This window comes from Echeneis naucrates, chromosome 3 (genome assembly GCF_900963305.1).
Source record: "Echeneis naucrates chromosome 3, fEcheNa1.1, whole genome shotgun sequence".
Lineage (NCBI taxonomy): Eukaryota > Metazoa > Chordata > Actinopteri > Carangiformes > Echeneidae > Echeneis > Echeneis naucrates.
In genome coordinates, this window is record NC_042513.1 from 12,835,005 (window position 1) to 12,895,952 (window position 60,948).

Consider the following 60,948-nt stretch of genomic DNA (forward strand, 5'->3'; position numbering starts at 1 on the left):
GAGACAGACTGAGTAATACCTTTAAACATGGCCACGATGCAGCTGCTAAACTTATATCCAAAGATTAGCCCTGTATCTATTTTCAGGGCCTACACTACGCTTCTACACTCGGAATAAGTCTTTTCCTAAAGTCGTACGTTTTATAAGTTATTGCATTTGCGAGGAGCACACTTTTTAAAAACAGATCCACTGGTACAGTTTCTTTAATGTCACAGCACCAATGAGAATAGCAAAATCTCTCCCGTACATTTAAATGCAGGTTATTGAAATACATTTGACAGATAGTATGCAGACATTGTGCTATTAGGCCTTCTGTTGTTGTGTAGTGGCCCTAAAACGCCATCGTACAGGCTAAACACAGCGGCTGAAATAAGACAGGGTGGGGACTTGACCAATAAGAAATGTTCGCCACAGTTTTTGGACTATGCCGTGAGCTGGGACTGTTTTGGGGGTGAATCAGTGACCCAGGAATGTATTTTTTGGTCAGAAGAGACAGCGTTCACTGAGGAAAGTTGCTGTGGTCGGATTGCAGCTTCAGTAATCTGTAATCACTGCAGTGTGGATCACACAGTTAATTAACTGCCCACTAAATATTAATGAGACGACAGCATGATAGGAATCCCAAACTATTCTTCTGGGATGATTAAACACACCACTCTTTTTTTTTGTTTGTTTGGTTTTTTTTTTCAGCTCACCCTGATCAGCAAAATCAGTTACCTTCTACTATTTTATCTTGTGCGCTCTCACAACACTAATTTTCAAAATATTATAAGGTTTAACGTATATGGTCACCTAATAAAGCAGTGTACTGTACATACAAGGAGGCTAACTGGAGGCCTTTAATTTGCCCAGGCAGACTTCATGCTAAAGTAAAGCTGTTTTGTTTTTTCTTTTATCATTGAACAGGTAATATGTAAAACTTTGGGGCATAATTCCTTAATAATTAATTATGTAATAATGCCGTACAGTAGCACAATGTGAGTATGAATTACTAATAGCTATGTTACTGGATGTTTGAAAGAGGTTCGATTCAGGGCTATTGAGCAAAATAACTTAGCAATCAATAAGTATTTTAACCATCTGGTTTTCTCAATAAGTTATTTGTCAGTTTGGACACAGAGATAGATCTTTTTAGTCCGTACCTTCAGCAGGATTTGTCTTCCTAGCCTATCCACAGAGCCGCTGCAATCCAATTAGACAAGATTGATACAACAATTGCGAAGCAGCACGACTTAGAGAGCCTTAGTCTCTTATCTTCTTCTTTCTGAATGGAAAAATAACACAGAGACTGATTAAGGGCAGCAGTGAGGTGGATACCAGCCATTTGGCTGATAAATTCATGGGCATGAAGGCATGTCTGAACAAGAGCTGTAAAATTGCATTGCACCAACCTGTGCTGCTTAAATGTGTTGACTGAAGGAAAGCAGTTCAGTTGCCTGATTTGAATGGCAATAAAATCGGCCTGCTGCAGCTCAGTTTGATGATCAGATTACATCTACAGTTGAGCAAAGCGCAGCTTTGAGCTGAACACTAATGTTTACATACACAAAGACAACACTAACATGCTAACCATACAGGAGGAGTGTACCAAACATGACTTTTGCCGCAGGGATAGAGCTTACGGCTGCAATACCACTGGGTGACGTTTCGGCACAAAAATTACCTCGTTGTTTCTATTTAGGAGAAGATGGGTTAGAATGAGCTCTTCGTTATCGCGACATGATCTGTGTTGCCATATGTGCTACAATAACAGCATTTGCTATGGATGTTAAAATCAACATAAACTCCTTCCTACTTTCATATGAGCATATGAGCTGTGTCATATTCCTCCCAAGCCTCCTACTGACTTTATCACTTTGCATACCACATCGCCACACTTTTTCCTTGTCATTACTTTTAATTTCTAAAGCCGCTTAATGCCGCCTAACAATAAGAAGCAACTATGGATCATAATAACCTGCTGCAGAGACGACCTATGGACTCCGCTATTACAGAAGAAAGTCTGAGGGGAAATCTCCAGTGTGCATTTCAGAGTAAGGCCTGCCGTTCTTCTGTGTTTGGCCTGGACTCACTTTTAGCTGCAAATCTAATTAACTCAGAGGGAGGAAACCCCACCAGCGTATACCACAGTAATCCCTTTGCCCCACTAATCACCTGCCTGACATGCCTCACAAACCGGAGCTGTGGGTGGGATTCCACAGAGTTTAAAAAAAACACCTAAGCAAATGAGATGCCCATTTCAAGTCTGGCTAGTTTGCACCAAAGGCTCCAGAACAATAGACTGTTGAACTAAATTGCGGCCATGGGACAGACACAGCAAACGGAGAACAGTGGGGAGGTTGATATCAAAGCTCTTCAGGATATGTATAAAAAGTTTGTCATGGAGTGCCCCAGTGGACAACTTTTTCTGCATGAGTTCAAGCGTTTCTTCGGTTTGGACCCAACAGGAGAAGCATCTGATTATGCGGAAAACATGTTTAGAGCTTTCGACAGAAATGGGGTGAGAATGTACAAGCTTTTACTCGAAGCTCATATTTACTAAAATGAAAATGTCATCCAGTGGTTTTCATTCAAAGGCAGCACGGCGCATAGTGGTTTGCAATATTGCCTCACAGTAAGGTCGCGGGCTCGGTTCCAGGGCCTGGGGCCTTTCTGTGTGATGTTTGCATGTTCTCCTGTGCCTGCATGTCCAGGTTAATTGGTGACTCTAAATTGTCCGTAGGTCTGAGTGTGAGTGTGAGTGGTTGTTGGTCTCTGTCTGTCTCTGTGTGTTGGCCCTGTGATGGACTGGTGACCTGTCCAGGGTGACCCCGCCCTCACCCAGAGTGAGCTGGGATGGGCTCCAGCACCCCCCGTGACCCCAAAATGGAATAAGTGGTAGAAGATGAATGAAGACTAATGTTTTTATCCAACCTATTTTTCAGGACAACACTATTGACTTCCTAGAGTTTGTGGCAGCATTGAATCTTGTTTTCCAAGGAGACCTGGAACACAAACTGCGCTGGTCATTCAAGATGTATGACAAAAACAGCAATGGCTATGTGGACAGGGACGAACTACGGTCAATAATTGATGTAAGTCTCCCTAAAAGTCATCTAAATATTTTGCGGGTTTCAAACAGCAGATTCAGTTACAGTAAGCTCTCCTTTTATAGAACGGCATTTGTTTTCAAGACCAAGCCGAAGCATCAAGTGACAGAAGCTCAGTGTATGACATTTACAACAGATTTATCTAGGACGCAGCCCTGCAGAACAGACTGTGGGAATTTTTCATGTCTTACCCCTTCTGTTCTCCCATATTCACTGACAGCTCCCATATTTTGACATTTCTTCTGGTTTCCCAATCCGAGAACGTTGGTGAGACCTTCAGTGCAAAAGTATATTTCAGCCTTGAATAATTTCATCATTACCTAATCATCACTATGATTTAACCGCTTATCAGTTGTACTTCAATATCCAAGTTCTCACGCTAAAGAAGATGATAAATAATGTATTCTCTGTAAGAAAAATATCAAAAAAGTCTGTTTCATGTGAGGAACTAAATTATTTACAAGCACACAAAACACCAAGGACATCTGTTTCAGTGGATGGAGATAATATAGAATCTTATTCACGATAACCTGAGTCACTGTAGCTAGACCATTACATCACTAATACCTGGAAATTACAGAATATGTATTCTGATGGACGTCTCGGTTTGAAGTCTAAACTGAGCAGTTTTTTTGGTCTTTGTTCACGTGTCTTTTGGGTACCAGATATTCGCTTCACCATGTTTTTGGCATTAAGCAGACTGTTAAATATGTGGATATGGAATGATGAACCAAAAACAGTTGTATATTTTAACTATTAATCTATCAATATGCATATTTTCGCTGTAGCTGGAGAATATCAATAGATGTAAAGCTGAAGTAAATGTTATCCTTTTAAAAATTCTGATTATATGTATTCAATTATATCACTGCTTGCATTTCTACACTGGTCAGCCACTGAAGTTGTTATGGATCCTACGCAGTTCATGCTAAAATATGTTCGATGACAACATTTTCCGTGTTAATGGAGTATTTGCTTTTCCTTTTCCAGAGCATCTATCGGACAAAGAAAAATGCAAAGACAGACGTGAACCATCCTCAACTTACAGTAGATGAGGTTGTAGATCGACTATTACAGGCTGTTGACCGCGATGGAGACGGTGATCATTTGGTTATGTGTCACATTTACAATGGTGAAAGAAACAGTCAGAATATGGAACAGATCTATGTTTGATTTATTTTCCCCCACAGGTCAAATTAACTTGGAGGAGTTCATTAAAGGTGCACAGGAGGACCCCTGGGTGCTTAACATGTTGAAGCTAGACATGCAACCTCCTGGATGGGTGCTGGAGAAAAGGAGGAAGAGTGCACACTTCTGATATGTCAAAGGACGTAGGTCTCTCCAGTGTGGACAAAGAGAGTCCACACTAATTGCCACATCACAAGGCTAACCTTCAATTTGAAATCCTTTTGAGGCAACAAGTTACTGTAATTTTAAGCAAGTGCATATAAACATGGCGTGGTAACTAAAGTCACAGCCTTCGTATCTTATCTTACCAATATGTGAATATTGCATGATAATGTCTGCTTCTCTATTGTAATTTTTTTTTCATTACAATGATATATTTATGTTCTTATCTTGAATATTTTATTTGCCTGCTTGCTTCACGCATGACTAAAGCAAATAATAATAAAAAAAAGTTTGATATAAAAAATGTTTAAAAAACATTTTTCAAATATCATTCATTCACATGAAGGCAAAGTAAAAAAAAAATATGTTAAATATATATATATATATTTTATTGTATGAAGTCTGTGACTGTTACAGGCATTTCCTTGTATGAATTATATAATAAAAAGGGTACTGAATACTATACTAACAGGGATAACAGATTAGTAGTATATACATTAAAGAGGATGGGTTTGCAACAGCTGATTGAGGACTTTCACAGAATAAGAGTGGTGAAGACATTAATAGATGAACTCCTTTGTGCAAAGCAAAAGAAAAAGGAAAGAAATGACATAACCAACTGAAGACTGTCATTACTGAGCAAGAGGAAAGATAATGGAAAGATAATTCAGACTTGTTCAAAACGTATAATTGAATTATCAGAAAAGAGCCCATTAAATTAGTTTGTGTTCTGCTGAGTGTCTTTCTACTTTCAGTGAGTAAGATTATGATGTATAGTCATGGCCCTGGGTCAGTAAAGGTTCAAGATGGGATGAAGAATGAAGATTAACTTAAACTGACTTTGGTGAAGCCACAGACTAAAAATAGGCTTTGTGGTTTACTGTTCACTGCAGGCAGCCTTTGGGATATTACCCAACTAAAGCATCTAGACTTGTTTCTCAACAAAACAAGAATTTCTTTACTGCAGTGGTGGACTCATGGGTCTAAATCAGCAAATACAGACACAGGAAGACGAACTAGAAATAAACAACAGCCAGGACCTCTACAAGTCATTCGTCATGGAGTTCAAGAGGATGTTCGGAGTCCAGAGCAGTACTCCTGAATCAGAATATATTGACAGCATCTTCCTGAGCATTTGACATGAATCATGTAAGTTGCTGACTGTGAAGTTCAATGTTCTTTAAATGAAAGTTGAGGCAATAGGCAGAACAATAATTACATATCTGATTTGTGTTTTTCAAAAAATATTGTATATCCGTGCTCAATTAGTAATGTTTCCCTGTTTTCAGGACAATGCAATGGATTTTATAGAATACGTTGCTGCACTTCGTCTTGTTCTGCATGGAAGACTTGAAGATAAGCTTCAATGGTCAGTCAAGGTGCTGACAGCGATGACAATGGTCAGTTCAACAGATGGGAATTACAGAAGATTGTAAAGGTAAGAAGTCTTGATTTTGGTTTTTCTTCAAAAGGTAACCTTTATCATTCTTTTATCATTATTGTTTTATGAACTGCTTTATGTCAAATCTGGCATAAATAATATCAATGTATAGAAATTTTACATTATTTGTAAATATTTTAATGTAAACATTATATGATAAAATGTGAAGGATTATTAAAGTGACTAGAAATGATCCTTATGTGACTATGAGCAAAGGTGGACAGAGTACACAACTTCACTACTTGAGTAAAAGCACAGATGCTCCTTGTCAAATATTACTCCAATACAAGGAAAAGTAGCTTTGTCAAAATATTACTTAAGTAGAAGTACAAACGTGTTTGCTTAAAAAATTACTGAAGTAAAAGTATAAAAAAAAAAACCCAGGAAAGTAGCTTTATTCTCATTATACAATACACTGATGTGATTCTGCTATAGGCATGTTTATAGCTCAAAAATATCTTCAGTTGAAGAGACCCTACAAGAACCGGTCTAGTCTCTAGTGTCTGGAGGGGTTTGGTCCAGTCCAGTCTCCAGCTCCGGTCCTGGAGGGACACTGTCCTGCATGTTTTAGATGTTTTGTGCTCCAACACACCTGATTCAAAGGATCAGCTCATCATCAACCTCTGCTGAAGTCTGATCAGGAGTCACTCATTTGAATCAGGAAACATCCAGGACCGGATTTGGAGACCTCTGGTCTGGTCCAGTCTCTAGTCTGTTCAAAATATACTTTATATGGACACAATAAACACAGTCTCAAACTCTGGGGGGGCATTGCGATGTAAAGGTGAGGTAGCATGTAAGTGAATTTCCCTCAGGTAGTAGTATATATATATATATATATATATATATAATATGTATCTATCATATATATTATTTTTATAATAAAAATAAAAAAATAAATATATTTCTGTTTCCCAGTTTGTGATGTACAGGAAAAAATGCAGATGGAGGATGCTGATCTACTGATTTTGTTTCTGCAGTTTAAACTTGAGCAGCACGGTGGCGTAGTGGTTAGGGTGGTTAGACCTCCACTGACCAGACCAGATCGTAGCAGAGAATATGGACCAGGAAAAACCTGAATGAATCACCCCTGAGATGACTTGTTTTTGGAGTAAATAGAATTTAATATACAAGTTCATTAAACGTAAATATATATATATATATATAGTTATTTCACTATTTAAATAATTATTTCATGGTCCTGTTGTAGTGTAGCATTTGTCACACTCACCCACCAAAGTCAGTGGGAGGGGCCAGGCCCGCCGATAGGGGGGGACAAACGGGTCTGCTGTCCCTGGAATCATTTTTCAACATTTCTCAAAATAAGCCTATTTGTGGAAAAGATTATGTAATATTTGAGTTACATCAGCTTCTTATTTGTTTTCTTCTTAATTGTCAACCCCCATCAGAAAGAAAGAGAGAGAGGAGAGGGCTCCAGCTGCAGTCAGGTAACAGAGAGAGGGACATGGGAGGATCTGGGGGATTTATTTAAGGTGTTGGTGTTATTTCCACACAAATATATTGACTGCAAATTGAGAAGTACTTCACCGCTGATGAGGAGTTGTACCGTGTTGTAAGTGATGTCCACAGAAGACATCCAATCACTGGCTACAAGCTAATACGTGCTCATGTGAATGCAAGAGTTGTGCGTGTTCCAGGTAATAATACGGCCTCGATGTATAATGTAGAATGAGCCGATTGTTGTGGAGAAATAATCCAGGATGAGGATTATACATTGTGGCCATATTCATACCTGGAACACGCACAGAGGTGTGCCTGTTACATAAACAATTACAATTAAAAACCATGAATGAGTAATGTTAGAAAAGCACAAAACTAGCGAGTAACAAGTGCATCAATAGAAATGAAGTAGAGTAAAAAGTACAGTTTTGTTTTTGTTTGCAAACTTTTCCCCTGCTTGATGTGATAGTTCTGTGATGAACGAGCTGATGGACCATCAGTCTGACGCTAGCGTCCCAAGAATCATGCTGCTAGCAGAGCCAAAACATTACAATGTCTCAGCAGTATTATCGGTATGATAAACAGTCTTAATCATGGAAAATACAAAATAACAAAATAAAATAATATTACAAAATAATAATAATGATAATAATATACAAAATAGAGAAAGGCACTGTGCCCTATGAAAAGATATCTTACTCCTCAGCCGGTTTGTGATCGTATCTTTTAACCGGTTGATGTGAACAGTGACGGTAAGTTGTTGCGAACCAAAAGCATTCTCCAAAAAGCAAATCCCCTGAAAATACCTTTCAACAATATTTGCTCATAAATAATTCACACAAAGCAATTTGCTATTTGTGCTGCAGGTCATATAACACTGGATGAATTAGTCCAGGGGGTCTGCTCCACAAAAGAGTCTGTGGATGCAGAACTTCCTTCATCCTGATGTCAATCCCCCCGGCCGGGTTCAGAGGTACTTGTGTGACAACTCATGAGTAGAAAGGATTTGGAAAGTATATTCAGATGGGAAATAGAAAAGAAGCAGAGATTGTTCAAGAAAAAACACAAACACCTTAGTTTGTCAGAGGACTCCTCCTACCTCTATTAACCCCTCTGAACATAAAATAAACCATTATATTACATGACTATGATCAGCGGCCTTATATTCATCTAAATTTTTTTTTACAAGTTATTTCCTAAACATTTGAAAGGATCAGTCCATCGATTCAATGGTAAAATTTTATTCAGTGTGAAGGTAAAAATTTAGGTCATCATCATCATCAGAATGCAGATCAGACCATTCATCATTTTAGTTCAACACATGAGACAAGCAAGTGTAAGAAAAAAAAAAAAAGAGATGGTTTTCTTTTTTTTTTTTTTTTTTGTAACCTTAAAGGCATAATGATAATTTTCTCAGATTACTGACTGGCCAGTCAACCTGTGTGGTGCAGTGCCCCTGTGCGCTGCCCAGATTTAGAGTTGATGATGATGTGTTAATACTGAAAACACATGTTTATGTTAATTTACTGGACAAGAAAAGCAAAAATCTTTGTTAGCATGCTGCGTATGATATATATTTAAAAAATGTGTTTCTTTGTTTTCATTGATTGATTACGATTGATTTAACTAGTTTCTAATTTTATTCTTTTTTTTTTCGGTGAGTTAAATAGCACACTGAATGTTTACATCCTAACTAGTGCTTGCAATGAACTGTGAAACTATTACAGCATTTTGTCTACTGTATAATGCCATGATTGATGTGATCAATGAAACTGACTTGTTTTTGTTTTTATTGCATCGTGAAGCAACTTTGGCACCATCTTGTGGCATAGTAAAGAATGACAGTGTGAGAAATTGAAAAACTGATTTTTGATTATATATTGTCAAACATGAAGCAAGGAAGTAATATGTCTTTTCTTTTTTGTTTCTCATTAAATATCCACCTGTATAGATACTATGTTATCTATACAGGTGGATCTATATACAATGCACAGAGCATTTGAACATTACATTCAATAATATACTGACATTAATGAGGGCTCAGTTCCATCCCTCTGAGGTAAATGCAAAGCAATACCTGGAACCAGCCTGTTTCAATGAAATGCAGCCACCATGTCCTTGAATGTGCATTTCCTGCTCTGACAAGCCGTGTAATTATTCCTGCTTGCAAACCATTGATCTTTTTGCTGTGAGCCAAGAGAGCTGGCCTTTAAACCACCAAGCCATATATATATATATATATATATACATTTTTATCAACTTCCACCTCTCAAAACAAGGATTCAGCCAGTAGGAATGATGAATATAAATTATATATACAAAATAAGAAATTTAAGCAGCCTCACTGACACTATAAGGTGATTCAAAATGCTTTACAGAGACATTAAAACATAGCATGATTAAAGTTTAGAAGAAACTAACCTAAAAACTAACTAACCACTACAAAGAAGAAAGAAATAAGAACAATAGATAAAATCAGTAGTTAAAATATTATTACATTTTAAAACTCAGGCTTAAAAGTACCAGTAGAGTCGGAGCTTTACTCAAATGCTGAAAATTGGTGTGTCTTCAACCTGGATTTAAATACAGTGAGTGTTTCAGCTGATCTGAGGCTTTCTGGGAGCTTGTTCCAGACATGTGGAGCGTAGAAGCTGAATGCAGCTGTGGTCCACATTTTTGGTCTTAGTGAGGACTCAAGCAGCAGAGTTCTGAATGAGCTGCAGTTGTCTAACTGTAAAGATGCTGTTACAATAGTCAAACCTACTAAAGATGAATGCATGGACTGTTTTTTCCTGGTCCTGCTGAGACATCAGATATTTTATCCTTGATCTATTCTTAAGGTGATAGTAGGCTGACTTTGTTATTACCTTAATGTGTTTTTCCAAATTTAGGTCTGAGTCCATCACTGCACCCAAATTTCTGGCCTGGTTGGTGGTTTTTAGGTGTATACATTGAAGCTCTGTGGTGACCTGTAATTTTTTCTGTATGGCTCCAAAGACAATTACCTCAGTTTTGTTTTTGTTTAGGTGGAGAAAGTTGTGGCACATCCAGTCATTAATCTCCTCAATGCATTTACCAAGAGCCTGTACAGTGCCTTGGTCTCCTGGAGACATTGTAATATAGATCTGTGTGTCATCTGCATAGCTATGGTAGTTTATTTTGTTGTTCTTTATAATCCGTGTCAGTGGAAGCATGTAAATGTTAAACAGAAGAGGTCCCATGATGCAACCTTGGGGAACTCCACATGTGATTCTTGTCTGCTCAGATGTAAAGTTACCTATTAACAGAAAGTACTTCCTGTTCTCTGAGTATGTTTTGAACCAGTTTAGTGCAGTTCCGGAAAGACCTGCTCAGTTCTCCAGTCGTTTGAGTAATATATTGTAGTCAACTGTATCAAATGCAGCACTGAGATCCAGCACTAAGATTGACATTTTTCCACCGTCTGTGTTCAGACATATGTCATTAAACACTTTGTTCGGAGCAGTTTCAGTGCTGTGGTGCTGTCTAAAACCTGACCGGAAGGCATTATAGCAGTTATTTTGTGTTAAAAAGTAATTAAGCTGTTGAAAAAAATGTTTTTTCAATTACCTTACTTAAAAATGGGAGATTTGAGATCAGCCTGTAGTTGTTCATTTGTGTCTTGTGAAGATTGTCCTTTTTCAGCAGAGGTTTAATTACAGCTGTTTTTAGTGGCTCTGGAAACACACCTGACATTAAGGACAAGTTCACAATCTGTGACAGGTATGACTCCAAAACCTGAAAAAATCTGTTGGCAGGATGTTTAAACAGCAAGAGGAGGGGTTCAGCTGACATTAGATGTCCTCCAGGTCTTTGCTGTTAATGTGTTGAAACTGTATCATGGTGTTTAAACCGGTTTTTGGTGGACATGGTACATGTGCTGAACCTGCTGCTGATGTACCAACTGCTTGTCTAATATTTTAATTATACGGTCAAATTCAACACAGATCATAGATAGCAGTTCACTGAGGTCATCAAAAGTCTGCACAGTATTTGGGGGTTTCTGTAAACATTCAGAAACAGGACTCTGGATGAGGCTATCAGCTGTATAGCTGCATATTCAAAATACTGAAAACTTCCAGGAGATAACTGCTTACATTGAAATGATTCATTAAAAGCAGTAGTGGCGTTTACATTCATTTGTACCATATATTAATTTATTTTTCTATTTTCATCAAACATCCAGCTTGGAGGGTTGGCATTGTCCATGGGTTGGAAGCCAGCCAGGATCATCCCTTGTTATAACACGAGTGCAGTGTTGACCGCAGTGTAGAGTCAGTTGCCATGAGAGCAGCTAAACTGTTTTTGTCCATTTACCATTTTATGTTGACACGACTCACAAAGCATTGTGTCACTTTTATTTCTGCTTCCTTCTCTTAACACAGAGCATTGTAAGATTTGACCTTGTAAAACTTGCGGAGGGGGTCTCCAGAGACCTTCTCATGCAGGCAGGGGCTCTGTTGGAACAAAAGTTGGCCTGGGTGGATAACCTGTGGTGTAGAGAGTCCCTGCACAATGCAGCCATGCAAATCTCAGTCCAGAGAACGTTAGAAAAAATGGTCATGAACAATGACGCTGTGTGGAGAGGTGGTGGGATTACTCACCCTGGTGCAGTATTTTGAGGTCTGCCTGTCCACCCTGGTTAGCAGAATCCTGAATCTCAATGTATGAATTTATCTGTAGTGTAAAGCAGTAGCAGTCAGCAAGAGAGGCCACAAGAGATCCAGATGGATTCTATCTCTTCCCCATGTACCATTTACAACAATTACCTCGTAGTGAGGCAGAAACGGTGAGGAGAGACAAGCTGGCTGTTTTGCCCATGTCTAATTCCTGCCTGAAATTCTTCACAGCTTGGCATAGCTCAAGAGATGCTTCAAAATTTTCTTTTTTTTTTTTTCATGAATAAATGAAAATAATTGGTTTAGATTAAGGGGGCATGATAGTCTTCAAATAAGATGATCAAATTGTGTTTAAATTGATTAAAGAGTTTAATTCACTTCTTTTAATAATCAATATAATTTAATCATAATGTAATCATTCAATATCCACACAATGTGTTGATGTTCCTAAAAAATGAATCATTTCTGTTGATCTAATACAATCACTTTCGGCCAAAGCAAACAAGTTGTGTGCAACCGATGTTGACAGTTGACTTGTGTTATACAAGTGTGTTTCTTTTCCCCTTAATTTATCCTGTGTATTGTTATGGTGTTTCATTATTATGAGGCATGAAGAAAAGGGCACATTAGCTTTAGACCATGAAACTTCTGTGTGGGTATGAAAACAACAAATTCTGGTAATCAATAGTAAAGAGCAAGCATGGGCATTTATTGTTTCTCATCAAAATTCTATTTGTACCCAAACAGATATGCTGAATCAATAAGGATCACATCTTGTGTTCCTGACAATACAGACAATCAGATCACATATTTATTTAAACATTAATTAAATATGAATCTCACATGCTGAAATAACAACTGCAGCCTACTAAATCTGGAACGTGGTAAGCACCAAATTCTTAATCCACATACCGAAGGTCCTGTCATGCAAATATTTACTTTATATGCTTAAATTACTTTAGAAATTATAGTTAAACTGGGACCATGCTGCTACACGAATGGCCTCACATCCTCTGTTATAAAGAAAATATCACAGTCTGCTGGATTTGTTGGGGACAGAGATGGTTCCTCCACAACCGTACAGACAAATCAAACCTGTGTTCTTCTGAAACCCATTAAGGTCCTCTGTCTGTGAATCATCAGAGTGATAATCAAGACGTGTTCCCTGTACACAAATCACTGGGTGGGAGAGAACAGAGACTGGCAGCTTCTGATGAGACAGAGGAATAAAGATGGAAACACCTGAGAGAGATGAAGGGGGGGTGTCAGTATCCAGCATTGCTCTTTCATGATGAGGCCAAATGTTCTGCACAGTTGCTCGGTTCTCTCCTCTGAGCCTCAGCTGTTGTGAGGTTTGTGATGTCCAAGCTTGTTGGCACCCCTGAGGGAGTAGCCAGCCCTGACTCAGCAGGTGCACACCCCTTGTCCAAAAAGAGGCATTCCACACTGCTTCACCTGGAGGGACTGGCAGGAGCTAAGCAAGACTAACTTGTAAAATCTATAAGTCATAACAGACCTCTGGTTAAAATGGTCTATTGACATACATACTTTCACATCCTTTGTTCTTTTATCAGCCAATTTGGTTAGACATCACTGCAAACATTCCTTTTATTGTTTTGTGTAACAGTGTGAAGAAGGAGAAGCTAGTATGCCGGGGCTGGGGGGGGGGGCATACAGGCAGACTGAGCTGTTTTTTCTTTTTTCAAAGTCAAAAGGGAAAACAGACAAATGGAAGATTTTTTTGAGCTTTCGTTTTTAATTAATCTACCTTCTGTTTTCATTTCAGTTTCACCTTTGTAGTGAGCAATTTGATGATGAGAATTAATTGGCCCCAATCATGACCGACTCCTTAAGTTCCCCGACTGAGAGGAAATAAAACCACCAGTATTCACAAATTGTTCTTCAAATGAAAAGTGTACTTTGACCAAGGTCTCATCAAATAAATCTTAGAAATTTTTTAGATAGCAGCTTACATTTTTTTTAATTATCACAGAAAAAACTGTCTGTACTTAATTATATATTAATTGTAAAAATGTGTTGTTAAACTTTTTGACTTTGGCTGTAACATCAACTCAGAAATCCCAGCTATCTCATTAAACCTTTTCTCCTACATTGCCAATTGTCTTTGAACTATCGGATCAAACTAACCAACCTAACCTCAGCTTCCGTGGAAACGTAATCAGGAAGAGCAGTGCCTGAAAAATTACCTTGAAATTAATGTTGCAGGGTTGTGAAGATTACAGTGATTGACCTGAGAGGTAAAAATTGTGTAATGGGACACTGAAAATATCAGCAGTAGTCTTCATTGTGTTTTGAGGTGTATTTTACTGTGTGAGCATTTGAGTTCTTACACAAATATGACTGTTAATGAGTAGCCGTGTTTGTCTGGAAGAATTTTGATGCTTTGATGTGTTCTGGTTAATTAATAGAACATTTCTTTGAGTGAGGCTCTGGGGTTTGGATGTGAAACCCGCAAGACAGAGTAAAAAAAAAAAAAAGCTAACGTGGGGGAAAAATAGAAGAAGAGATGAAAGACCAATGGGATACTGATTGATAAACAACATCAAAACACTCACTTCTCCCAGGCTTCCTGTGCATGTGATCACTCCATGCTGGGTTTGCTATGTGAATTATTGCCCTCTGTTGGTTTCTCTCTGACATTAAACCTTTATGAGATTTTCTTAAGACGATTTAGTTTATTTTGTTTCGCAGGGGAAGGTCAAAAACTGGGAAATATGATTGAATTTTAACCTGCTGTCAGTGTGCAGGTCTGGAGGACATTTTGTGCCGATTGCAGGCAGGTCAATTACACAGACTTGATAAATAAACCTGGTCAGATATTCCAGATTACAGTTTAAATAGGGACTGCTGATGTGCACCCACTGATTTGTATTACATGTTGCTCTACGGGAGCTCCTGCCGCCTTTAAGCTCTCCTCGTACACCCCAACTCTTTAAGGTAATGGTGGGATTTTAAAGGTCTGGCTCTTAAAAGGTTTTCAATTGATCAAAAACTGAAAGCAGGGGTACATAAAAGTTTAAGTGTACAGCAATAATGTCTCCTTTTGTTTATTTTTCTTATTGGATGTGCAATTGATTTCCCACTTTTTCTATCTATCGTCTATATTTATATCTTTAATGTGAATTAAAACGTCACTAAAAGAGAAACAGCAGTACCATTACTGTACCTGACATTCAGGGTCCTCGATACGGTGTCCGAGAAGGCTCATCACACTGCAACCGGCAGAACGCAAAAAAAAAAAAAAATGTTGCGATACAAGTAATAAAGTCAAAGCGGAAATGCGCGGTCCGCTTATATAAATGGTCCGGATTACCAGGGACCATAAGAGAGGAAGAACTAAAGGGAGGGAAAAACGAAAAGGTACGTGAAACGGTTTGGTTTTGTTTATTTTGTTTGTTTGTTTTTCTCAAGAAACGGTTATTTCAATGTCAACAAGTGACCGTATTTGCAATGTGTTATATTTCTTTAGTCAAGCTATTTAACGACAGGCTCGATTAGAAGCTAAGTTTGCAAACTTGCAAACGATTCGGTTCCCCCCAAGTTCCTGTTCCCCTTTACGCCGATTTACTGCCGAGTCGTGCGTAGTTCAAGAAGAAACGCAAATAGAAACACAGCTGGGTGTACGGAAAGCGAAATGGAAAAAGCCAATGTGTAGGTTACTGGTATGCTATTTATTATATAACAAAATAAATTGAGAATGCATTTGTTCGGCCATTCTTTGTCAATCTTTGTGTAAATGGATGCCAGCTAGCATATCTGTGCGAGAGTAGCCTACGTTAAGTAAACATCACTGCCAGATCACTTACACTAGTTAGTCGCTTCGAAATAGCTAACTGGTTAGCTAACTGGTTAGCATGCTCGACTGACGGATTGATGACATTATTTTTGACGTATAACGTAACTATTGCTTACCGTTCATTTGGAAACGGGCAGAGCGCCTGCGAATGACATATTTCTGCTCCTCGGAAACACCCACCGGATAGTGTCCGTATGTTTCATAATTCACGAACTCGTTGAACACAAGTTTACCATTTTAAGAACATACACTCACATGACAAACGCTCATCCTGGACTCCCGAATATATCAACTTTGCGCCCTTTGGGAAACTGGGTTGGGAATTAGATTATACACCGGGTTAGTTAGTAAGGGCATGGTTTATACGAAAGTCAATGATCCATTCACTGAACACTTAAAATATTTTTCCCTGAAAACCTACACATATCTCTTGCACGACATGCCCATAAAATAGGCTACAGGTCTACATAATTATCATTGATCGATCAACCAGTTAAACTGTAGCATATACAAAACAAAATTTCAGCAACAAAGCATGGTATTTATTTACTCATAAGAATTATTATTATTATTATTATTATTAATAAGAATTATTAACGAATCAACAGGCGTGGACGAAAACGAATAGGTCACGTGGGGTGCTGGAGCCAATCACAGCTCACTCTGGGTTTTACGTCATCACGGTTAGGTCAGGTGACGTAAATGTGAAGTGGTGAAGTAGCGCGAATGTTTGCTGCAACTCGACCAGCGCTGTGGCGCAGCGGTAACGCTGCCGCCCCGCACCTAGGTGGGAGAGGTTCGATTCCCTGCTAGGGTAGGTGATGTGAATGTACAATGTAATGTATAATGTAATGTAACCCCGGGGTTAGTGATAATAACGTTAATATGTATACATGATGTAATATAATGGTGATGTAATGTGATTGTATGACTTACTGTAACCTAAATGTATGTAATGTTGAATTTGAATGTAATATGAATATGTATGTATGTAAAGGTCCATTCCCGGTGTGGGCACCTGAACGTGTCTACGGAGTTAATTGGTTGCGAGTGATGGACTGGGCTAATGCAGATACGGCGCCCCCCCCAGGACCTAGGCCGAACCAGACCAGACCGGTCTGGCACCCCTCCAGGAACGGACCGAGACCAGACAGGAGACAGGACGTCCACAGGCTAGACCAGTAAAAGAGTGAAGGAATCACCCACTGAGATGATTTGTTTGTTTATGGGAGGAGGAAAAAATGTAAAAAAAAAAAAAACACAACCTTTTTAGTGATAGTTAGGGTTATGTATTATTTATTATTTTATATATATATATATATATATATATATATATATAATATATTATTTCTAACTTGTTTTCTTCCTAATTGTAACCCCCCAACAAATGTTTTGGCCACCGATCCTTCGCTAAGCCCCGCCCCCCTTGGTTACTTTTGCTATGCTAGCCTGTTGTCTGAAGTTTGGTAGGAAAATGTCCATTCGGCATCAGTCCATCATCCATCATCCAAGAAAGAAGAATAAGAAAATAAAGGGTTGAAAAATGTTTTTTTTAAAAGGTGGTGACGGTGAATTTGGGACGAGAAACGTAGAGCAAGGTAAGAAACAGGGCCGTTAGCTTGTAACGTAAGCTAACCGGACAGCTCTAATGCTAACGTCCATTAGCCTAGCTTGTATTAAAGCCCGACACAAAACTTATCTTTGACAGAAACAGCTGAGTTTGGGAGCTACATCAGAAAGGAAGAGACACACACACACAAGGACCGCGACAGACAGACCTGTATGCTGTGATGAGGAGTTAGACCGTGTTGTTGTAAGTGCTGTCCACAGAAGACATCCAAACTCTGGCTACAAGATAATGCGTGTTCCAGGTAATAATACGTCCACCATGTATGATGTAGAATGACCCGATCGTTATGGAGAAATAATCCAGGTAGGATGAGGATTATACATCGTGGCCATATTCTTAACTGGAACACGTACAGACATGGCCACGATGTATAATCCTCATATTATTACCTGGTGTGTATCACCACGTTTCTTCTTTAAGTACGCACAGTAACATAGCACCTACGCACGATTCAGCAGTAATTCAGCGTAAAGGGGAACCGGAACTTGGGGTAATCAAATCGGTTGACACACCGCCGATGAGTGTTTCAGTCAGACGTGTTGGGATGCGTGGAGATTATTATGAGCTGTACAAAGAGAACTGTAATTTGTCAAGCTCAGCTCCTGTCAAATCGGCAAGACGTTGCAATGGTTGGTCATGTTTTGATTGCTTTCATTTCCAGTATGACCTCAAAAGCTGCTAACAGCAAAACTTGATAATCTGATTTTAGAAACAGCATTTTTTTATTTAAACTGGCTGGTTCGTTCCATAAAGTTATGGACCCCAAGTGTTTCTTTTTAAAAATACACGTTTCCTATGATCAGCACAAGAAGGTGGTAGTTTTTTTTTTTTGTTTGTTTGTTTGTTTGTTTGTTTGTTTTTTTTAAGTCATAGACTGAAGCTTTGCTAGCATTAAAATGTATAATCAATGTAATGGAACTCATTTTATGACTAAATCAGTTTCCAACCTTTTTTGGACAATTTGCAGTAAAGGTGTCTTCTTCGGTACATAAATAAGAAATTAATCTTTGCTGAAAATTAGGAAAATGTGTACAGAAGTATGTGAAGAAGATGGAGAAGGTCCCCATTCCAGTGAATAATGCAGGCTTTATTACATCAGAGGTCTGAATATTTTACATAATAAGGGTTCAGTTAAGCTCTACAGTTAGCTCTTACACAACACACAATGTTAAACACTGCATGGGATCATTTAACATGATTTAACCAACTCTTGGTGAACACCTTTAATGAGATGCAGATGCATTCTTATCAAATTGGGGCAACAATGGGCTTAAATCTCAGGAACGCCATCTTCTCAAAATACAAAATCAATCACTTAATCTAATAAAATGTAGGAAACTGTTCAAATCGTCATTTATAAACAAGGACACACAAGGGTCCTGATGGCAGAATTAACTGAGATTGGGCTCATATAGCTAGCAGTAGTAATAGTTGTAAAGAGTTATTTCCTTAACATTTGGTTTAACGTAATTTTTTATTTGCAACGTAAAAGTTGTAATACTGAAAGTAGAGCCGGTAAGCTGCTCCAAACCGATATCAAATGCCTGAATTTTAACTGAATTGTGTCTATTTAAGCATATAACTTATTTATTGAAGTCTATGCTGATAAACGCATGTAATTATTTAGTGAAACCAACAATCGGGCCTGTGTTCACATGGGCAATTAAATAGAAAACATAATTTAATAGTTATCGATATAATCTATTCAGATTTCTGCAGTCCAACTGAGTAGCCATTTTCCCCACGGTCTCCAAACGCGTCTCACTACAGCAGTTCAGCTGGACCTCTCAGGTGTCTCTGCCGGGGCGGCTGCTGCGGAGCCGATGGACGGATGACGGAGGGGCGGCATGGCGGATAGAGAGAAAAGGAAAGGCAGCCCGCCTTCTGGCCGCAACATCCAGGTGAACTCCCCGGCCAGCTTCAGGTAAGCGCTCCGGCGACGCGGAGTGTGGGCCGAGCCGCGCTGAGCCGCTTCTCCCGATGTGCTGTTTGACCGCTGTGTTTCGTGTTTGGGTGTGTCTGCTCCTGGAGGACCGAGACTCCACAACAATTATGAAAACAGTGTCCGTTTCACTATGCCGCAGACCTCCCCTCTCTCCTTTATTTGTAAATTTAAACCCCAAACGCTGGCAGGCTGAGAGATCCAGCCTCCAGTGTCTGACTTTATTATGGTTGGGTATTGCTCTATTTCCCTCACACCAACAAGCTTTTACTCGGGCATAGTTTCCCCCCTTAAACATCTTCATTTCTATTTCTTATTGTTGTGATGTTACTGCAGCTGCTGTTTGTGGAGCATATCAATGATTTCATTTTCCCCTTCTCTGAACCGCTTACATTTAGCATGTTTCAAATAGTATTTTTTAATGTTTCTTTAGGGGAAATTTACACTTGCAGGTTGGAAAACAGAAAGCAAAAACCTATGCTTTGTTTTGTTCTTTTTGTTTTTACAAAACAAAAACATTTATCCTGTGTATTCAAGGTTTTGTATGAATGAATGAGTGGCTATGTACATTTATTTTCATACAGACATAATCATTGGAGGTAATTTCTTCAACAACATATTAAGTACTTGCTTAAAGTATTTGAAGTATTTTTTTCTCTTACTGGTTTAACCTCAGTTTCGTTCTACTGTGATTCTTGGACTGCTGTACAGCTGAAACAATAATCACCCTGGGACCTTCAGCTGGTAACTTTATTCTGTACAATTAATTTGTAATCAGTTGCATAAAAACATTATTGAATCTGGAGGAATAGATAATCTAGAGTTGTCAAATCAGTCATATAATCAGAGAGTTCAAATCAAATGATCATGCTTTTATCTAGGACAGCACGGTGAGATAGTGGTTAGTTGCCACTGTTGCCCCACAACAAGAAGGTCATGGGTTTGGTTCCCAGGCCTTTCTGTACAGCCTCTCTGTGGAGTTTGAATGCTCTCCCGGTGCTTGCATGAGTTTCCTCTGGGTACTCCCATTTCCTCCCGCTGTCCAAAGACATCATGTTTGGGTTAACTGGTGACTCTAAATTGTCCGTAGGTCTGATTGTGAGTGGTTGTTTGTCTCTGTCTCTGTGTGTTGGCCCTGTGATGGATTGGTGACCTGTCCAGGGTGTACCCCGCCCTCACCCAGTGTGAACTGTGATTGGCTCCAGGACCCCCTATGACCTGGACACAGATAAGTGGTAGGAAATGAATGAATGCTTTAATCTAAAGGTACTGAAAATTCGCTCTCAAGACCCTCACCCTAAAGAGCAACATTACCACTGGATACGGTCTTATTTCTAAAAAACAGTAAAACAGGTGTTTAAAGTTGGGAGGTCCAGCATTTTGGCCCCCGCAATGATTTCTGTCTACACAAATACAGTAAAACAAGGCTGCACACAAATACTTGGAGACCCTTACAATAGTGCCTGAGGAGAAGCTGTGATCCTTCAGTGGTACTACTTAGGGGATGGAGGACTATAATCAATATTCCCCAGTGAGACAGCAACACGCACACAGACACACACACACACACAGACAGACAGACCCTAAGGCTCAGTCTTTCCCTTTATCACTGGTTGAAATACAAACATGCAGATCCACAGCCATCTTTTGTCAGATTTCACTTACAGGGTCATCAGGGTTTGTTTTATGTTTGTTTAATATATAAATAAAATGAAAAAAGGCCCTCAAAGTTACATACACACACTGCATATCCTCTTTGGGCGAGGGTAGTGTAAGTAGCACCGTGGATTAAAGACACATCTATGATCCAAGTATTGCATGGAGAACACAAAACCTCAAGATGTACAATTAAGATTATTTAATCAGTCAGTCATATTAATGTAACATTGATAGGGTTAGGGTTGATTTATTTATGGAAACAAGCAAAACAATAACAGTTCAGGCAGACTATTAAACAATTATCAGCAGTTAAAACAAGGAAACAATAAATTTGAATGCAGATGCGGTTAAGCAAAGTTAAAAGGTCAAAATGGAAAATGACAAATTAACAATGTACATCAGGTGTTATGGATAAAAACTGCAGCATGTTCGGGCTCCTCGAGTTATTGGACACTGAATTACATTGATCGATATCTTAGAGATGTAGTTGACAGGATGAGGGGAGCCAGATAATCCATAACCTCAGGTCTGGCTCAGTCCCAGAGCAGCCATATGTTGGCATGTTTTTCTCTGTCACCCTCCCTCTGTCTGTGGTCAAATCCTCCTTCCTCCCTCCGCAACCTGCTGCTGTTAGAGAGTAGATGATCTAGTCTCTTTGTGTGGAGATATTCATGGAAGAAGTTGTAAGAGCAGCTCGCCAACGTGGACCTAAATCGAGATCTAGTCTTGCAGTCTCTTTAGCTTTTTAAATGTGACCCCATTTGAAGCATCTAAAAATTTCATGTCTTGTCAAATTTGTAACTTTTTAGTTTACACATATCTGCATTTTTTTTTCTACCTGAACTGAATAGCGCAAAGATGAATTTCTTATTTATGCACTGAAGAAGACACCTTTACTGCAAATTGTCCAAAAAAGGTTGGAAACTGATTTTGTCATAAAATGAGTTCCCTTACATTGATTATACATTTTAATGCTAGCAAAGCTTCAGTCTATGACTTAAAAAAAAAAAAAAAACTACTACCTTCTTGTGCTGATCATAGGAAACATGTATTTTTAAAAAGAAACACCATTACCATAACTTTATGGAACTCACCAGCCGGTTTAAATAAAAAATGTTGTTTCTAAAATCAGATTATCACTTTTTGCTGCTGGCAGCTTTTGAGGTCATACTGGAAATGAAGGCAATCAAAACATGACCAATCTCTCATTGCAACGTCTTGCTGATTTGACAGCAGCTGAGCTTGACACATTACAGTTCTCTTTGTACATTTTCTGCCTCATATTCAGGTGAACTGCACTTTTAAATTCTCTGGTATTACCATGGCTGTCTAAAACACGAGAGGACGTAGCAGGAGATTCTTTTAGATTGCCACACTGTTAATATCTGAGTGTGTCTTTGTATTTACTGTATATGTGCAGTCAGTGTGATTTGAATCTGTTATGCAGTGCATTAGGGGTAAAACTGTAGGCAACTCGTGAGCTTAAAAAGGTGCCAGTGATCTGAAATCAGTAGCAAAACTAATCCTTTTCATGTGCAATACAATATCATTTTAAATGGTGAATGAAGTATGACCAGAGAAAATAAAAATAAACAAAAAGTAATTATTTAACCATTACAGAAACCTTTAGATTTCAGGAAGGTAACATTATTATTGCAAGTGATTGGAGTTTCTCTCTTTGTCTCACTTCTGTATTGGCAGCAAATGGAGCAGAGCGGCAGCAATTACATGATTATACAGTTACATGTTAGAATTAATTAGTTTTTTTTTTTTTATGTATTCTTACAGAAAATAGAAAGATTTTGATAGTAAACAAAGCAGACATGATCGTAAACGGTCTTCATCTTTGGCTGAGTTGGTCAAATAAAGGCATTTGAAGACATCATCTTGGGCTTTAGGAAATTGAGGCGGTTAATTTTCTACTGTTTTCCGTCAGTGGTTACTGTATTTGTATTACAGTATTACTAATTTGTATGTGGGAATATAAAATGGATTAGTGTTGGTTCTATGTTGTTACCTTGTTGCCTTGTTGTTGTTACCTCTGCATCTACCTCTATTTACACATCAAACATCACAATGGAAATGATGCCTCCTAAAGCCGAAATGTTTTTATGTTTGATGGGCCGCTAACCTTGTTATATTGCAAACCTGACTTTCATTTGTTTTCCATCATTATATCCATATTCAGGGCACCACGGTGGCGTAGTGGTTAGTGCTGTTGCCCCACAGCACTAACCACTACTAACTTCGTACAGTTAGTACGAAGTTTGCATGTTCTCCCTGTGCCCGGTGGATACCCTCTGGGTACTCCGGTTTCCTCCCACGGTCCAAAGCTGGTGTCTCTAAATTGACCGTAGGTTTGAATGAGAGTGTGAGTGGTTGTTTGTCTCTGTCTGTCTCTGTGTGTTGGCCCTGTGATGGACTGGCGACCTGTCCAGGTTGTACCCCGCCCCTCGTCTGGAAAGTTGGCTGGGATTGGCTCCAGCACCCCTGCAACCTGGAAATGGACAAGCGGTAGAAGATGGATATCCAAATTCAGGAAAGGACAATTTCAATCACACAACACAGTGTGATAAACATTTAACCAAAACCACAATATTTATCTCTCCCTGGACTCTCATTAAGCATTATGTTTAAGATAAACAAATTTAAGATGTAAACGTTAGTAAATGATCAAAATCCAAGTTTTCATCATCCTTTCATCTTTCACTGCAGCTTACACACACACCTGCTCAGGCAGATGGATTCACAGGATGTGGGATGTGTCAGGGATGTGTGTGAAAGAGAGAGAGGAGGAAATGAGGGAGGTTAAGGAGATTGTGAGGTGTCATTTTTATCTGATTCACTGCATCTATTGACTTCGGGGAAAAAAAAAAGAAAGAAAGAAACTTGACTTAAGGGTTCTCCAACAGGATTAGCTTGAAGTTTTTCAGCTGGCTTTCATCCTCACAGAGAGAGAGGAGGCAGAGAAAGGAAGAGAATGGGCTTATTTGAATTTCACCCACAGGAGAAGCTGACAGGAGAGGATGATAATTGCTCTGGTTGCAGTTCCCCCTCTCATGCTGATAATTTACTGCTGTTGCTCAATTTTGCTGACATGGCAAGTCCACTGATGACACCTTACTTCTGCTTAGCCCTCTCAACAGCCAACAGTGAGTGTGAGACTGAATACTACGTGCATATAATGTCCAGATAGCACGTAAAGACCTTTTTAACATCTTTTTCTTCTTGCAAGGCATGTTAAAGACAGTGGAGAGCTAATTGTAATTTGGAGAACAAAGCAGCGTTTTAATGTCAGGTGTTTTGTTTTTTTTTTGTTTGTTTGTTTTTGTTTTTTTGTTTTTATGAGATTGCTCTGATTTTGATGCTGCTGTAAAATTTGACCTAGAAAAGTGGGACAGTGCTCAATGCACTGGTTTTGATATGAAACTTATGTATGTATTGTAGAGTTGCATGAAAATGCGCTGAAAACATCATGTAAACATGGAAGTCGCCATGGCGAAACCCTATCCCTAACCCTAATGTATTACCTCCAGTGTTTTCAAAATGCACAACAGGAAAAACGAAGACCTTGATGTGGTTTGTCAGATATCTTCATTGGATTAAATGCAATCCTCACAGAGAGAGAGGAGGCAGAGAAAGAAAAGACATTAACCATCATACCTCATCATACCCCTGCAGAGAGTGGAGCATAGACTAGACCAGACCAGACCAGACCAGACCAGACCAGACCAGAGACCAGACCCCTGCAGTTTGATTCCCAGTGTGGGCAGCCGAACATGTCTAGGTTAATTGGCTAAATGGTAAAAAGTGATGGACGAGGCTACAGCAAGGAACAGCGACAGTTTGTTTGTTTTTTAGCTCTGGTTTGATGTGCTCCTGCTGCTGAGAAAAGAGCTGGCCCTTAAGCTAATAAATGACGGACTTTCCACATCAGGTAGTCACTAACTTGGTGTCCTCCATATGGTGGGTGCAGGTAGTACATGATAGTATTGTTTGCTAAAAACTGCTGGCTGCTGCTCTAGGATGCTGAAACAGATCCTAAGGGAGCTCCATCATTCTATTTTGAGGAAAATTACAGGCACAGTTATCCACTTGGCTTTTGTCTCCTACAAAAAAAATCTGGATCCTTCAGAATGGCGGTTCACAAACCAATTGACAACGTCACTGTGGGCTGCCACTTGGTACAGACTTGGAAGCCACCACGAGGGCACGTATTGGTGACTTGTATTTGATTCGGGCAGCCAGGGGCAGCACAGTGACATGTGCCCTTGTCGGCTGAAGGAAGACCAGATGGGCTGCAAAAGGGAGCCCTGCTGAAAGGGCATTGCAGTAGGCGGGCCTGGTAATACTGTGTCTTTTGCTGCATAGATGCTACACTTTTAATAATTTATATTCATCGAAGCTTTGGACGGTGAGAATAAGCACAGTGCTCGTGATAGCAGTTTTAATGGCAGTGGGGCTGACGGGGTTAATGGACCCTGCAGTTCAAGGCATGTGTGAGCGTGTGCACTTTTTTTTTTTTTTTTTTGAAAGGAAGTTCAACCATCTGCAGAGACCAGCAGTTTAAAGGTCATTCTGGTTTATTACACAACGAACATGAACCGTCCAACCCTCATTTGGAAACATTTCTTTTAGAAATAACCATAATTATATAGTATACAAATATAGATTGTTTTCTTGTTGACAGCCTTTTTTGTCAGCAAACTGCTCGTGTTTTTAGTCCTGCCAGGATCTCAGGAATCACCTTGTGAGATATATTCTTGATGAATGAAGAGGGAGATCAAATCTACAAACATATATCACTTTACTCTTATTTCTCTTCATTTTTCTTTAAAAGGATGAATGGAGAGAAAAAGAAGGTAAAATAAGCTTCAATGGGGCCCATGAATAATTGAGCACAATGATGTTTTTCAGACAGAGAGAGAGAGGTGTCCTCCTGCTCTGATGTTTTTCCTGATTGGGCTTGCCATGATGTTGGGTGTTCTGCTAACACCAGCAGTTTTCTGTAGTCGTGTAGTAAATCTGATGCACACAGGGCAGCATAAACATCATCAGAGAGAGCGAGAGGAAGGGGAGGAGAGGCATGGATTATATAATACTATAGTCCTCTCTGGAGGCTTCAGCGTGTCTGCTTTAAATAACCCCCCCCCCCACCACCCCCCATTTCTCCTGCTCCTTCTGGATGAGCGACAGTAGCGGCAGGACTCTGAATCGGATGCCTTGCTCATTGATTTGGACCGGCTGCACCTCTCTCTCCTCCAGCTCTCTTCCTGCTCGCTCCTCCCTCCATTCTTCACTTTCTAACCCCTTTCCTCCTCCTCCTCCTCCTCCTCTCCTATCGGCTATAGATGCCCTCCTCGCTTACAGTATGGACTCTGGAGGGGAAGGAGGAGAGGGATGGATGGAGGACCAGTGGGAGAAATGGTAGGGCATCTCTCTCATCTTCCTGTCTTCTTTTTCAGTTATATATGACCTTGTGAGTGTGCAATCGCTAACATGCCATTGTTTCTCTGCTATATGTCGGCACCATGCGTCTTAAAGCTCAGGATAGGCATGCCCTTGAAGAAGAGCAGATGCATATGGCTGTGTGTATGTTTGTGTCTTACTGAGGAGAGGTACAGTGTGCAGCAGAGGTTGCTGGTTTATGGTGACTGAAAATTGGACCGCGGGAGAATGCACATCATACTTTATCATGACAGAAATGGGTAAATTTCCGCCTTCAGAGTTTGTTTCCATACAGTGGAGGACAGAAGGAGAAGGTGTTTTTTCTGTATCTGGATGGGACAGTTCTGATTCTGATCCTTGTCCTGGTCCTGTCCTTGCAAGAGGGTAAAGCTGATGAATGACAGACAGCATGCAGCCTTGTAGTCTCTCAGCGGGAGTATAAACATTTGAATTATTGGAGAGAGATTAGGGCTAAACCCGATCTCTCTCCAATAACCCCGGCAAGGGTATGTATGCCTCTGCTCCGTGTGGCTAATGGCTGGGCTCAATGTGGATGGAGCGTGAGCTGATTGAATGGTAACAAACACAAATGGTAGTCCTATGAAACATGGCCACACCATTCCTGCTGTTGTGTTAGCAAACACTGCAATGAATTGAGTTTTTCCCTATTTTCATTTATTTTGTTTCTCTTTTCTTTTATTCGATTTTGGTCAGCTAGCCACATTTACATTTTCCATATTTTTCATGGTGAATCCTATCTGTGTACAGCCCAGCAGAGCCATCCTCCACCGTAGAATGCCAGAGAAGTCTGTTTTCTTTTGGGGTTTTTTTTCCCCCCAACTTGTCAATTTATAATATATATATATATATATTTGACTTCATATTCTACTTGTGAATAAAAACTGCGGTCAAGATGCAAGATGCACTTAATTGCAGTCCTTTGTTGTTGCTATCAGGGTCGTAGCTGGCCAGGCCCATCATGTCCTGAATGCGAGGTCATGCTGTCCTTCATTAACACAAGCAGAGAGACACCAACACTTCAGTGTGCCGTCCTGTCAGCCTCCGCTGTCAGAATAACACAGACACAAACCAAAGCATCTAACCTGCAGTGTTTTTGACCTCTGATGTCATGTAACTGTGGACGCTTGTGTCATATTTCTTAGAGGACAACTTTATCCACCTGCTGCTGTGTTATTAAGTATTTGGATCTGGAAAATAGGAATTGGGGAAGAAGATTGTAGCCTCAGAATGACCAAGTAAAAGCACATTTTACAGTGTAAGTCAGTAATAAACCTTAAATCACAGAGCCCTATTAAAAATCACATGAAATGTTATTAATATTGGAGCAGGGGAAGATCATACATCCTGAGAATGGGATCAAAATTGTTGAAATGTGCACATTAGAAAGCAAATTGACACAATATCATTTTAAGCAGCTCCTTACAAGTGACTGGACGGTCTTCAGGGTCTGCTGTGAGGCAACAGGTCCACAGTGATATGTCTCAGTGTCAGCCAGTTACTACAGTTAGGAGTTTGCTGTGTCTCACTTTCAGTGATGATGACACAGAAGCTGTATCATGGGCAAATCTGACCTGGCAAGCTCAGCCAGCATCAGTATGCTGTGTCAGCCTGCAAGCATCAATCACTGAGAGGGCTGCAGTGTAGTGTGTGAAGGAGATTTTTAGAATAATTAATTCTGCACAATGCAATATCAATGCAGGCTGATTGTTTGCACAATTTTATGCAGAAGTAGAAGAGATCTGGTTCAGGTGGGCCAAATGCTTATGTTGAGGCTTTGACTGCCAAACAGTGCCTATATTTTTGTCCTTTGGTCTGTAAAACTGATGGAGCTTCAGTTTACCATCAGAGAAATGAGAAAACCACCATATTTACACATTTAAGACGCTGGAAGCACCCGATCTTTGTAATGTGAAGATGGTCAACTTGTTAGCAATTCTGTGGCCTATTAATTTTCTGACAGTTTATTGTAGATGAATCGACTAGCTAAGCATGTGTCTGCGAAATGGCAGCACTCTAGTAGTAAGTGGTTAATGCTCTGTGTTACTACAGTGGCCTAAATGCCAGAGCCACAGTTTTAATGGATATTAATATGTGAAAATAAACCCCAAGTGATAGCACTTTCTGCCAAACATTTCCAAGAGCATTGATCCAGACATCTAGGGGATTTTACATTAGGTTTATTGGATAATACAACAAAGGTAAAGTGGATTCAGTCCACAGCTGAAGTGACCCTAACCCGTCTACATTGATTTACAGTGTGGTGTCTTTGATACCACCTGATAGATAGTGATGCTGACATGAATAACATTTGTTCCCTGTTTTTTGGAAATGGAACAGAAACAAAAACAAAAAATGATTTGATGAATGAATGATTTGCCCAAATTGAGAGAAAAATATCCTTAACGCTGTCAAAAGGTTAAATCAAAGCAGCCCATGATGTGAGAGTGACTGCGTGGATGGGTTTATTGTCAAATGTGCTCGACATTGTGCGCCCTGTGTGCTACCCTGAAATGTCTGAGCCTTGGATGTGACAGTGTAATTTGCTCTTTGCTATACACTGATGGTGATCTCTTGTGATTGCATCCCGTACCCACAATTCTTGCAGTAATGGGGTCACCCTGTCCTGTCCAGGTGGTTTATCTCCGAGCACTTAATTTTATCTCCTGCCTTTCTTATTGCCCCCATGACTCTCTCCTTCCTCTCACGGTCTGCTTTGTCAATTTGCGCTTTGCTCAGGCCTTGTTTTACAGTCACAACATTGTTTACTCTCAGCTGTCCTCCCATTTGTGACCTTGAAAAGCCACAATTAAAGGTCAAATCGTGCCATTCATTTTCAACGTAACATGACACACTTGTCGCTGATTGGATTTGATTGGCATAAATGTGTTTGTCTTGCATGCTTTCCCTCCGCCTTCCTGTTAGCGATGCTGATAACAGGGGGGCACTCTGGAGTGTATTGACTTTGTTCCTTTTCCAGACATCTTTTTGTGTTATAATACATTTGTAGTGAACTGAAAGGATTACAGTTTTTGTTCTTGAAAAGCAGGCAAAAGAAAAAACAGCAGATGGCACTGTAAAAAACATGTTCAATGGTTAGTAGAGCTGATTTACTAAACAAATTTAGATTTAGTTTAGATGAAAGGGCAAAGATTTAAAGAAAAACCTTCAATGACTCTCTCTGAATGTTGACTTATATATATACATAGAGGTTACATCATCGGTTTTTAAAGTAATCTATGTAATGTATGGATGTGATAAGCAGTGAACTTGCTAGGATTGTTTGCTCCATATTGGTCAAACTCATAATTGAGGCTTCAGAGGGGCTATGTAGCCAACATTAGCTTTAACAACTGTTTCCAGAGGTGGACAGCATCACCAATGTTCACTTTCATCTCCATTACATCTTTTCTTTCACTGAAGTCAGCTCCTGCCCTTCTTATCCTTTTCTAGTAGAGATTCCCTTTAGCCTCCAGTCTGCTCTGCAGATGCATTTTGTAAGCTGTCTTCTCAAGCTCTTGTGAGATGACTTAATTACCACCATCCACTTCAAGAAGCACCATGTTTGGCAGCACAGTAGTCTACAAATAGCCCCTTGAAATAAAAGACAGGGCTTTGGTTGATTTAAGAATTACAATGTAATTCAATAAATCTCACAGGAATACAAGAAGCAAACCAGATTACAGATGCAGAGACAAACAACCATTCATGCTCGCAGATACAATTTAGAGTTGATGTGAGGCAACTATTGTGCCACACACATGCTAATCAATGTGGAGCCAATTGGACCTTTTGTTTGGAATTAAAGGTCATTATATATTTGATGTGTCAGTGAGTGTGTAGAACGTGAATGGAGTACAGAAAGCGGGATTGATGCTTGCCATGCACGTGTATGTTCCAGAACCGGCTCTGTGGTGATGTCAGGACGTCCTGCATACAAAATGGAGGCAGACAGCCTGATTAGTTTTATTTTTTATCGATTTTGGGACATTTTAAATCGATCCTGAATGAGCATCACGATTCTTATATGATTCTTATACCCCTAGACAGTAGCCATCTCTATTCATTTGGGTGATTTCTTAAGGTGTCATTCTCCCTGTGTCTCTCCTTGTACAGTATGAAGCATGCATAGATTCTTATCATCCTCTGCTAATTCATATATACTTCCCTCATCTTCCTCTCTGTTTTTCTCTCTCTTCCTTTCAGTCCTTCTGTCCTTTTCTCTCTCACCTCCTTCAGGGCCTCATTATAGAGGTAAACAGATGCTTATTCCCGGGCTGTGTAACTCCCATGCCCATCTTCCGACACGTGACGGCTAAAGTCGGCTGCAGCTGTGCAGGAGGAGACAGCTGCAGTGTCGATGTAGCCAGAAATGACATTAGCACCATGCAGGAAGAGGGGGATCGCAGCTCTCCCGGATCACCAGGTCTCACTGACAGTTCACTGTTGTGCTACTTGTGATCGCTGTCATCCTTTCTTTCCTCCCTCTAATAACATTTTCCTGCTCTGTCTCCGTCTGTTATGCCCAAGAGGTTTGCTGGGTTAAGAGATATCAGGCGGACATAATTACAGATGAGGAAAACAGAAGCATTGCTTCCTGGGAGCTTATTAAATCCTGTTACAGACAGCAGGATGGCAGACTTCCCTGTCTGAAATTGGAGTGATGTTCTGGCTTGCTGCAGGAGTCATCAAGAAGCTATACTCTTCCTGCCAAAATAAAAAAATGTTTTATACATAGTCCGTTATTTTTCAATATCTATTAACATTTCAGGCAAACAAAAAATGCATCTCTCCATATGCATTTGACAGCCACACAAGGTGAATGTGCTGGTAGGAAAATGACCCTTTAATGAGTGGATTGTACTGCACTTTTAGTTTTAGTTTGCAGTTTTATCAGAAAACCCTTGTTGTCATCGTATTAAATACAACAAAATTAGTAGTGGTGTTGCATTTTCAATACAAAAAGCCATAAGAACAGAGGAAAATCACTAAAATGAAGGGCAAAATGTTGTCTCAAGAAATGAACCCATCTCAATTTGGATGACCCCTGAGCTTTCCCGTTCAAGGCTGCGGTTGAGCCTTTTCTCTTCATATTTATGGAGCCATAATGCAGAGCTCAAAAAGCAGCAAAGTATTGTCAGTAACAGTGTGTTTCCACAGTTATTCTATGAGTTGTATTAACATCGTGTGTGCGCCCTCAAAGAGCTGATGGGGCTATTAGTCTCGTTGAATTGTAGATTGAATCACTTTTGTCATTTTTGTTGTGCTGTTATTTGTAGCATTTCTTGTGACAGGACAGAGACGAAAGTGGTAAAGTCTGTTTCTCTGTATCTCTTTGAAAGTATCTCTTAGCCTCGGTCTTAGAGTTGGGATTAATTCAGTCTGCTCTCAAGGCTGTTGTGTTTGTAGTTACAGTAGCTCTATAGACTGAGCTGCCATCTGTGGTGATGCCTTTCCCCTTCCGCTCCACTACCACTTTGATCCAATCTCCTCATCAGTGTTGGTGTGTAGTGTTACCCATGCTGCTCATGCTTCACCATTAGCCATATGGATACTCTTAACTTCCCCTTGCCACGTTACGGACCAGGGATACAACACTGGCTTCTTCTTGTGCAGAAAACACGTTTTTTGTTTCGTCTTCTTTTCCTGGATTGCTCTTCCACACAGCGACTGGAGATACATTATTGTATCTCCAGAGTAACGGCAGGTGTTTCCCACTAATGTTTTTGTGGATGAGTAGGGAGTGCATATCCTAAGCTGTAGCAACCTCATCTTATAAAGACTTAGAAAGGTACAAAAGAATAATTGATATGATTTACTTTTATATATTTTATTATGGTTTGACGGGTGTATGGTTGTAATACTTTTTGCTTCAGCACCTGTAACTCACTGAAGTTTTGCGCTACAGCTTTAAAATTTTTAGGCAATGAATAATTGTGCATATTACATACCTCCAGTTAATGGTAAACTCATGGTTCTCTGTGTGTGTGTGTGTGTGTGTGTGTGTGTAAATGACACTACTAGAACAAACTTTCAGAACAGTATGAATGCTTAATGAACACTGCAATGCCTCTGTATGAAAAACTTTGAGTAGTATCTGCTTATTGTTACATGGCAGACCCCATGTTCCTTCACCACCGATTTCACTGACTTGCTCTTCTTTATGACCTCCATAAGATGCTTAAAATATATATATACAAAAAAAAAAAACAAGAAGCACACTTCCAGGCTTTCATCCACACTGCCTCAGCATGCTGTCAAACGATGTAAGTCAAAGAATAATTTTAGTTTTGTGTAAGAGGATGCTTTAAACACTTTTAAAATATATGCTACCCACCCCACCCCTGTCAGCCATTATTTAGCAAATTGTATTGGCATAGTGGTTTGAAATTAGCAGGGGGGAATACATCGCATTTTGGCTGACAGTCTTAAGATTAGTACTGCACTAAATTTAGTTTTGGACAAAATATTACTTTCTTACCACAAAATAATTTTTTTTCTCAATAAAATCTGCATGCACCTGTTTCCAGCCTTGGCAACAACCATGTGATATTGGGGATGAAGTGGCTAAACACTGAAATGATCAAATGAATCCTATTTCATCTCTAATTTGTTATAACCATACCCGGTCTCCCCTACTATATGCTACTTACAACAGAATAGTTCAGTCCTTATTTCAAACTGAATTATTTTACCAACAACTTCATGTTGAGTTATGACCAGTGCTCCTGACCTACATTTATGTGTGTCACTGAGCTCGGATTTTGGCTCAGAGTTTCCCTTTCTGTCAGATGGATAAATTTGGCCAGTTGGAGATTTTGAGATGTGCTGTGAATGCAGATCAGTACTCAAGGATTAACATTGATTTTTTTTTTTTTTTTTTTTTCTCCTCTCCCTTCTTCCTTTGCTAACCTTAATCCTCCCCTTTCAACCAGGCTGACCCATGACATCAGCCTGGATGAGTTTGAAGATGATGACCTTTCGGAGATTACAGAGATCACAGATGAGTGTGGGATGAGTTTAAACTGTAATGGGCCGGATATTAAGGTAAGCTGCTGCCACAAAGAGCTGAGTGCCATTAATTGACTTTATGTTCTTGCACTTGTCAAGTAGCCCATGCTCTGTGTATCTGTAAAGGTTTATTTGGGTTTCTGGGATGGCTATTCTTCATCTTAACTTAACTTGATGCTTAAGTTAAGTTTTCTTCCTAAGTGTCCTTAAAAAGAAGGTTGAAGGTAATATTTATATTCCTATATAAAAACCGTTATAGTGGAGATATTTGCTGTATTGCAGCAGCAAAGTGAACACTGAAAGAAAAAGAAACTACAATTGTTTGATTTGTATAACTGTAAGCTGGAAACTCTGTCTCAGTGGATGTAGTAAGCTGTTGAGGAGGTTTCCTAAAAAGGTTTGACTGCACCAAAATGACAGCTCTTCAGAAGTCGCAGAACAAGCAAGGAGCATTATTTTGACCTGTGTGTGTGTGTACAAAAAGTCCTCAAACCAACTGTATGAGGACTCCATCCAGTGTCCACTCCAGTTTACAAAAGATGAGGTCATTTTGCTGCATTGATGAGAGAACGAGAAGAGCAGCAAAATGACAAATACTAATAAAAACCATTCTCTCGGTCAGCTTCGAAATTTTGTAGAACATGCCGCCATCATTCAGAATCACTGCATCCAAACTTCTGACTTCGGCAAAGGATTGGACCCTCCTCTCAGTCACATTTTGTCCTCAGCAGCTGCTGCATTCAGCTTCCTGCCAGTAGAGGAAAGAGACCAGAGGCAGAGATGCCAGACAGACACTGTGAACTTGAGTGTGATTGCGTCTGATTACCTCGCTTCATCCTGGGTAGCTAAATAATCCACCCTGAGCTGTTTGTCATTTGTTCAAGGCCTCAGAAAGTTTTTTTTTTCTTTCTTTTTCTTTTCCTCAGCAGCATCCTGGTTTGCTCGGTTTTCTCAAGTTTTATCGGCACAGAAATGAGTTGGTCATTAACATAGCTGGAGCAAATATGAGAGCGAGAAAAAGAGGGAGATGGAGTGATGTGGAGAGGTACAGAGGGATAAAATAAGCAGAGGTAAATTTATCATTCTGTCAGATCACTCTACCAGCATTTCCCCTGAAACCATTATCACCTCCTCCCCCTTCATCCAGCTTTGCTACAGTTACCAAGGCAACAGGAGGGTGGAGGGGCTTTCAGTATAAAATATACAAGCAGATGAGATTTTTTTTTTTTCTTCTGTGGCCCATATTTGATTGAATTTGAGAGAGTGACCTAGCAGATGAGAAATTCAAAGTGATGTTTATGACTGTTGGAAATATTTCTTCTCACACACACACACACACACACACACACACACACTGGTTTCTTCTTCTCAGGGGATAATCATGACTGAGATTATTGAATGTGAAAACTCTCTGGTTGAGTTGCCCTGCCTGTGTGTTTGAACACTGATGATGACATCCTCTTGTCAGAACCTCAGCAGCCAAAAGAGCAATTTAACAGACAAACATACGAATTCCATCAGAAAGAGACAACTATGCAACACGAGCACGCAAATATGTAGACACAAGGCTTAGACAAAAGGTATCATAATCAAAAATTACAGAAAGATACAACAGGATTCATAAAAGTGAAAGCAGTTGCATTCCCTTTAATGACAGCGAGAAACAGTATCAGGAGTGATAGATGAGCATTGAGTCTGCCCAGGTCCTGAAACATTTGGCCTCTGCGGTGTGTCAGTAATGATGGATTTAGATCTTAGCGGCAGCTAAAGGAGTTTAAATTTAAGCTTTAATTCCTTTAAAGCTTTAATTCTATCAAAGTTCAGCAATAAAATATTTTAAAAGGCATAGATCTGAGTTAAAATGTTAATACTTGGGACTTTGACTTTAAATGACTTCTGTGGTGAAATTTAAATGATTGTCAGTTTAAAGTGTACCTAATTATAGGAGAGCAGAGTTAATACTGTCTCTGACTGTCGGACTGTCTCTTCAGCAATGGTCTGAGAAAGTATCACAACCATGTTAAAGGAGCCAGCTATAAATCACAACCAACAACATGGATAGTAAAAGGAAGACAATGATATTTCCGACAATGGAAACAGCAGTAAATACATTTTTCATGAATTGAGTGGAGGTTACAATGCACAACCAGATATCCACCTGTAAGATTAGGAATTACATTGCTGTTCTGTATCCTATTGAGCAGCACTGCACATTGGCCTACAATGAGAGGATTCAGGCAGTTGATAAAATAAACTGCTTTCTGTGTTGAAGTAAAGCCAACATGTAAATGATGGAAAGTCTGAGATGGATATCTGTGAGCATCCTCAGCATTATAACAGAATTGTAACAGAGTTGATGGGTTGAACAGCAAGTTCAAGAATCAAGATAAAAATGATTTAACGATACTTGTACAGGAACTCACTGGTTTTTAAATTTGGATAAAACAATAACTTGCAGAATGTTAATGCTGACAGCCTGGGAAAGCAAAGGTAGCCAGAGACGGCTGTGAAATTCACAGGCAGATGGATGAAAGCAGAGTGAGATGAAATGGATTTTAGTTATATTTCCGACAACGTTTCATTCAGAGTCTGGAAACAGGGGTAGAAAAGTGGAGAACTATTGTTACAATGTCATTAGGGGTAATGTGGATTTTCTACTAAAACATAAACCAGTCACACTGTGCTTAACAGTGGACATAGATTCTGGGGCTGACAAACGAAGCCAACACTGAAGAGCCTGAAAGCTGCACTTTATCTAATGGCCATCAGGGGGCAATGGCTTTATGTCTCACTTAATTGATTACATCAGTAAATGTTTTTCTGAGGAGTTTATTTTCTCAGTCTCTAGTTTCAAGTGTGCTTCAATACACCAGTGATCACAGGTGAATGTCACATATTCGTTTGTGTTAGTCAAAACCGGCATCATCTATCTGTGGAGTATATCTCTTCTTTTAATAGATGGCATTGCGCTCCCAGAATTCACAAAAGTTTCTGGAGGACTTGTTTGTTTCACTAGTGTCTAATCTGCTGCACATGGAGTTGCTTGTTATATAAGAAAAAAAATAATAATAAAAAAAGACAAAATCTAAATCCTCATATTGCACCACAGCATTAAGTCACATGCACATTAATATAAGAGAAGCTGTTTTTGACAGTGAAGCTCTGGCACACCCCTTGTTGGCTCCCTGTTCAGCACCAAATGGCAGACAGAAATGAGTTAATGAAGAAGGTTGAGCATGTCCTGCTAAAGAATCAGATATTTGTTTCAGAAACCATTCCATCTTAATGCATTAGCTGGACACAAGCACGGCTCTAATTGGATGCCAGCAAATTAACAAGCCAGTGGCCTTTGTGTCGCTGAGTCTGTTTTGCAAATTCAAGATTCGTTTAAAAAATAAATTGAGAACATAAGTGTTGTTTCTTCCTGTTATATATCAGCTGTAATCATGTGCTTTCGAGACACAGCTTCATTCCCTCATTCATTTATTTAGATCTCAAGAACTCATTGAGGGTAGCCCTTGTTTTCAATTATGTAGAGAGCCCAGAAATCAAAATGGAAAAAAATAAGCAAACAAACAAGAAACAGCAACCAAAGACTGAACAATATAAAGAGCAAACATGTGCTTTCTATGTAGTTCAATGGAATTTAAAAATGGATGAGGAGGTGGTGCAACTGCAGGATGTCAGGAGAGAAAGGGGATATGAACGGAGAGCACTTTATGCTGAGCACTCACAGAGTGGTGACCTCATGAGTGAGCTCATCATCCCAGGGGATTGTGGGAATGCATTGTGGCTCATCAATAATGGACGGTCGCATGGAAGGAGAATCACACACCCCCAACAGGCGTGGCGTCTTTCCCATTAGGAGGGCCACCAGTGGGGGGGCTGTGTGTGTGCAGGCGGAGTCAGACATGTATACACTGGGCCACATGCATTTAAAAATGCCATCACAGGTCAGAACAGGTCCTGGTCTCATTAGCATTTTCAGACTGATTTAAATGCTGTTGCACAAAAGTTCAGATGCCATACCATATAATGGGCATTTACTCCAAAAAAAATTCAAAGGATAAATTTGGGGGGGGGGGATTGTATCCCAATTTCCAAAAATGCCACCTGGTTTGAAGTTTGGTTCCTGCTCCACAGGCTGAAGTGAGGAAGGCAAAGCCCTGCATACTGTCCAAGGGTCACAAACCAAAACCACAACATTCTTAGATGGACAACATGAAACTTCTCTCTCTACAGGAGTGCAGGCAAATATATTGCATTGTTTAAGCTCCCAAAGAGTAAATGTTTTTGACTAATACTCATTTTAATCTACACAAATTTAACTACAGGACCCTAAACTACATTTCCATCGCAGAAACCTGCTTCTAAAATTTGTTAGCAATCATGAAAGAAGGGGAGCTGCTGAAATCCTGAATAAAACTTAGAGAATTGATGTTTGACATTGCAACAGGCACAATCACAACCACTGGAGTGTTAGGGAGAGGAGAGTGCTTCTATCTGTGTGCAGGGATAAATGGATTTGATTAGCAGTCATTCATTGCCCATTCGATGAGGTCAGACCAAGCACACAATAATAATCAAATTAAAATATCAATACAATCACAATAGCTGCCCCCCCTGTTTTCACAGTGTGTTGGACAGAGCGACAATTATATGAGACATCAAAATGTTAGAAGCTAGATTATGAAAAATAAGTTAATGCCCTAACATCAATGATCCAATCTGACGTGCTGATTAAGTTCATCAAAATCACCCTCCTCACACAGATGCTTACTCCTGTGACTTATAAGTAATTCACTCTAAATATCAGTGATTCATATATATATATATATATATATATATATATATATGTGTGTGTGTGTGTTTCTGTATATTTTGTGAAATAATGTATATATATTACATATAATATATAATATATAATATATATACATGGACATCCTGCTGGTGTCCTGCTGATGGGACAGCCGTCAGTGCGGTCTGCAGTTCAGTATCTTCCCCAAGGACACTTTGCATGCAGATTGAATGGGCCTGGTGTTAAAACTGATTGGTGAATGACCCACTCTACCTCTGGAGCCACGGCTTTCATATGAATATTTCTGGGAAATTTGATAATATTAACTTCTGAAATTTGACATGGGAGGTACAGATGAGCTTCATTACGGTTAAGAAATCACATCAGTACTAATCTACGAGGCGATGTTAACAGCCAACCCATCCTCGAGCCATTCATTTTATTTCAAACACTTTCAGTAATGGTGTTGAACTAGCACACTTAATTAACAGACAGAAGAAGAGAGAGAGAGTAAGACTGACACAGAGAGAGCGTGGTAAGAAGAGGGTCCAGCAAAACACTTCCATGAGGAGAGAGAGGTCTATTTCCATGGCAACAGTGTTTCTTTCACCGACTCCACGTGTCACAGCTGATAATACATGCAGTGTTGATGCATACGACAACCGCGCACGCGCACTGCTCCCATGGATACTGCTCACGTCATCTCATCCAATCACGGTAACAGCAGAGAGGAACCTGCTTTGTCAACACAAACAGAGAAAGATGAGTAGCCCTGTTTGTCTCTGCTCCTGTTCAGAGCATCAGTCACTGTCATCTGCAGTATGTTTACTGATCTCAGCTGTTTGTCTGTTGATAGTCCGGCACCATTCATGCATCCAGGTGCTCTGTCCCCTGGGAATAATCTGCAGAAGGTTATTATCCACTGTTCTGGTTTGAAGTGATTCATTTAAAGCTGTGATAATAGATTTTTTGTCTTTTTGTTGAGGAAAGACATTGAGACCACTGAACATGTTAAGAACACAATGCTAACAATTATCACTAGACAGAATTCTAATATATTGTTCTGTGTTGGCAAAAGGGTTGGGAGGCAAGTTTTTTTTTTTTTTTTTTTTTTTTTGGGGGGGGGGGGGGGGGGGTGGTTGTTTTACATGATAAATACAAAATTGATAGTGGCTCTCCTCCTTGTTTTGCTTTGGTGCCCATCAGCTTCTGAAATAAAAAAACATATCTGGCTGTATAGCCGCCAGATATTTCGAATCACTAACATCACTGGTCTGTCATTTGGACTGATGTTTGTCAAAGCTATCAAAGCTGCTACATGCTTTTACCAGAGGAATGAGGTTGAGGAGGCCTGCGTTTGTCTGCTTGATACTCAAAACAATGAGCTGAAAAGGTCTAAATGTAAATTTATATATTTCAAATGTGATTTTTTTATTTATTTTTTTCCCTGTCAGGATTTTTATTGATTCCCCCCCCCCCCCCCCCCCTGTTGGCTGTGTGATTCCAATGCTCAAGCTGTTCTGATTGGAGCAGAGCCTAGCATCACAGCATCTACAGGGCCGCAGCATCCCCTCAGCCTCCTCACCGTCATTAGGTTCTTGGTGTCTTAGCAACAACGGCAAGGGCTCTCTTAAAGGAGCCAGCTATAAAATCAGGGCAGAAAGTATCAGTGGGTGTTGAACTAAATAAAAAGATGAATGGAAGGTGACAAGGGAGGGAAAGGGGAGGAGCAAAATGGATGCTTGTAATTCCAAACACAGAAACAAACAGTGGTCTGATGTGTCAAAATAGAGTGAGAAAAGTGGAGGGATGGCAGGTAAGGCTTCTTACAGCCCCCAGACTTAAGGTCACAAAAAAAATCCTCCTACTCCACAGAAGCTTTTCTGAGACTGATTTGTTTGTGCACTTTCAAGGAAACTCGCACTGAATAGAAACGCACTTACACAAGTCTCAATTCCAAATTGTATTTTTTTTTTTTCCCCCATAAAAGCAACCATTTTTGAAACACACACTAGCCTTGTCCTTTCCTTAGAGGGAGAGAGAAATGTGGATGATTGTTGTCTTTGCTGTATAGAAATGTGCTTGGAGGCAACATGTAGCCGATGGAATTGGATTAACCTCCATCCCCTTCACCTACTGTGAGTTTGCGCTCTGTCTGCAGCTGCGCACACACGTGAATGTCAGCTCTGTTCCTTTTCAGGCCTAACAACCGTCATCATACATCAGTCACATACGTATGGTCAGCATGGCGATGTTTGCATGTTAAAATAAACACATGAAGGCATATCGTCCCTGAAAAGTAAGGTTTAAATTCTGTTTTTGACTTTGAAATGATTATTAGTTGGGATTTCAGTGTTGGTCAGGGATTGAATGTTGAATGTTAATTTATATCAAAAAAGTTTTATCCACCTCACATCCCTGCTTTCGGTGATCTTGAGATTGTCCAGATTATGGTGAATGCAGTTATCATGGCAAGTGAGTGTTAACACAACTGTTGTATTGTTGTCACCCCCTTGATCAGGCCCTATTGCCGCTCCTAAAGCAGCAAATTGATTTCTGTCTCTGCTTTTCTATGAGTATCTGATCATTACTGAGACAGCCCAGATGTCAAGATACAGTATCTGTAAACGGTTTGGATATGACTGAGTTGTAGAACGGGGTGATGACTCATCATCAAATATCATCTCATGTTATAGATAGGATTTATATAATAATAGTAAAAAGAAAACTAAAATAATGCACTCATATGGCGAAAATATGATACTGAAAACGTGTTATTCAGTCTGCCACACTCCTTTTTGGAATGCTACATTTACGTGTAGCTGGATTATACTTCACTATGTCTTATCTTTATGCAAATAATTATTACTATTTTTTTAACTTATCTGAAGGTAAAAGCCGCTGAAGAATCACATGGCACTTAAATCAGACATATGAGCTTCTTAGGTTAAGATTAAGGTTGAGTTCATCTGATTTAGTTTAATGTTGCAGTATCACTGGATGCTGCAGTTCTTATTAGGGAGGATTTGCAAGACTTGCATACTATGTGCTGTAAATGTTGTTTGTGTGTATGCCATGTAAACCGGGTGCATGCTAAAGACAGTAATGGGCTTAAAACTGGCAGACTGTGTGTGTGTGTGTGTGTGTGTGTGTGTGTCTGTACAGTAGCAGCAGTGACAGTGATGGTGAGTAAAGCAGACTGTGCTGGCCCAGTGCCCTGGGACTTACTGGACTTTCCTGGTTGTCATTTGCTTTGATAATAGCAGCAGCGCAAAAGACAGTCAAAGTGAATCTCATAGAAGGCCGGTGCTGCAAATCATCATTTAACTTTAAATGTGGCAGATTTTTACAGAGATTTTATTGTGGAAACATTTAATTTTTTTTCTAGAATAATTATGTCAGATTATAAAGGTATTCAGAACAATAGGCATTTCATTTTTCTATAACTTCTTTCTTGTGTATGTGATTCTGTAATGATGTGATTTATTTATTTTCTCCTTGTGAGACAAGGGGTCACCAACACTGGTTGAATTTCTTGAAATCAACCAGGTCAGGTGGATCGGCAATAAAAACTGAATATTTTGTCAGTAGATAGCAGTAAAACAAGACTATGAATATCTGCCTATGCCTTTTTCTTCTTTTTTTTTAGCTGAATGCCAGCATGAACATGCTGCCATGCAAATGTGGAGCAGATCACTGTCACTAACTTTGTTTGGCTTGTTAGCATGCTAACATGAACTAATAAGCACAAAGAGCTGAGGGTGAAGGGGATCTGGGCCAGATTGAAATTTGACCTGATGCTGCGCTGGATGAAGAATCAGATGGTTTCAGTAACCAACGAAAAATATCACCTTAATGGTAGAATGGCCCGGGAATATTAAAGAATGTGAGCAGTTACCTTACTGAGTTCTGTATAATGGCCATCCAATAGGAGAGAAATTTCAGTCTGAAACAAAGTGGTGTGACAACACTGGTACTCCTCGAGCCCTGTGACTTAAGATGGATGAGATCAGCACAGCTCTACAGATTGTTGGGAGTAAATTTACAGAAATAGGAGCTAAAATATTTGTACGATAAATATGCCCAAAAATCACGACCGCAGCATCCATGTAAGAGAGTGATGTGTTGGATACGACTCTCTACACTGTGAGTCGTACATCTGAGTCACTGCTCATGGCAAGGACCTGTTTGTTGTGCCCTCATTTGTGAGGGCAGACCACACTTGAGCAATGAAACAACAGGTGAGTGTGACTTATGTGTGATTTAATTCTCATTACTTTAGCCAGATGTGGTTTCTGATTCTGCTTTAAACTGCTCAGTGTTGGCAGTGAGAGTGTTACAGTCTGAACCTCTCCTCTAATTGGCCAATCTTCTCATCCCATGCACACACACACACACACTCTTTCGTCTGTCTCTCTCTGTCTCTCCCCCCCTCCTTTGCTTCCTCAGCTGACAGTACGTTTCCTCCAATCCCTGCAGGGCCATGTGAGGCGAGGAACCAATAGCATGTCGGGGAGGGCAGAGCTTGGTGCCGTCGGCCAGCTTCAGGCTGAAATGCTGCATTTGGACCTTATAGACGGTGCTGACGGTTACCTCAGCGACAAAGAGTCCTTAAAGGCTTCCGCCATCGCACCCCCATCAGCCAGCAAGGACCCTGCAGCGGCAGTTACCATGGATACCTACCGGCCCAAGAGACCCACGACCCTTAACCTTTTCCCAATTGTGCCACGCACACAGGTAAAGGCTAGATTAAGCTTATCCACACGCACACAATATTGATCAAGAAGCAGAAAGAGAAGAGGACATGTCTTCTCTGTGAGTGAGTGTGTCAGTCTCACACTCATATTTTACTGACATTTAAAAATGACATGACACCAATGGACAACCTGTGTGACATCACCACTGGAGTCATTACAAGTCAGCCTCTGACAGAAAGTGTTTACTGGACGTGAACAATAGCCTCATTTGTTTGGACACAGTTTGTTTTTGTTTTGTTTTTTTTCTCCCTCTCACTCTTGGTGCCCGTCTCTGTTTGTGTTTGAATGCTGCAAGAGCTCGTGACTGTGTGAATCTGTATGAGTGTGTGTTTTTCTTGCTCTTCACGCTTTGTGAGGACCAGTTTCAGCTACACCTCTCACGATGGAGACCATGCTGTCTTCCAATGGCTGTTTGAGGGTTATTTTTAAGCTTAATTGTTGAGGCTTAGGTTAGGTTAAGGTTGATATCAGGAGCGACAGAAGGTAGAGTATCAGTACGGGTCCTCACTGGTATGGGACATACAGACATGAGTGTATGTATTTGGCGTAGGCTGTGGATGATGGTGGAAGTGTGTGTCGCTCAATGTCTGTTCGTCTCATGTTTATCCAGAGAGCTCTGCCACATTCCTTCATCAAACGGATACACTTCTGGCGTGTGTGTATGTGTGCGCGTGTGTATTAAACAGATTACTTCCCTACAAGTGCCAGTAAGTTCTTCAAATTAAACAATATTAATCTTTTGTAATCGCCTTCCTGCACAAAACATAGAGGCGCTTTTTGATCTCACACCCCTGACAGCAGGATGACATCATTCGTCTGTGCATCCCAAAGCGATTACAAATGACTGCTGGAAAATAAATCTGTTAATGATGTCACAACATTTAACAGAGTGATTAGCTTTGGGGAAAGGTCAAGATTTGGAGTAAAATGACAATAATAATTAAGTTATGCAGACCCTGTTCCTTAAAAAAAAAAAAAAGTCTTTTATTCTCATCATTATTGCATTATCAGCCCCTTTTCGTATTTGCTGAAATGATTAATGCTGTTTGGTAGATCTAAACGTAATTCACACAAAACAGACAACGCGAGCTGTCTATTGATACTTGTTGTCACTCGTGTCAGAAAACATGCGTGACCCAAATATCCAGCAGAGACAATAACAGCCCTCTGAAGTTGTGTGTCCACTGGCAAGATCAGTATCCACCCACAGCCCGAACTAAGTCTGCGTTACCTTCTTTAATCTGGCTGTTTAGCTGCTAATTTAGTCTGCCATTTGGTTGTGGGCAGGGCTGATTCAGGTACAGTGGGTTTATCTTCACAGCTGCTGCTACACAAAGTGAGCTCAACCATTCAATAAATCTGTATTGAGCTGGACAGTAATTTAAGATCATTAAATAATTCTTTCAAAGAAACAGGTTGAAAGGTCTTTGAATATTAAATGTTAATTTCAATTTTGATTTGTCTCCTAATTCAATAAGAAAATGTACTTGCCATAGACCACAGAAATGTAAACTCTAATGATGTTATGCAAAGTACAATTATGTGTATGTTGGTGAGTTTGCACATGACACACGTACACACATGCACACACACTCTCGCTCCCCCACGGTATGAGCTGTCAACACGATCAACCAAGCAGTGCTATATTTGTCAACGCTTTGTTCTTTGCCCACTTTCCATGAGGCTACTGTACTCACTGCTGCTTTTGTTCTTGTGTGTGTGTGTGTGTGTGTATGTGTGTGTGTGTGTGTGTGTGTGTGAGCTGTCAGAACTGTAAAAGCATAGAGGAAATAATTGCTTTGAAACCTTTTTTCTTCTTGGGAGGTTTGCAAGTCTCCTAGGAACATGTTAACTCTCCTCTTTAAGCAATTCTCAATATTTCAATTGCAAATTGGTGACATTTTCCTGAAAGCGATGTAAGTGTTAACACTGAAGACATGAAGCAACGGACGACATCTCATGAACACAATATCTTTCAGCAAGCAGATTCTGGGGTCTTTATTGCTAATAATGTTGACCATGTTTACAGTTGACATTTTAGTGTTATTCATATGAATTTATCTGTCAAAATGAAAATGAAGCAGACAGACCTTTATTTAGAAATCACCAGCTTTAACTTTTCAGCCACAGACTCAAGTGGTTAAAATTGCAGGATGTCATGAATCTCAAATGAGTAATAGTAGTAGCTATATGAAAATAAAATGGATATATAGATAAAATAGATGAATAGATGTTGCTGTTTGCCAGGTTTCTAAAGTAACACATTGGCTGGTGAGCAAAAAAGTTACTAGCCAATCAGAATTTCCACTAACCATTTGACGTTAAACGTTCTTGTTTTAGTTTTGCACGCTCTGTCGCCGATATCCGCATCCCCTTCATTCTTTCTCTTCTCACCCAACCTCGTCTGTCCCAACTTCAACCACCGCCGCATGTAGTTAAGTTTTACTTTAGATGTTAAACTACGTTTTACGTTCAACTTTAGCTCCGCTGTTTTTATCTACCTCCCTCACACTATCTATCTATCTGTTCGTTTCTCACACTGGTTGCACTCTTCACTGTAGCGTGGCCAGCCGTTGGTCATATTAAATATCATTATGTAGCATTACGGCACAGTATTTATTGGAAATGTAGGAATCACTGCCAGGGGTACAAATGACCGAGAACAAAACATAAAGTAGAGTATATCTGACCAACAGGAGTGCCACATGCATCACCAGCTAAACTGGCTAGTAAGTTTTTATCAACACCCACCAAAATGAATTTTAGCCCACATTTGGCAGGTTGGCGGGTGTTAATTTAGAACCCTGCTGTTTATACTTTGTTGAACCTGCTTCCAGCATTTCCCCGAAATAGCTTGTTTAGAGCTGGTGCATTAAGTGGCTATACTGTAGATGACGTAAACAAATACACAATATTTAAGAAAGATCTACAAGGGGAAGCTGCATTGCATTTTAGGAAATAATTATTTCGTCTTTTAGCTTCACATATATCGTTTTACCTGTTTTGTAGAGAAAGCTACAATTGTACAGATTCAGGAACCAACATACAAATACATAGAGTAAAAACCTGAACAGATAGTTTTTAGCCCCTACTGATGAAAGATGTGCATCAGCAAAATAGGCTAAAAACAATGGTTACTTCATTTTTTTTTCTTTTAATAAAACTTGCAATTGTGAAACTACTACGACAGCTCCAACAGAGCTGACAGTGGGGTTCAGTCAGGCGGTGCCGGAAAACTACATGAGATGAGCTACATGAGTGCTGATGATCTCCCACTTCCCTCAAACTGACAACTGTAAGGAGAGAGAGTGCACACTTGGTGATATTTCCAGGTCAATGAATCAGTAAAAATGTAAAATATACAGTTAGCTCTGCACCACTGGCAGCATGTGACAGATTTCTGTGGTTTAACAAAAGCAACGTTTGAGCAATGATGCAATGAAGACTTTGAAAAAGAAAGAAATATTTTAAAATCCTATTCAGCCACTATTTGGTGTAATTTTCTTCTTCTTTTAGGCAACGGTGGGTAAAGCTTTCGCTTTTAATTTTAATTTAATTTTCCTGAAAGTACATACACCTCTTTTTTAGGATTAAATATCAGATTTTTTTTATCCTAAAAGACTTCACTGTGTCTGGTTCATGTACACAATTACCCTTTTGAAAATCGCTATGGACAGCTACTTTCAATGGAGAGGGCCTAAAACCTACTAAATGATATTATGGACAAATTATCATATTAACTATACCATTTCCTCACATTCTGTACAATCAGCTGGTTGAAAGCTTTTATCTGGTTGCTTGCCTTCTTTTTGTCTTTTCTCACATATACAGTATTTCAGTGTTTTGTGTCTCCATTGTCAGTCAAAGTTTGAAACACATTCACTGAAACACAGAATTAGAAAATGTTTTATCTCAGATTATCTCTATTCAAAGATTCTGGAATATAATTATTTAACAAAGTGTCGGTCTTTGTGGAATAATTATACTCCAGAATCTTTGAATTCATCCACCCAAGGAAGGATTCGTCCATCATAATCCAGCTACAACTCTGATCTTTCATCTAACCACAGGACACTTTATTAAAGTATGTCTGTGTGAATGAGATAAAATTACTCTTAGTTGTACTTATGAAATGTAGTTTGCCGTTGTTGGTTTCTAAACTACTTCCTTCACTCACTTTGTTCAGTGGCAGAAGGGAGGAACAACCACAGGCTGGTACCCTTATCAATGCAGACCAAACCTCTCCACAATGATAACAGTTCATTTTCAACCTATATTTGTTGGCAATAATCTCCCAGGAAGAAACCTGATATAGCCATTGGAATTAAATAATTGATTTATTACTCTAACTAGTTACAAAGCCACACAGTTTACAGGCTGTCTCCAGGGTTCAAATGGAAACAATTTGCTTTGATTTGTTTGGTTGTCTGATGGGTTGTGCATTTGTATTTCTGTCTTTGTGTTCCATGAAGTGACATTATGTTTCAAACTTTTCCAAGTGTGTGCTGTGTCGTTTAGAGTTGCATGTCTGATCTTATCGCTTACGGCCAAACTGTTTATGTCTAGTTGATATGGTCACGTGTTATCAGAGTCACTCCCATGTAGATCTTATCCATTAACAAACACAACATACACTCCCAGTACATCTGAGTCACTGCTCATGGCAAGGACCTTTTGGTAAAACAAACCTTTGCTCCTCAAAGTGATGCTTCTGTCTCCCACCTGCTGAGTCACTTGTTACCACGGCAACCACTCTGTTTCCACCTGGTAGTCTATACATATATGGGAAGTGAGTCATTTGGTGGGTGGACGGAGGAGCAATGTATAATCCTACTTTGGACAACACGCTGTCGTCACCGGAGTTTCCAGTTCTCTTTCCATCTGTTAAAATCTCCCTTCCTCTTATCCAGATGGATATAAAAATAAAATGCATCTGCACCACTGAGCCACATACTGAAAGCTGGCAATAGATATCAGTTCAGATATGGTTCAGATTTGTACCAGTGCTTGCTTTTAGCCTTTGTAACAAGTTGCGTCAATAATAGTGACATATAAAGGCATTTGAAGTGGGAAAGTTGTTGTTTACATGCAGTGAAGGAGGAATGTGTCATTCATTTGTATCCTTTTTGTATTCACTGTATTTAACTCCGACTCACTATAAAAGTGCAGATTCTGGTCAAGTCGGGACCATCTGGTGTATTGTCATGTTGTTTTTCACATTATCATTTGTTATGCTTTAAAAATGAGACATTGACTGCTTCAAATGCAGAAACAATGTTTTATGGACTATATACTTCCCAAAAAGGTTTTGCATTTGAAAATGATTTATAGTAACAGCACCAGTACTGAATCATTTAAAAAATGAGGTGAAGTGCTTCTTGTGCTTCCTGCTAATGCACACCTATAGGACCTGGAGACATGATCAAATATAAGACTGACTTTATGGCCAGATTCATCACGTTCAGAATACGAGTCCCCCTCACACGAACAGCCAGCTCAGTTTTCTGAGGTACACATCACTGTGCGTTTTTTGTGTAGACAAAGTTCATTGTGCTGTTTTAATAGTTGTGCCTTTCTGTTTTTTGTGCTCAAAAAGTGAACAGTTGTAATTCACTTACCCAATACTTGGCTATTTGAGAAACATTTTGAAATAAAGTCATTCAGTGGTCAAAGAGAGAAGCGGCACAGGGCCTGATAGAAGTGTTTCACTGCCCTCTCTGGCTGAAGGTTCCCCTCTGCTGCTCCTCTGCCTGTGTGTGGCTGGGTGTGGTCAGATGTGCACCTGTTTGTGACTGTGTGCTAGAAAACTACTCAAAACCTGGAAAACGTCAAATTTTCTTGCTTATCTTTGCCAAAATATCCAAGGTGATGATGAAACTGATCTATTTTTCAAATAAGACAGGCAATAAAGGGGACAAATCAAGGTAATTTTGGGGTAAACTGACCCTTTATGTAGACTTTAAAAAATGAAAAAGGAGAGAAGTTTCCTAGTTTCTAGAAAAAGGCTCTGTCCTATCTATTAACAGCTCCCTCAAAAACGGCCAAAAGAGCAAAAGTGTGTGCAAGTGTTTGTGGGTATGTGTGTGTTCCTAGTTGCTTGTCTAAAAGGTCTGGTCCCCTTTAAATGCACATCACGGAGCACAGACAAAAGAATCCCTGCTCATTCAACAGAATAAAAGCTTTGTGTGTGTGCGTGTGTGTGTGTGTGTGTGTGTGTGTGTGTGTTTGCTAGGGAGAGAGAGAGACAAAAACTTGGGCGTCAGGATCCAGAACTCAGTGACCAATCCTTCCTCTCTCTTCCTGCCTTTTTCTCTGTTCTCCCTATCTGTTTTGCTTTCTCATCACTTCCTCCTTCTTTTGCTTTTTCTACATGTCCACAGGACACATTAAACAACAACTCCTTTGGGAAGAAATACAGTTGGCAGGAGAAAGTTTCAGGTTCATCCTCGCCCCTTAAAACAGGTGAGTTCTTCCTTCTCACCACAAAGTTTACATTTCAGTTTCAATTCTTTCTCTTATCTTGACAAATGGGATGCGCCGGCAGTAATATTATTCACCCTTGTGTTTCAAAAGAAGGAGCTGAATGTGTGTGTGTGATTCACATTGAAGATGGCAGGTTGTGTTACTCTCTGACCCTGAAGAGATAGTGTTAAGTCTTGGATTAGCTATGCTGGGCTAAGTGTAGCTAGCTGATGCAGTAGTGTATATAATGCCTTTGTGTATGTGTGTGTGTGTGCGTGCGTGCGTGTGTGTGCGCTAGTCAGCTCAGGATTTAGCCAGCTGGGAGCTGTCGTAGCTCGTTGCCACAGCTTGTGTCACAGCACAATGTGAGGTGACACACCAAACTTCCTGCTCTTGGAATAAGTCATACATTACTTACTACCTCCATCAAGACCTAGAAAAAAAAAAATATTCAAAATAAATGAATCAATAACCCTAACCCTAACCCTGACACCAAGCCACGTGCTTACCCAAAATGAGCCATTAGCTGTTACTGTGTTGGATTTTATTTGTTTGTGAGACAATGTACAGCATAAAGATCATTTGTAAAGAAAGCCTAACAGAAAATTATCTACATAATCCACATGCAAGTCATACGATGGTAATATAATGAATTACGTGGACTGAAAATCCTGGTTGTTATCACTGAGCGTTGGACAAGGCAATATGCCAAGGTTCACAGATTGCGGCATTGATTTATCCACTCTACAACATGAGCTTTCACAGTTGAATGGACACGTAAGGATATTTAATATATCCTTTTTGATTTATCTGGACATTGCGTCACTTCTTAGACAAAGATTTCCATATGAGCACAACAGAAAGGGTGCCATTCATATGCAAACTAACAAACAACGTCACATGACCTCCCAGATTTACATCAAAGATGATTTGGTGAGATAATGTTAGGCTTAACAGAAACGCTTTTATTATTAATGCTCTATAAGTGTTGAGGTGTATAGAAATATGCAGAGCTCACCTGACATTTGCTGTGCTGTAGCTTCAGATGTCAGTGCTGCATCATCAGTGAAATGATCATGCCTGGATATCCTGCCGATGGATTATGACATAACACATCAATCACCTTCTCTTGGCTGCAGTGAATTTGATGAGTAATGGGGATTTAGGGGCATAATCCTGACATGCGTTACCTAACCATTTCTACTTTTCTCTCGTCATTTGTGCTTTGTTTCATCTGTCTGTGCGTCCGCTGCCATGTCTGCCTTCCTTTCTGTCTGTTATCGGTCATGTCTGCGCTTCTGCATCATGTATGTTTACTCTGTGTGTTTGTCTGGTCTTTGTACCTGCTTGTGTGCTTGCTTGTGCGTTTTCGCGACTCTGTGCATGCTGCTGTTTGCGTCTGCTTTTCCTCTAGGTGAGCTCACACCTCCACGTGAGCACAGCTGTCTGAGCGACGAGGACAAGGTGCAGGGCGGGGGAGCGCAGACCAAAGACCGTGGGACTTCCACCGACGCCCCCTGCAGACACAGCCACACCTCTGGACACTCGCACAGCTCATCCACAGCAGCATCAACGCGCTCCAAGCTTCAGGAGAAGCCGCCCGCGCCCCCGCCACCACAGAACTACACACCAGCTCCTCTATACCCGGCGGGAAAGACAGATGGAGGTGGGAACCACCGGGAGAGGATCAGATACCAGACAGACGTGCGTCTAGAGCCCACAGAGGAAATCTATCTAACTCCTGTGCAACGTTCAGCCGACCCCCTTGAACCTTCCAACGTGCAGGACCGGCCTTTTCTCTCACAGCAGACTGAGCAGGGCCGCATGTCCATCAGCTCTGACACTGAGGGCCCCCCTCCTTACCAGCCCCTCCCAGATCGGACAAAGCCCTCCATCTATGAGGAGGACGAAGTCTACATACCCCCACCATCGTATGCTTCCTGTGTGGAGTCCCTCATCACACCGCCCAGCATGGCTGTCTCCACTCGCTCCTCCCTCGCTCTGGACCTCAGCCTAAAGGGGGCAGGAATGGGAGCTGGGGCTATGCTGAGGGCTGGGTCATCGGTGGAGTATGTGGACGCCACAGACGATAGCTACTGTGGAGAGGACGAGGATGTGGACAGGATAATAATGGATGGAAGGATGAGGAACAGGGGAGAAAAGAGCGATGGCGGTGGGCATAGAAGAGCCACCCAGTTAAGGACTTCCATGAGCTCGGAGGCCAGTGGCCTTTCGTATGACTCGGTCAAATACACGCTGGTGGTGGATGAGCATGCTCAGCTGGAGCTAGTCAGTCTTCGGCAGTGTTACCAAGGCTACAGTGATGACAGTGACTCAGCCACCGTCTATGACAACTGCGTCTCCTCTCCCTATGAGTCGGCCATCGGGGAGGAGTATGAGGAAGATGAGGATGAGGAAGATGGAGCTCGGATAGGAGGGGTGAGGAGAGAGGCCACAGCCTGTCTGTCTGAAGACTCCACTCCTGAAGCAGATCTGCACTTCTCCAAGAAGTTCCTCAACGTCTTCATGAATGGACGCTCACGCTCTTCTAGTAAGTTTCTGGCATGATATTGCCAACGTTTTAACTCCAGTCACATGTTACATGTTTAAAGCTGGATGACAAATTAAGATTGTCATGTGTTCACTTCTGGATTTTAAATACATTTTTATTTTTAGAAAGACTTAGAAGAATCAGGTTTGGTTAGGTTTTTGTTGCATATCCACAAATATACACTTATAGCCATCACATCCTTTATTCTCCAGGATAATGAGGCAGTCTCATGATGCTTCTCTTTTGGCCATTTACTAGGCAGTATTCTGTCTTATACCCCTATTATTTAATTATGAATGTGCCTACCAGAATCCAAAATTTTACATTTCACCCTAAAATTATGTGAAATAACCAGCAAGCACAACAGCAACATGAGCTTTTGTTCTCTCTTATTCCATTTTACACATAAGAGTAACACAGGGGTGAATGCTGTCAAGTGAATTGGCGGTGTGTTGTAAAAGGCTTATGGATGCCGTAGAGATAATCCAGAGCTGGAACATGCTCGTACAGCACAGATCATTAGGTCATTCTTTAGTTGTACAGCGCTGAATTCAATTTAATTCTGTGTAAATGCTAACAAGTGAAGAATTGATTGATTTAATCAGTTTTGGAGGTATCACTTAAGGAAGGTGTATTAATTAATGTTTGTTATCACAAATGCATTCCAAAAATTTCTATTATTTTGCTTTATGTGAAAGTTACAGTAATTTAAACCCTATCAACAAGCTTCACTTGTTACGTAAATGGTTTTTGATGCCTTATTCAAATCGATATCAGCATACCGACAGCGGCACGTCAACATCAGAAACACCGATGGATGTTTAAATGGCCTGCTGGGTGGAGAGACCCCGACTCCGCATATATATTGTGTGTTTCCAGCTCCTTTCTTCTCAGCTGTTGGCAGACCGAGAGAGGGATAATGTGCTGAGGAAAAACAAAGCAATTACACACATATTATAAATGATATTTTTCCCTGTCATTAAGTCTTCACTTCTTCTAAGTGTTCTTTTTTCCAGCTTTTGTCTTTTGGTTAGGTTGAATTTCAAAGGTTGTAGGACAACATTGTCAATTGTCTTCTGTAATGAAGCTATAAAAAGGCATTTATACGCAGAAATGTTTGCAAAAATATCTTTTTGAACATTTGGGGGGTTACGTATGTAAAGTGCAGTATATCGAAAACTTCCATTTCAACCATCAGTTTTCTGCTCTCCCATTGGTAAAGAAAGAAGTTTTCTGTATTTGCCTCCATTAGACCCGTTACCACCTTAAAAAAAATGAATAACATCAACAGTCCTACACAAACCCAAATCTCAGTGTGTGTAAAGCAATTAGCAGGGAAGACTCGTGTGTGAGAGACAGATAGTGAGAGAATGCATGTAAATGTGTGGTCATTCCCTCTAATAGTCCAACTAATAGTCTTCTGGAAGCCGTCCATGTTTTACTTTCTCATTAGAAACACCACAGCACTTTATCTGAGCAGTGCAGGCGGGGAAAACTGTCTCAGGGGAAAGTGGGCAGAAATACACAATGCTCACCTGTTTCATGCCTACTTAAAGTGTGATTCATGCATCCTGACGCGTGCTTCAGAGTAAACACCAAGGGCCTTAATGGGGTTTCATATTCTTTTGTTGGGGGGCTTTTGTTGTAATATGACATTGCAGCTGTTAATCTTTTTGCCACCCCATTACAGGAAATTATTTCATTTTTGACGTGTATTTTCCTTTTCTTTTTTTGCTTGTATTCAAGGTGCAGAGTCCTTTGGCTTATTCTCATGTGTCATAAACGGAGAGGAGAGGGACCAGAGTCACAGAGCTGTCTACAGGTGGGGAAGAATTACACACCCATCATCCTCATCATCCTTCCTACTCATGATATCAGCCATCGTGATTACTGAACATGGTTACACTTTGTTCAGCACATCATTAAATAATACTGTCCCATCACTGCAAGAAAGGTCGGGGTTCAAACCCCGGGCCTGGCTGTGACTGTGTGGGTTCCCTGTGGGCGCTTGAGCTTCCTCCCGAAGTCAAAATACCATAATGTTGATTATGCGTATTCTTACTTTCCAAATATAAAATATAATTCTTATCTCATCGGAAAGTCACAACCAAAATCTTGTATTCTTCTACTCTCGGTTGTACACAAATACAAAGTTTGCCTGAATTAAAAAAAACAAAAACAAAAATGTGGATCTGGTCTGAATGATCATGTTTTTGCCTTCATGCCTAGCTTATTCTATTCTGATATAAACATGTAGTGTCTTTCAGATTATTCCAAAATCACATTATAAGATTTTAATCATTGCCTCGCTTTGTGACTGCCAATCTACGAGAGAGAATGGCTCTGGTTTAAACACATTACATGGGGAAATATTATTGGGACATTTTTGTTTACATGGCTAATGACCTGACCACTGCTGTGGAAACTTTGTCAGATCTTAAAAACTTTTCCCACAACTCTATTGTTGCCATTAGAGCAGAAACCAAATTTTCCATGTCTCTTCAGTCAGAATCTGTTTCCAGTTTTCAGAATTGGCTGCTGTTGTAGAAACCCTCTGGCTGATAAACGCACAGAGCAGTGGGGGTGGGGGGCTAAAAGAGCAGCAGTGCAGTCATGTGCACAGCATCGCTGATGTACAGATACAGGACATTATCCATGCATTGCTGAAAGTAGGGGGCTTGTGACAGTGTACTTGAGGTGTGTGTGTTCTGGTGCATATTCATCCACTAGCATCTCATCACCAAGCTAGTTGGCAATGTTGTAAAATTGTTTTAGGTTTTACCTCTACATTAAGCATTAAGAATTGAATTTCTTTAAACATTTTTTGAGACCCTCTTAGAAAAAGAATCCGTATTGGTAAAGCTAAAAACAGGGTTTACTTTCTCATAAAAGCTGATGCTGGGATCCTGCGTTGTGAGTGTTTTGAGTTTTACCCGGGCTCATACGCTGGAAGGAAATAACAGCTTGGATTCAAATGAATGCAAATGCCAAATGCTCCAGACGTAAACTGTGAAATGTGCTTTTGTATATTTCTGCAAGCTTGAGGAGTATAACTTTAAAATGATCTAAACTCCCAGATGTAAAATCCAGGACAGATTACTATAGCTGCAATGTAAGATGGTTCATTCAGTTCATGAGCAGCCTCTGAGTAGCAGCCTGCTTAAACTGCATCTGTCCCAACAGGTTTGTCCCTCGACATGACGATGAGCTGGAGCTGGAGGTGGACGATCCATTGCTGGTGGATGTGCAGGCGGAGGATTACTGGTATGAGGGCTACAACATGAGAACTGGCGCCCGCGGGATCTTCCCAGCTTACTACGCTATAGAAGTGAGCAAAGACAGCGAGTGCTACAAAGGTAAAGATGCTGAAATGCCTGCCTCCTCTGGTTTACAACATGAAACGCATGGAAACATTACCCTTCAGCTGCTTAGTTTCAAAAGGTAGAGCTGCATCGTGATTACTAACTTCTATAGGTTAGACTTTTCAAAGAACTATGGATTGCTGAAAAACTGGGGGTACATGAGTTAACCTGGAGCTGCAGCAGGACTTTGGTCCATTATTCACTGAAGCCACTTAGGTTGCAGTGGTACACAAGTGACAAAGTAAATTCTGCTGAAACAGAAATAATAATAAACCGTGTCCTGTTTAGTTTTGAGAAGCATTTTCTAAACTATCCACAGAGCTCAGTGATGTGTGTAAGTATTAACCCCAACCCAAGAAATTTACAAATCCCAACAGGTTGCCGTTGCGTAATCACATCCAGTCAGAATATTTTTTTAAATAGAAAAAATGACAGAACAAGTTTAGAGCAGAGGATTTTTGGCTGTTCTGCAAATGTCACAATGAGACTCAAACAGCGTTTCAGCGTTAGCCAGAATAACAATGCAAAAGGCAGCAGGAATCCAAAGAGCAACATCTACTAGGTTCAGGCCCCGGGATCAGGACCTCTGGGTGTGTTGTGCTTTTCCACAAAGCCAGTGAGTAATCTGTATGGCAATAATGCCTGTGAGGATCAGTGTATATATATGGTCCTTGTGGAAAAGGAAACATTTTGCAAAGTACTGAGTCAGTGCTAAACAGACAGAAGCAATGCTGTCCTTTAGATGCTGTGACAAAAAAGCCTTTATTTAATGCTGTTATGAGCTCTTACTCTGCAACTTTTCTTCCTGTGCAGTGAAGAGCAGTGAATGGATGGACAGATACCGGCTGAAGTTCTTGGGCTCAGTCCAGGTGCCCTACCACAAAGGAAACGACGTTCTTTGTGCTGCTATGCAGAAGGTACATGTTGCGAACACGTGAATGTGTTTTCATTTGTGTTTGAGGGCCTAAAGCGTCTGACTACTGTATCGTAACATCATAGAAAGATAGACGCTGCCTCAGCTTTTATTTTATTTATTTTATTTTTTTTTAAATCTTTGCAAAAGACATATGACACATCTGGTGAGGACTTGAGTTAAAATTTGAGTTTTCATCTTTTTTCCAGATTGCCACTAACAGAAGGATGACAGTCAAGTACAACCCACCGTCCTCTTGCATCCTGGAGATCAGTGTCAAAGGAATCAAGCTTTCAGTTCAAGAGGATTATTATGCTTGTGACAGAGTAAGCGAGTCCATCCTTTTGTCAGTCTAATACAAATTAATTGAAGTGCAGCCTCTTTTACATATAGAAACTAATTTTCACTGTGGAATCTCATACAAAATTTGAGACATGTCTCCCCCACGTGGTTGTTAATGGACACTACAGATAAATAAGCATTTTCTGGTTTCAGCACTTTTCTCCATTTCATTGATTTACAACTGTAGTATGTCTTTTCCGGTGGAGGTTATACACCAATAATGGCCATATGATGAACTTTGTTATGTTGCCTGCTCAGACTGAAAAGATGCAGAATACAATCTTGCCAGAACGGCTCTCTCTCTGAGCAGATTCATTATCAGAATAGTTTAATCATTTTCTCTAGAGCAATTGTTTTATTTTCACTTTAGGTGAGAGCAAAGCTGTGACTTGTAACATTTGCATGGTAAAGGCTTTAATTAAAGGTGTTTATTCTGCAACTGTTTTCTGTTTGTCTCGCAGAGTAACGAGTGCAGTCACTTCTTCCAATTAAAGAATGTCTCCTTCTGCGGCTATCACCCCAAAAACAGCAAGTAAGTACAGATGGAAAGCACAAAGCACTGCTTCCAGTCAGACATTGCCGAAGTCCGCAACAAACCAGAGCATTTATAGACTGGACAATTACAATCAGTTTTGTTTTCTGTCCTACCATCCCAAAAGATATTATGTCAAAACATTTCCTAGTGTTCACCTGCAGAGAGCATAAAAGAAGTTGCTGCCAGTGTACCAGCCTCCACAGAGACACATGATCTCAGACACTGCCATTTATCATAACTAAATGACAAAATGAATTTTGCGTTATGACCACACTTATTTCCCTCCATGGAGTGCCTTGTCCTTCTTCTTCATCCTCTCTACAGGTATTTTGGCTTCATAACAAAACATCCAGCAGACCACAGATTCGCCTGCCACGTGTTTGTGTCGGAAAACTCCACTAAACCTCTTGCAGAGTCAGTGGGGTGAGTTGCACTGTGTGTGTACTTAAATACTCAGTGTTTGCATTTACTTCTCCTCTGTTGCAAAAACAGATTAAACCATCTGCGTTACGGATGCTCCAGTCTTGGCATCACTTTAACATGATTGAAAAAACTCGTCCGGTATATATGTCCGATTTTTGTTCTGTCTTAAAAGTAGCTGAGGACTAATTTTATTCAGTTTTCTTCAAAACTATTTATGCAAGTCTAAATCCATTTGCAGATGAAAGAAATATCCTAATATCTAAAATAACACAGTTTGAGGATATTAGTGTAAAGATCTAGGTATTTACTACTGAGAGGCCAAGAAATGTACAAGTTCAGACAGGCTGCTGTCGCATAATAACATCCGAGCCCCAGTGCACTGATAGAACTGGACAGACCAGGATGAATTATAAGACACAAGGGTCTGTAGTTTTGAATGGGGTGTTAAAATGACTGTTACATGTTTTTGTCTTTCAGGAAAGCCTTCCAGTTGTACTATAAAGAGTTTGTGGAGTTCTCCTGCCCTACAGAGGACATCTACCTGGAATAGCACTGCCCTGCCTTCAACCACAGCACTGTACAGTACACTGTATCATAACATTACGTTGCATGAAGGACAGACCTATCTAAATTAAAATAAATAAATTAAAACCTAACAAATCTGACAAGCAAGCAGGAAAAAAGGATCAGGTTTGGGACAGTGGTGAAACCTTTGTGCAATGTGAAGTAATGGGAAAAACAAGTCAAAGTTGATGTGTACTGAGAAAAGAAAATATGTAAAACGGTGTCAGTGGTTAGTAAGTGATGGCGGGCTGTCTCTGGAAAGCACAAACATTGTATCACCATGGCCTTGGCAACGCTAGTTAGCCTGTAGCATTATCTCAGCAGGAGTACTTGGCAAAAGTAAGACAGCAGCTGAGAAATGGACAAATGAACACATGATGAATTTGCTTGGAATTCAGATATTTACAGTCTGAGTATGAGGGATGTGTGTATTTACTAAATTCAATTCTTACACTGAAAATGTACTCAAACAGAAACAAAAATCCATGTACAAAGAGCAAAGTTTATCCTTTTTGCACAGCTAACATAGAGGTGATCCACAATGGTAAAAACCCCACCCTGTAACCAAAACTGTTTGAAAACCAGCCACAGGTGATGTTCTTTGCATTTCTGGGTTCTTTCAGATCTTTGGCATATTGTGCCTTCTCCCGTCAACACCTGATATTTCCATCAGCAGTTAGACAGCAGAAAATGTTGCAGCTGCCAACACAACATTGCAGGTTTGTCAACAAAGTACATTATCAACAGAAAGTTGGTCCACCTTTATTTTCATAACTGACTTATCATTCAGGTCATTTTTTATGACAAAGGAAACCATAAAAATCTGTGGGTTTCAGATTGTCAAATGTCCGAATCGAGAGATTGCGTGTTATCTATGGTATTAAACCCAACTGGGTTTTGGCTCCTCAATGATATATATATATATATATATATATATATATATATATATATATATATATATATATATATATATATATATATATATATATATATATATATATATATATATATATATATATATATATATATATATATATATATATATATATATATATATATATATATATATATATATATATATATGACTGCATTAGGACCAACAGTGCTTTCTGTTCCTCTGGTTTATTTGATTTGGGATTGTGTGAGGTACTTGTTTATTTAAAATATTTTTGACATGCTGATCTATAAATTCTCTTAAACGTATTACTATGCACAAGCACATGCTAGCACACACTATTACGCCACAGGTCAACTTACTTTAAGTTTGCAGGAATTGGGTCATTTCAAGGTGTAAAAAATTTAATGCTAAAAGAAAGGGCTGTTTGATACCAGATGAACTGGTAAAAATATTCAGAAGAAAGCATACGCATTACTGTCTGCACACATTGTTATTTTGAAGCGCATGCAATGGCCAAAAGACATTTCCCCGCTTCTTTTCCTCTTCAAAGGGAGCACGCCCATGTTCACCAATGTGCATCTACCGCAGGCAATACTCTCACAACCCCACGTCAAATAATCCCTTATCCCTTCAAGCGCAGTGGCAGGATGAAGCATCTGTGATGTACAATGTCTGGTTTAGCACAGCACAGCTGGGACGTCTGGGATCTTCACACAAATAGAAGACAAAGATACAGTAAAGAGGAGGGCGCACATTAGAATCTAACAGTTAGCACATATGTTGCTTTTCTGTGGGTTGGAGGGAAGTCCTACACTTCCCAGAGTAGGACGGAGGCAATTCAAGACTGAATCAAAGACCCTCTAAATTCCCAGAACATAATTTCTCCATGCTTAGAAAAAACAAAAAAGAAAACAGTGTGAGGGTGTTTGACTTTTTAGTAGCTTCTATTGGTACTTTAGTCCCAAGCTATCAGCCCCTCCACCACACAACCCAGCCAAGCTTTAGCCCTAATGCCAGAAACACTGAGTTCTAACATGGTGTAAAGACAGTTTGCTTGTAGAATAACAAGAAGAAAAAAAAAAAGCATCTTGGTTAGGCTCTGTCGTGGTAGAAGATATTAGCCAACATACAGAATATCTTTTGTGTGGTGTGGTGCTCTACAAACTCGCTCCTCATAGTTTCCGCATCATAAATACAAAACGCTCTCAGTGTGGAAGTGACAAGATATTAAGGCTGAGCCTCAGAAGCAGCAGGTACAGGTGCTCGCAAGGTAGCAAGAAACAAAACCCTGGTGTCTTCAGATCTTCACTAGTAGTGCCTCTTTCTCATCTCACCATTACTTGTGACCTTCTTCAACGAACAACATCACAACATTTTAATGCATTGCCATCTAGCGTGTGATGACTTTAAGAGTTTGATTGCAGATTGAGATGTAGGAGTAATGATCCAAGTTTTGATTTTTTTTCCCTCTGCACTACATGTTTTGTACCAATGCTGCTGTACTTCTTTCAAGCAATGCCAATACAGCTCCTCAATGTCTGTTCTTCAAGAGTAAGAACTAACCAATAGAGTCAGTCCAAGAAATACAGGAGACAGAAGGTGAAGGTTGACATAGTATGGGACCAAAATATGTTCATGCATCTGACTGTCTTACCATGGCTTTGATATTTATAGGAATGCAGACAACTCATTTAGGAAATAAAGCCCTTGGTCACAAAATTAAAGACTTGGACTGAAGACCCCAAAACCAGTTGCATTCATGTCCAAGTTTCCAACCTGTTTAAAATCTCTGGAGAATTTGAAGAACAAACCTTCAAAGATGCTGTAGCTGCAGACTCAA

General features: G+C 40.0%; 2 protein-coding genes across 2 annotated transcripts; both read left to right on the plus strand.

Moving 5' to 3' along the window:
• The first annotated feature begins 2,302 nt into the window (after nt 1-2,302).
• LOC115041025 (guanylyl cyclase-activating protein 2-like) lies at nt 2,303-4,407 on the plus strand. Its single transcript, XM_029498276.1, has 4 exons — nt 2,303-2,500; nt 2,925-3,074; nt 4,080-4,188; nt 4,280-4,407. Exons 1-4 carry the CDS (start codon nt 2,303-2,305, stop codon nt 4,405-4,407), a joined length of 585 nt encoding a protein of 194 aa, XP_029354136.1.
• A 14,865-nt stretch (nt 4,408-19,272) lies between these two features.
• mapk8ip1b (mitogen-activated protein kinase 8 interacting protein 1b) lies at nt 19,273-59,071 on the plus strand. Its single transcript, XM_029498508.1, has 12 exons — nt 19,273-19,349; nt 33,428-33,539; nt 42,781-43,038; nt 49,439-49,520; nt 50,935-52,071; nt 53,818-53,893; nt 55,255-55,427; nt 56,247-56,350; nt 56,556-56,672; nt 57,150-57,220; nt 57,548-57,646; nt 58,124-59,071. Exons 1-12 carry the CDS (start codon nt 19,273-19,275, stop codon nt 58,194-58,196), a joined length of 2,379 nt encoding a protein of 792 aa, XP_029354368.1. The 3' UTR covers nt 58,197-59,071.
• The last annotated feature ends 1,877 nt before the right edge of the window (nt 59,072-60,948 follow it).

Coding starts and splice junctions, on each gene's coding strand:
- LOC115041025 (XM_029498276.1), top strand. CDS start 2,303: ATGGGACAGACACAGCAAACGGAGAACAGTGGGGAGGTTGATATCAAA. Junction 3,075..4,079: donor AACTACGGTCAATAATTGAT/GTAAGTCTCCCT, acceptor TTCCTTTTCCAG/AGCATCTATCGGACAAAGAA. Junction 4,189..4,279: donor TGTTGACCGCGATGGAGACG/GTGATCATTTGG, acceptor TTTCCCCCACAG/GTCAAATTAACTTGGAGGAG.
- mapk8ip1b (XM_029498508.1), top strand. CDS start 19,273: ATGGCGGATAGAGAGAAAAGGAAAGGCAGCCCGCCTTCTGGCCGCAAC. Junction 56,673..57,149: donor ATTATTATGCTTGTGACAGA/GTAAGCGAGTCC, acceptor TTTGTCTCGCAG/AGTAACGAGTGCAGTCACTT. Junction 57,647..58,123: donor CCTCTTGCAGAGTCAGTGGG/GTGAGTTGCACT, acceptor TTTGTCTTTCAG/GAAAGCCTTCCAGTTGTACT.